At 39.5% G+C, this 72,089-nt stretch overlaps 1 pseudogene; it reads left to right on the top strand.

Moving 5' to 3' along the window:
• The first annotated feature begins 18,381 nt into the window (after positions 1-18,381).
• LOC139436957 (etoposide-induced protein 2.4 homolog) lies at positions 18,382-67,249 on the top strand (annotated as a pseudogene).
• Positions 67,250-72,089: the final 4,840 nt, after the last annotated feature.

Raw genomic sequence — 72,089 nt, 5'->3', positions numbered from 1 at the left:
AGGTAAACCTGAGAATGTAGGAAAAATTCAAAGGAGTCTCATTACACAAAACAGTGATGGGGTATATTATCATTTATTCTCCACAACTTTACTATTACTTCTTGTCATTTTAAAATATGTTGTTATGCACATCTGGTTAGTATGAAGCAGTAGTCTGCTATGAATATAGTTTACATTTCTCTCATGACTACAAATTCTCATTCTCTATTCATGAGCTTAATAGGCATTCATAAAAGTTCTTTGATGAAAGTGTTTCAGTAATTGTGCATCATTTTATTTTTATTTATTTATTTTTTTAAAGATTTATTTATTTATTTAATTTCCCCCCCTCCCCTGGTTGTCTGTTCTTGGTGTCTATTTGCTGCGTCTTGTTTCTTTGTCCGCTTCTGTTGTCGTCAGCGGCACGGGAAGTGTGGGCGGTGCCATTCCTGGGCAGGCTGCTCTTTCTTTTCACGCTGGGCGGCTTTCCTCACGGGCGCACTCCTTGCGCGTGGGGCTCCCCAATGCGGGGGACACCCTTGCGTGGCACGGCACTCCTTGCGCGCGTCAGCGCTGCGCATGGCCAGCTCCACATGGGTCAAGGAGGCCCGGGGTTTGAACCGCGGACCTCCCATATGGTAGACGGATGCCCTAACCACTGGGCCAAAGTCCGTTTCCCTGTGCATCATTTTATAACTTAGTTTGACATCTTTTTATTTATGGAAAAGTTGTACTTTATTTTGCGTAGAAGTTCTGTAACAAAAATATGATTCACAATTAATTACTTTTTCCTGATTTGAGACTTCAATTTAAATTCACTTAAAACTTTGTCTATTTTTCACAGTAATTTTTAAAAAAATTTTATTGAAATACTTCTGTTCTGGAAACCTTTGTATGAATTATTAATATTTGAGTGCTCTTCTCTGTGCATCAAATTGCAGTGGCAGGACAGGGACACCATTGCTCAAGAGGAAACATCATCCAAGAGGGAGGACCAGGAGACCTGTTTCAACATTGACCCACAGGGATTCTAACCTCCAATGAAACTCATTGTTCTGTGACCCCTGTTCCTTGACAGCACCTTCTTCTGATCTTGGGAGGTACACCATGCTCAGGGCTCTACCTGGCTTTGCCCAGCCCACAGGGTTCAGTGTCTACTGGGAACAATAACTCACTGGGCTTATGTCCAGAGTGTCCTCCCACATGTTCAAGGTGTTGGCTGTACAGCCATATGCTCCTGACTCCTGGTGGGCAGGCCTGTCTCCTCTCACAGGGGGCTTCTGTAGGGCTCCCAGGAAATGTGAGAATGGCAAACACAACATGTACACTGTTCCCAAACACTGTTCATGTTTGCTCTTGTTCTGTTTTCTAAACAAAGACATATCCACTAACCTAGGTTAAGCATGGGGAGAGTACCTATGTGCTGAGCACAAGGAATAGGACACATTAGGATCCATTGCTCAGAAATCAGATATGGTATGTGTATATCTGTGGTCATATGTGTGTATACATGGAGGTATGCATGTTTTGTTTGTGAGTGTTCACACATGTTTGAACCTATGCCTGACTTTATACTTTTTAGTGTGTGCAGGTGTATTATAGGAATATTAAGCATGAGTGTGTGTAATCAGTGCTTATGTGTGTGCATGCAAATGTATGGTGTGTGTATATGTGTGCATGTATATGTATGTGTGTATGATTATGCATGTTGTGATTATAGCAGATATGTGTGAAGGCTTTGAGGCCCATGGTTATACTCATGAGGGTGTCCTTTGATTTGACCTTCAAGCCAAGGATTCAAGAAAAGATCAGGCCCTGTGAAAATCCCTGAGAATCTCAGGATCTACCATGCTTATGCCTATATGAAGAGATGATATCAGCAATGTGTGGTATCTCTAAAGAGCAGTCTGAAGCCAAGGGCATAGCCATGTAACACTGGGCAGAAATGCTGTGAGAGAAATGTCCTATGAGCACAACAGGAACCTCCCTGCAGGGTGAGGCCTAGGCTGCAGGGGGCACTCAAGACCTGCTGAACACAGAGTCCAGGCTCTAGGACAGGTGCAGGGGTCCATGGAGCTGCTTCCTTTCAGGTTCTTAGTTTTCCTTTTTGAAAACACAATCTAAAATAAGGATTAACCATCACTGCTGATGTGTCTAATAATATTCTGTTCCTTTGGGAACACTTGTCTAACTGAAAAAGTCAAAGGGAAGCATATGTAATAGGGGATTTCTAGGTCTTATAGATACCTTAATAGTGACTGGAGGACAGGGATGATTTATTAATTTAGTTAGTCATAATTTTGTGAGGCATTCTAATCATTTGATAATTATTGCATTTCTCTTTATAGTTCATACTTCATTTTTCACATCATATTTATTTATTTATTTATTTATTTAAAATTTCTCCCCCCATCCCCCCACTCCCCCGCCTCAGTTGTCTGTTCTCTGTGTCCGTTTGCTGCATGCTCTTTTGTCCGCTTCTATTGTCGGCACGGGAATCTGTGTCTCTTTGTTACATCACCTTGCTGCGTCAGCTCTCCATGTGTGCGGCGCCACTCCTGGGCACACTGCACTTTTTTCGCACTGGGCGCACTCCTTGCACGTGGGGGTCCCCTATGTGGGGGACACCGCTGTGTGGCACGGCACTCCTTGCGCGCATCAGCATTACGCATGGGCCTGCTCCAGAAGGGTCAAGGAGGTCCAGGGTTTGAACCGTGGACCTCCCATGTGGTAGACGGACGCCCTAACCACTGGGCCAAGTCTGCTTCCCTTCACATTGTATTTAATAATGAACTTCCATTAACCTCAAACATCTGGGCTCAACTTTCTGTATGTTCACTTTCCATTCTAAGTTCAAACTCTCTACACTTTGCAATGAGAATAAAAATCAGCCAAAAAAATGCACCTTCTTTGTCTCCTTAACATGAACCTCACCTTGTCTTTTCTTTCTGGTCACAGTAATTACTTCCTCACAGCTTCTTCATCACTGATAACATCCAAAGGCATCTCACTTAAATATTTAACTCTTTTCTCTTTCTATTGCAGATTAGTCATTTCAGTTGGTTCTTCACAATCACATTTTAAAAATCTATTGCTGATGTCCAGCCATAATAAAGGTTAATAATCTCTGTTTAATGCCAGAAGCTATTTTTTTCCTTTTCTGGGGGTGAGCAGTCCCTAGGAATTCATTCTCACCACATTATCTATGCATAGCTGTTAGATTTTCTTCTCTGTGAACAATTTATGTCAGTCTTCCTCCAAGCTCATCACTGGCCAAAGACCAGAACACTTAATCCTGCATCTCTGCCACCCTATGTGAGCATCTGAGGATTAATGGTCGCACTCCTCCTGGATATTGGATGCCGTCTATTCCCCTGCCCTTTCCACAGCAGATCAGCCCATATTTCTGCTCTTAAACAGAAGTTCCTGATTTAACCTATTAATCTTTATCATCCTAATTCTGTTGGTTTTCTTATTACCTACATTCTAGCATGGAGCTTATTTCTTTTGTAATTCATTTAACTAATATTGAAAAGCCAGTTTGCAGTATGTTGCATTCAAATCTCTTTTCCTGAAATAAGATAAAAAGGGATTTTTACAAATGGCAGGATCTAAATTGGTCAATGTACAGATGTGGTCACTGAGGCAGAGTGGTTTGACTTTCCCCAGCCACACATGTATGACATGTGAAGGACAAGACCAGAGCAGGTGTCACTTTAGTAGTTGTGGGGGATGGAAGTGAGGACTCACATAGCTTCCCACAGTCTCCTCCCAGGGTGGTGATAATATTAATAACAATAATAGTAACAGCAAATCTCTGGATTCCATCTCTAAAATTCACAAATGAAGTTTCTGCTGCAATCCCCAATCTCCTCAGACTGAGGCCCATAGGGGTGAGGTCACATCTTCAAGGTCACAGGGCAGGAGGAGATGGAGCTGTGCTGGCCTTTCTGTCACTATTGACTTCTAGGATCTCAGCCATGATCCCAGGATTTAGTGAGACAGGTTTGAGCAAACAGCTCCAGTGTCATTCTTCAAGGGATTTGATAGCTGTGCAGGGAGTTGTCCTCTAGCCATTGTGACCTTGCTCATTCTCAAACTATTCACTCTGGGGATATATGGACAAGGATGTACAGGTTTCCCTCAATGTATTAGAGACCATTTTCTGAGAATCTGAAGTTCATTGTCAGTGATACATAATGCAGGAATTGGGTTTTTCTTTGACCAATGAATGGATTCCGAGGGCTGCTGTAAAAAAGAATCACAAATTGAATGGCTTAACACAATATAAATGTGTTGCTTTGCAGTTCTGGAGGATAAAAATCTGAAGTCTGTATGGGTGAATCTTTCCTATTTGCTCCTAGGTACTGGTGCTTTGTCCAATTCCTGGGCCTTCAATTCCTAACTCAGTCATTGCATGGTGTCCTCTTTGAGTCATCTCAAGGATACAAGTAATGTTAGATTAGGGCCCAATATGATCCAGTGTGGCCTCATATTAACTAACAACATCATCAGAAAACCTATTTCTAAATAAAGTCACATTCATAGGACTAGGGTCAGGACATAATGTGTTTATGAAAGAGTGAAGTCAATCCATAGAACTGACCTGACATATTGGTGTGTTGATGACCCTCCACTGACTATTTCTATATGTAAACCAGAGGAGAGTTTATGTTCCTTAAAGTTTTACCCAAGGAGAGAGTACAAAGGTGCAGGGTGTCCCTGCAGACTCAACTAACTATAGGTAATAAGCAGGTTTAGGAACTGGCTAGGAGTGATAAACATAAACGGCATGAGAGATTGACTTGTGCCATTTCAATTCCACAATAATTATTGAGAATACTTTTATCAACTTTCCTTACTAAGAAAAAATGTTCACACATATTAAGTGAGTCAAACAAAGACATTTTGAATTGTGGCATATACTAGATTGGACAGTATGCCTGAGTTCACTGTGTTACTTTTATTTAGCTGCTGCTTCAGAACTTTAGAATATCCTATAAATATCAGTTAACAGAGGATATAACTGGATCAAATGATTCATTAAGCAGAATATAGGCCATGTATTTGTATTGGGAATTTGATACAAATGTATGTCCATTAGAGAAGAGACAAACTGACAATATTTGAAAAGACATCATTGTCTCTTGGCTGTATCCACTTCCATAGCAATCTCCTCCAGGATGTTTTCATGGCCTGGAAATAGAAATTCCTGTACTTAGTAAAGTGGGACCCAAGATGTGGACTGTGTTCTCCTGGGGATCAACGAGTATCCTTCTTCCAGTGAAGCTCCAGAGACAGAGCATTTATATATATGTATATAAAGGGCACTTAGACCTTTATATACAAATGTACCTCCCAAATGCAAATTGTCACTTAGGCTAACTGAGGAAAGCACAGCACACATGGACTTAAATTCAGGATCCTTCTCAACCCAGAAAACATTGTCTATGATTTATGGGCCTCATGGAGAGGAACATGAAATCCTTGTGATTCTTCCTCTTTCTGGTGGCAGCTCCTAGCTGTGAGTGTCTCAGAATTCAGATATGAAGGTAATGGAGATGATGCTGCTGAGCCCATGACCCAATTTCTCCTGTTCTTCAGGTGTCCTGAAACAGGTGCAGCTTCAGGAGTCAGGCCCAGGACTGGTAAAGCCCTTGCAGACCCTGTCCCTCACATGCTCTATCTCTGGATTCTCCATCATAATCAGTGGTTACTGCTGAGAATGGATCCATCAGTTACTGGGGAAGGGGCTGCAGTGGTTGTTAATAATATGCTATGATGGTAGCACTAACTATAGGCCATCCCTCAAAAGCCAACTCTCCACTTTGAGAGACATGTCTAAGAACCAGTTTTCTGTGCATCTGAGCTCTGTGACTTCTGAGAACACAGCTGTATATTACTGTGCAAGAAACACACAGTGAGGGGAAGTCAGTGTGAGCCCAGACACAAACCTCCCCAGGCAGGGAGGGGGCTGAACTGCAGGAGATGCTCATGGCCCACTCACAGAGGAGACTCAATTTCAAGGAAGATTTGTGGAAACTTCATATTCCTGTAATGGTGTTGAACCTTCTTGCTTAAAAGCATTGAATCCCTAGGGATTCTCCACTACATCTATTCTAAGTAATGCCATTACATTTCCAAGTTTCAAACAGAAAATATATTTGCAATTATATCTATTATATTATATTTTATACACACATATATAAAGTATACATTATTCTGTATTAGACTGGAAGTAAGAAAAAAACTTTCACTTAACACTCTGACACTGTGCAGTTAATTCTCAGGATTTAATTCTTTTTTTTTTTAATATTACATTAAAAAAATATGAGGTCCCCATATATCCCCACCCCCCTCACCCCAGTTCTCCCCCATAACAACAATCTCCTCCATCATCATTAGACATTCAGTGCACTTGGTGAATACATCCCTGAGCACCGCTGTACCTCATGGTCAATGGTCCACATCATAGCCCACACTCTACCACGTTCCACCCAGTGGGCCATGGGAGGACATACAATGTCCGGTAACTGTCCCTACAGCATCACCCAGGATAACTCCAAGTCCTGATAATGCCTCCACATCTCATCTCTTCCTCCCATTTCTTACCCCCAGCAGTCACCATGGCCACTTTCTCCACACCAATGCCACATTTTCTTCGATTACTAATCACAATAGTTCATGAATAGATTATCAGTAAGTCTACTCTAATTCATACTCTATTTCTCCATCCTGTGGACTTTGGAATGGTTGTGTCCACACCACATCTGAAACAAGAGGGAGATTAGATTCAACATGGATGCTGGATGCAATCCTCCTGCTTTCAGTTGTAGGCACTCATGGCTCCCTGGTGTGGTGGTTGACTTTCTTCAACTCCATGTTAGCTGAGTGGGGTAAGTCCAATGAAGCAGAGTGTAGGAGCTAAAGTCTGTTGAGGCTCAGGGCCTGGCTATCACATGGTCAGTCCAGAGATTCAGGTCCCCTGCATATATATTAAACCCCAGCACCAACTACAGTTCCGGTAAAAGTAACAGAAGAGGCTTGTGAACAAAGATCACATCTGAGTCCAGCTCCATCACACAGAAACATAAACTCCAAAGTAGGGCCAACTGACATGGCACTGAACTCCATCTGCCATCCAGGCAACATACACTAATCAGCATCAATCAACATCACCATCATTATAATAATAATAACAATGTTGAATTTGCATAACTATTGAAAATTAGGACAGAAAATTTAATTGTAGAATTATTTTATCTGAATTGAAAATTTAAGACCCCACTTTCTTTTCCCAGCATGTGAGCATATATATCCTTCTTCTTCCAAGCTATTCAGTATTATTCATTCCTGGGGTTAGCTCCCCATAACCATGTAGAGCCCCAGAACATCAGTGAAAGGGAGCAGAAAGAGGAGACAGCCTGATATAACCCCCCAGGTGCATGAGCTAGGTGCCTCATCTCATTTTCTCCATTATGAGCAGGGCTGATTGAGGCTGCACATGATTCAAAAACACAGTAGACTGAGCCTGAGATGTCAGCTACCCTGATGGACTTGGAAAATCCACCTACTTCCCCTTGCTGAAAGATGACTCATGGAATCAGAGCCTCATCTGCAATCACAAAACCTGGAATTTCTTCCTGAGCTATGACTTGTGGTGAAGAGGTCATATCTTCTTTACCACACTACTGAGAGAAATGAGGAAAAATCAATTGTGGGACATGTTGCATCCAAACCTTTGTTTCTTTGCTGATAGGCTGGCCTCTGCCTCAGCAGGGCTCAGGCTCACTTGTCTCACTTGTTCCCTGAAGCTGGACTCTGGCTGAAAGCTGCACTTATGCAGTCCCCTGTGGAGTCCTGTGGCTCTAAGGTGGACCCAGACCTAGGAGACACCAACCCTGCAGGATGACACCTGGAGAGTAATTTGGTAAGACAGCAAGAAACAAGACAGGAGGGCCCTGTGACCAGTGACAAGTCTACATTCCTGTATGGAAGGGACCTGGTATCTTTTCCATTGAGTGAGTTCCAGGAATCCCATGATATTCATTAAGTGGATGATTTCCAAGGAGGTATTGTAGGCCATGCTAGATTGTGTTAGTGTATGTGGAGACATGAATATCAAAATATAATAGGCATGAGCCTATAATAATATGATCTGTTAGGCGTCATCAAAGACTTTTAAGAAACACTGATAGATTCAGCCTCACTAAGTTTCTACTGTGACCTTAGGAAGGTCCTATGATCAGTGTATATTTCAAAGTCTGAGGTTGTGAGTTTCAGACATGTTGTGTAATAATGAACATTCACACAACTGTTGTTAATATGTGCACTGTACACATTCCTTTGTATGTGTTTCCTCTTTCCTGTGGTTTTCATGGACAGTTATTAATTTAATTAAACATAAAAGCCCTAATGCCCACAAGGATGTGTGGCTGAAGAACCACATGCAAAGGGAACAATGGGGATCCTTCAGGTGGAGGAGATGCTGTGAGAGTTGAGGGCCCTCATGACCTCTAAATCCCAGAGTTCAGGGAAGATCCAGATACAGAGAGAAGCTTCTCAGATTTACACTGGGAGTAGGAAAATAAAAGAAAAAACTTTCTTCACAGTTAGAAATGATGATTTACTCTCACAGGAAAAAACTCTGCAAGTTCTTCTGGCTGCTTCATTATCCAATAGTGTTCCCTTTACATCCAGGTGGTGATAATGACATGGACATTACAGTATGAAATCACCTTGGAAAGGTCAAGCAAACCATTCAAGGTCATGAAAGTCCCAAGAATTGAGCTTGGGTGTCAATTCAGATGAGTCTATGGAACCCCACACTGTACAGTAGGTGCTGCCCAGTGACTGCCCAGCTTGTTTAAAGCAGAATGTTAGGATGAAAAAATTGTGAGCTCATTAAAAAATGTGTCCCTGTGAGAGGAGAGAGAAGTGGAAGACAGGTGTTTCCCTTTTAATGTGGTTTCCCTAGCTCTGTGGACAGACAGCCTCTCTGAACTGGAGTGGTCACTGGACCACCATTATATTTTGGATGCAGAAAACTTGCTTTCAAATTTCTGAGATATGCTTATGGAAAGATATTTCATCTCAGGATAGATTATCCCGAGAAGACCACCTAAATATGATAAGATGATTTAGATGGTGTGATTGGTTACATTTGTGTAGATTCTATTTAGATAAGACTTTGGAGTTGAGTTGATATTATAATGAAGTGAGAATTATGAGAATGCTGAGATGAACTGAATTTATTTTGTTCGTGAAATGCACATGTTAAAAGGAGCCTGAAGGATGTGATTAATTTAAGGATCTTGACAATAGGAGATTATCCCAGATTATGCAGATGTGCCCTTAATGTAATCACAATATCCCTTATGAGCAGAGAGCAGGGCAAAACACTTTTCCAGAAGATAAATCAAGTTTGATAACTGGAAAATGTGCTTATTAAAAAGCACACCTCCACTGATGCAGCTCTGGGTCTTCCCAGACATAACTGAGATTTTTTTTATTAATTTATTTTGGAAATATAAATTCTGCCCTTAGTTTCCAAAGGCTATTAATCAGACCCTCTCAGTTTTGCTAACAGGAATAAGGTAACACCTCAGCAAAACCAGACAGAAGAGTATCAGGAGCAACTTATGACCCAGTGAATATGTAACTTTACTAATAGAATTTTTTTTAAGTTTGACATGCTTGAGATACCCTAGAACTGAAAAATTGCACATACCCCCTTTATCTTTTTATTTACAAATCCTAGCTCCCATTATCACTTTAAACTGTTTTGGGGAAGATTCTCCCAATTCCTTGCTTGTGCACTAGCAAAAAATCATCTTCTCCCTGAAAGACATGTTTCTCCTTTGCAGAGCTGTATCCAGCATGCCCTGTTATTGGAAATATCCATGCTTAGGATAAAAAGTTGGTGATGGGAGAAAGATCCTACCTTGCTGGTTGTAGAAAAGGGGAAAGGGAGCATGAGTCAAAGAAGGCAGGGAATGTATATCTGGAAGTGGACGAGGACAAGGAAAGGACATTTCCCTGGAGATTCCAAAGAGAGCAAGAACCCCCGTGGAACACTTGCTTTTGCCACAGTGAAACTACTTTACAATTCTAAGTGTCAGAAAAAGAAAAGAATAAATGTGAAATGTACATTATTATGGTTATTTCTTACAGCAGTCATCAAAATCAGCACACTGTGTGTTTTATATCAGTACATACTAATTCCAACCTGCTGTCTCACCATATTGGTAGAGTTCATAATGGAAAATAAGGCATATCATTCATGACAATCTTGACCTTTCCATACAAGCAGAACTAGAATGCTTGGTGTACCTGTCAGGGAAAATTAAAATATCTCCATGCTGACTCCATTGCATGCTGCTGACAAATGTCAGTTGAAAATAACAGTGGATCACACACATAAAAAGCATTTTTCAGTAAAACTTTTATGACATTCCTCTACACATGCAATGTAAATTCACTTCATCTCAATACCCCTAAAATATTAACTAATCTCACCATCAATTCAAGCCCCAAATGTCTTCTAAATCTCATCACTGGGATGAATGGCCACACAGTGTTGGAGAATCCACAATGATGGTGTGTCTTTATGTGGAGCCAGAATTATCTCCCAATTTCTCAGCTATTTCTATCGGGAGAGATATACCTCCCCATTCTTGATGTGACAGTTGACCAGAAAGACAACAATACTAAATATGTATGTATGTATGTATGTATGTATGTATTTTTCTTTTTTAAAGATACATAAATCACAAAAAATATTACATTAAAAGATATAAGAAGTTCCTACATACCTCACACCCCACCACCCCACTCTTCCCACTGCAACAATCTCCCTCATCATTGTGGCACATTCATTGCATTTGGTGAATACATTTTGGAGCACTGCTGAACTACATTAATTATACTTTACATTGTAGTTTACACTCTCCCCCAGTACATTCAGTGGATTATGGCAGGATACATAATGCTTGGCATCTGTCCCTACAATATCATTTAGGACAACTCCAAGTCCCAAAAATGCTCCCATGTCTCATTTCTACTTCCCTTTCCCTGCCCTCAGCAACTACCTTGGTCACTTTCTCCAGATCAATGCCACAGTTTCTTCCATGACTAGTAACAGTAGTTCTATAGTAGAATACAAGTCAGTTCACTCTAATCTATATTTTATTCCTCCATCCTATGGACCCTGGTTTGGTGATGTCCACTCCACCTCTATATCAAGAGGGGGTTTAGATTCATGGTTGATGGATGAGATTCTCCTGCTTGGAGTTGTAGGCACTCTTCATTCCCTGGTATGGTAGTTGACCATCTTTACCTCCCTGTTAGCCAACCTGTGCACATTTAACAAACTGGAGGGTAGGAGCTGCAACTCTTCTGAGGCGCAGGGCTCAGCTGGCACATGGAAAGTCCAGAGATTCACATCTCAGGTGTATACACTAACTCCAGCACCAACCACAGGTTCAGTAAAAGTGATAGAAGAGGCATGTGTAGAAAGTTCACATCTGAATCCAACTCTATCACACTCAGGATCACAAATTCACAGGTATAACCCACTGACAAGGCACTGAACTCCAGAGCCAACTGCCATGATGGTAGAACCAAATAATGGTGCTTTGATGCATAGATAAAATCAACTTAGAGCTACAAGAATTATTCAAATGTGCAAATAGAGTTAAAGATGTCAACAATGTTTCCTCTATATTCAATAGAAAAATGGATGAAAAATAAATGAGGATTTAATAGATGAATATTATTAATCAACTTGACCTCTCTATACTCCAAGACAATGACAGCTATCCACATGTATTCCTTTCAATCTTATTTATTTTTTTACTGAGGGTGAAATGCTTCCTGTAATTTTACATGTTTTACTTAAAATTAAATTAGTGTTTTCTTTGAATATAATGCATATTTTAAAACATGAATATAGTGTAATGGAAAATGTACACTGAGCTGAGTCATACACTGCAACACTACAATGCATTTTGACTGTGGAACTGCTTTTCTTATCTCTTCACCAGATTTATTGGGACACCTGCAAGCACATGGGTTGGCATATTCCTCAACCGGGTCACTTTGCTCAAAGTTCAGACATTTATTTTGTGAGGGCAAACATATCTCACTTTATCATTAAACTTTACAAATTTCCAAAGGTAGGAGATAGCATGGTCACTCCCAAGCCCCAATATTTTCATGTTGTCCTGAAAAGCTCTTTCTAGGCAACTATGACCTTCTGAGAGCAAACAGGCTTGTCAAACTTATTCAGTGTTTATTCTGCAGAAGTAGGAAGTTTCTGGCCAAAGAAGCCTCCAAAAATACTTATAAATCAGGTCAATTCAAGGTAAAATGCTTGAGATTCACAGTGAGATATGGGATGGCTGTAGGGAGAAATCAGCATTGATATGCACAAAACCTCAAGCTAAAGCTCTTTTTACTTCAGAATTATTACCAGTTTCATCATGTGAAGTTTGCAACAAAATCTATTCTGAAGGTAACAGTTAAGACCTCAGGCATCCATAAAGCTTCTTGGTTAAAATCATAGAGGAATATAACAGTTACACTTGCTCATTTCAAGAATTTCCTCACATCCACTCCCAACAAGTGCTCCATCAAGCAGACAGTTTTAATTGAGCCCAGAAGAACTCTCAGGCAGAGGAATATGTTTCCCATCTGTTATAGCAGGTAGAATGACACTCCTCATTATATGAGGATCATAAATCATGTGGATATTTTCACAGTACTCTCTTTGTCACCCTGACAACTCCCATTGAATCAGCTGCATGTTTCTAAAATTTGTAACTTTAGGAGATGCCTTCATGCCAGCCTCTTTCCTGGGTACATTTTGCCTTCAATGTAATAACAACATATTTTACTTCCCAAAGGCTTTCTACCCCCTCACAGAAGCTGCTCCTCTTAAAGACCTTTGGTCAAATTTGTCCTCCTATCATGTAGAATCCTGAGATTTCTTCTTTTGTATCTGGCTTCACAAAACCTCAGCCTTCTCAACAAAATTGTCCTCCAATTGAGTGCTCTGTCATGTAAGAACTGTAAGTTTTTATACTAAATATATCTCTATTATAATTTGCTCAATTTAACTAAATGTGTCAGGAGGAATTACTAAGTATTCTGTGCATTGGAGGCTGATGTGTTTTTTTCACTGTCTTCATTATGAGTATGATTAATGGGTATGCAAAAATGTCATTACTTACCAAACTGGAAACAATGAAGGATACACTTTATACCTGCAAATTATACCTCACTGTTGCAAATAAACACATGAATAGATTTTTTTCAGAAGATGCACTGGAAATATAGGTAATGATGTGAAATATCAGAGACTCTTTAAAATTAATCTGTATGAACCTTTGTAATCTATAGGCTAAGTAAATACTATAATGCAGCAAAATTGTGCCATTATAGAAATAGGTTTTCTGAAAACATCACTGAGAATGTCCATCTGTCCTGGTGCTTGATAAGGGAAGCAGTCATGTTTAAGGGTGAGGACCACAAGCCCAGACACTGAAGCCCTCTTTCACCACATCTAAGCTCTTGGGCACATCAATACCACACCCTTGTTTCTGTTTGAACGTGGACATCTATAAAATGGAAATAACATGCCACCAATTTTACAAGATTTGTGGACTTCTGTTAATAGAAAAAAATATCATATTAATCATCGTGATATTACATTCTTTATTAGATATTTCACTTCTAGGATCTGGGTCACATAGTAGGATCATTCTAATAGTTTGTATATTAAGACTGCTCTCCTGCTCTTTGATTCACCCTAAAATTTTTGTTGAATGCTAGACCTGTTCCCTCAGATCATAAATATTGTGGTATTACTCTATTTTCCTTATCATTAGTTTTATTATAATTCATTTTATCCTGCTTTGATATGATCACACCCTGCCTTCTGCTAGGTCTTTATTGTGAGTGTTCCATGAGTGTTAATCAGAGCTGACTTGGAGTTTACAGCTGCCATGTTACCTTAGTTACTTTTTTCTGTTCTGGGCACCAGAATACTAATTTTCTCTGATGATGCCTTATTTTTCTCTGCCAGTTTGGTTTAGAATTTTTTATTTTTTCTCCTTGCATATAGAGTTCTTTCTTTTCAGTTTTCCAGCTGAAAGTCACTCTCCCTGAGGTGCAGAAGGCAGGGCCTAGGGGTGTAGTCTCTGACCTCACTGAGACTTACTCTTAGTCAGGCCTTGTGACCCTGGTCCTGAGGTGTGACTGTCCATCTGTCCCTATCCCTCCTTTTCAGAGGAAGATTTGGGATTAGCATGGGTTCCTGCTCTTGAGGGTGAAAGTGTTGTTTTCCCATCTCTTCTTTCCAGCAATTGGAATGGTTTTCCTTCCAACAGTGTATTTAGCCACTCATTTTGGTCCTTTCCCTGGAGATAAGGTTTTTATTCTTGAGGGAAGACAGAGACAGTGCTTAGAGAGTTTCAGTGGTAGAATATATTTCTGTAGCAATTTCTATAGGATTTCATCCTTAGGATACAGATTGTGATGGTTATCTCTTTTCTGATTAATTATTTCATCTGTAGAGGCGCTACGGGAGGTGGGTGTTTGTGCATTTTAACAGCAGCTACTCTTCCTCTCCCCAGACAGCATCATCACAGGAAGGTGGGTGCCTTTAGTGGATTCTCCCTAACCCTGGAGGAAAACTCGCAAAACTGTAGGGATTCATCAGCATCTGTGGCCATTGGGAGTTCTACACTCTTATCCCTTGATCACACTCAGTCTTACAAAACTGATCACATGTTCTAGTTTGATTTTTAAATAAGGAGATCCAATCTATGGACATCTCCCCCAAGTAAGCTAAGGTTTGGGATCTGTTTCTCCTTGCATGTATCTTCTGTTCCCCAGCTTAAAAATCTGTTGTTTGTCCAGTGACTTCCTTTACCTGATGTGCTGAAGTCAATTTGTTTGCAATTTGTCCAAATTTTTCTTGTTGTAGGAATAATAAAGACCTTTTTTTTTTTTTAGTATCAGACCTTTCTAACAGCTAGAAACTAGAAACAGTCCTAGTACATATCAGCAGGTGAGAAGATAAATGCATTGGGGTATATGCCTACATTGAAATACTAGGAATACTACACAGTATTAGATACACAGCCTGGTATCTATAAGCTCCTACCCCAAATAAATAGCCTTTATAAAAACCAACAAATTTTTGGTATTTTTCATAAGCACCCCTTTGGCTGACAAATACAGCTTGCTATACAGTTGGAGGAAATGCAAATGGAGCCTCTCCCTCTGCTGATTAAAACTAGCCCAGTCCTGACTGCAGCTCTGGGAGAGGACCCCAGCTCTGGGAATCCCAGGTAGTCTCCTTCAGTAATGGAACCAAACAGAAACAATTCACCATGGAATTTGAGCTTAGCTGGGTTTGCATTATTACTAGTTTAAAAGCAATTTTTTTTGATAAATACAAGTATTGAGTATGTGAGTGCATATGAGTGAGAGGAAGCTTGACATTGTGTGACAGTTTTCTTACCATCCTGTGTCTGGAGGTTTCCAGTGTGAGATGCAGATAATGGAATCTGGGATAGACTTGGTACTGCCTGGGGAGAGAGTCTCTGAGACTCTCCTGGACATCCTATGGATTCACTTCCAATAGCTACTGGATGGGCTCATTACAACAGGTCCCCAGCAGTGATGCAATAAGGACACACCAAGCAGACTCCATAAAGGGCAAGTCCATCATCTCAAAGAGCATGCCTAGAATTAGCTGTGCCAGCATATTGACAGTCCACAAGCTAAGGACATGGTCATGTACTACTGAATGAGATACAATAAGGGGTAGGCAGTCTGAGCCACATTCAAACCTCTCCTGCAGAGTGGCCTCCAAGACACCCAGGACCATGCTGAGCCAGGATCATGTGGCTTTTGCCATCTGAGGTTTCCTCAAATATCTGTTTCCCCTTCTCTCCCAGTGATCAGTTGTTCTACAGTAATCCATGGCCCTGTGGATGCATGGAGAGTTCAGCAGCTGAGAGCAGAATGAGCAGCTTTGATGCCCACAGGTGCTATTAAAGATAGAGGAGCCTGGCAAGAGGGTACATATTCTGGCCAGCTACAATAACCATACTTATCAAAACTATATCTCAGCCATCCATGGCCAGGACACTTGGCAAGGACATTTCCATCTGACACCTACAACCAACATGAATGCTAAAGACAAAAGATATGCTGTGTGGGACCCACACTTGAGGAAAAAATGTAGGAGCCCATGTCTCCAGCTCTCAGCAGAACTGGCAGGACTGACTGAAAGGGGCTCTCAGAAATACTGAACCTGGGGGCCAGGACCAGGGCAGGTGGGAGGAAATCAGGAACATGCAGCCCAGGTACAAGATAAAGGGGAAGGCTAAGGAAAGCTTGAGATGACTGAGCCAAAATGCAGGTACAGGGAAGGTACAAGGGATCTCTGGGTCATGGAGTCCAGGCGCCTGAAGACCTGAGCTAAGTCCATGTGGAGGGAAAGATCTGGATCACTGAGACCAGGGGCCAGGAAAAGGGACAAGTGCAGCAGAGTTCAACACTACTGAGTGCTGAGGACAGGACCTGGGGCAGGCTGAAGGAGGGCTCAGGACCATGAAGCCTAGCCTCCAGAGCCAAGGCAAGTGCAGGAGGCAGTTAGCAACATGTATTCCAGGGATCAGACCTAGGGCCAGTGCAGGGGGAGATCAGGAACACAAAGGCAAGATCAGGCACAGTTGAAACACAGGACCATGGAGCTAAGGGGTCAGGAACAGGGATAAGTGAAATTTAGAAGAATTCATAACAAAGAACAGGATAAGGGGCAGCTGCAGGGGAGCTCAGGGCCACAAAGTTCAGGGATAGAATCAGGTACAAATGCTAAAGTCAACAGGAGTGTGTAGCCTTGGGGACTGGATCAGGAGCTTGTGCAGGGGGTTATAAGGGAGCTACCTGTCAGCATCCGGGTTTTCTTCTTAAGACTTCTCTATTAAATTATGAGAAGGAGCAGGTAAACCTGGTCATGTCTCTTCTACATGGCTTAAGACAGAGGTTCAGTGAAATTTCTAATACGTTTGAATTTGGGTAATTTAATTGATAAATAAAAGCTATACTGTTATGTGAAAGAAAATATAACCAGAAGTTCATCCATGTGAATAAATGTAATCAAGAGCCATTTCAAAATCAATTCACAGAAGAGGAAGATGATAAAATAAGTCACCAACAAAAAATACACTTTAACTTTCAGCTCAATGTCCTCACTGTGACAAAATTCACTTCACTTGTGGATTTCATTTTCTTGCCTATACTTCCTCTGACAACACCTATAGGTAGGGACTTTCTGAATGCTTTATGTACCAAGTCTTAACTTTGGAACTCACATTATCTTCTTAATCCCCAAATCCTGTCACAATCTTTGGTGACTACTGCACAGGCCAATTGCTTTTTCACCTCATGTTGCTGCCTTACCAACATGGAACCAGGCTAGAGATCAGGTTCTTACCACATTTATTATTTAACCTTTCACTAATATTACTGAATAGCCAAGTTGCAATATGTTGCTTTTGAGGTCTGTTAATGTTATGATAAGGTAGATGGATATATGCAGAGATGAATGGATCAAAGTCATGTGAGGAGACTGATGATGAGCAGGGTTGACCGGCCCCAATAGCACAGTTGTGACATGTCAAATGATGTATTGGCAGATTTGGTGGTCAGATGGGAGGGCACACACATGTCCTTTCTGACTCCCAGAGAGGATTATACCAGCAATAGGAGTAATGAAAACATGTAACGACTCTAACAATTTACTTAAATTTCACACATGAAGTTGCAACTGAGAAATGACATCAACAGAGTGGAAAAGTGGCACCAATATCCTTTTATCCACTGATAAATAAAAAAATTAAATAAAATCCATTGTAATCAACCTTGTCAGGGAATAGATACATATTATATACATGTGCATTATATGTACATATAATATGTATGTAAAAATACATACATATATGCATACATACACACACATATATATATAATCCCTGGAGTTAGAAGCACAATGAACATATTCCCAGAGTCATTCTTGATCCTTGGCCACATGTGACTCCCCATTCAACACATTACTTGTCTGGAAGTAAAGGGACCTGGGTTTGATGAGAGGCACTCCAGGGAGAAGATTGTGTTTTTCAAAGACTGAGACAGCCACTCTTCCCATTGTGCTCCTAAGACAAGGACCACCCCTCTTTTCCTTTCATTTTACATGCACAGTTGCCTCTCAGATGCAAATAACCAAACAGGTGAACAGTGGAAACCAGAGCAAACATTTACTTAAATTCAGGTTCCTCTTCAGTCTGGAAAATAATCCTTGGACACGTGGACCTCATCCATGAGAACATGAAAGCCTTGTGGTTCTTCCTTTTTCTGGTGGCAACTCCCAGATGTGAGTGTGTCAGGACTCAGACATGAAGGTAATAGGATGATATATCTGAGCACAGGACTCACTGTGTTTATTCTTGCCCTCAGGTGACCTGTCCCAGGTGCAGCTGCAAGAATCAGGACCTGGCTTGGTGAAGCCCTCCCAGACCCTGTTGCTCACCTGTAAAGTCTCTGCATTCTCTTTAACTGGCTATTACATGCATTGGATCCACCAGGCTCCAGGAAAGGAGCTGGGTAAGTCAGCACAATAATTAATAGTGGGAGGTGGGGCAAGATGGTGTCTGAGTGAGTGCACCTCGTAATCTCTCCGGCAATGAAGCAACTGAGTAGGGTTGGAGTCCTGCTGGACCGGGCTGTTTTGGGTGCTTGTAGGGCAGGAGGTGTCTGGATGTCGATTTAGTGAGACGGTGGTGGAGGAAATTCTTGCGAGAGGAGGAATTTTGGCTTTCTGACAAGGAGGTCAGAGGTTCTGGCTGGAGCCCCTCCCCCTAGGGTTGGTAGCCGGGTGACAGTGATGCCTGGTATCCTTGTTGTGTGGGGTGTTCCCAAACCCTGAGTGGGCTGTTTTGGGGGCTTGCAGGGCAGGAAGTGTCTGGATGTCGATTTGGTGAGACAGTGGCAGAGGAGATTCTTGCAAGAGGTGGAACTTTCAGTTTCTGACATGGAGGTCAGAAGTTCCAGGCAGAACCCCTCCCCTTAGGGTTGGTGGTCCCTGAAATATTTGTAGGGCAGCAGCACCCCCAGCGGGTTGTTCCGGGGACTTGAAGGGCAGGAGGTGTCTGGATGTCGATTTGGTGAGACAGTGACAGAAGAGATTCTTGCGAGAGGTGGAATTTTGGGTTTCTGACATGGAGGTCAGAAGTTCTAGGTGGAACCCCTCCACTTAGAGCTGGTGGCCCATCCGTGGCAGTCCCTGAAATTTTTGTAGTGCAGCAGTGCCCACAGTGGGCTGTTTCAGGGGCTTGCAGGGCAGGAAGTATCTGGATGTCGATTTGGTGAGACAGTGACAAGAGATTGTTGTGAGAGGTGGAATTTTGGGTTTCTGACATGGAGATCAGAGGGTCCAGGTGGGACCCCTCCCCCTAGGGCTGGTGCCCAGCTTTGGGGATCCCTGAAGGCTGTGTTGTGCTGCGGTGCTCCCAGGCCCCCTGTTAACCGGATGTGTGGTTCCCAGGTCTGAGTCCTGTAAACACTGGTGGCCCACGCTCCAGAGAATCACACACCTTGAGTCTGCATTGTCACAGACTTCCCATCCCTGAATCCACTGTGCCCAGAGGTCCATCTGAGACCCTTGATTACCCTAGCCCTCAGCATTTGTGGGTTTTTTTTTCTTGTCTTGTTTGCTAATATTGCATTGTCTCATGGTCTTTTCTCCCATTTTCTCCCCTAAGGTCCTTCTTCATTTATTTAGTTTTTTTCTCCATCTCTTTATCCTGCTTGTTTCCCCCCCCCTTTTCTTTGCCCACCCTTTTTCTCTTCTCTTTTTTTCCCTTCTCTCTCTCTTTCTTCTTCTTTTCTTTTCTTTTCTTTATATAATAGGTGCTGCAGGGAGTGCTTCACTTTTGCTGTGTTTCCTCATCCTCCATTTCCTCTTTCCCATGTGAATTCATTTTGGCCACCTACACTATCCCCTTTCCCCCACATCTTGCCATCATCCATTATCTACTGTTTCTCTCACATTCCACCTCCATTTTTGGGCCTCCAATTTGTCTGACTTTTAATTTCCAATACCTCTGTTCTGTTTTCTGTCTTTTATTCATTCTTGATATTATTGTCTTTCTTTTCTCTTTCCCTCTATCATGAAAACACTGGCTTTTAAATTCATACTATATTTCTCCTCATATTCAGTTGACTGTCTCATTATAGGTACTCTACTTACAGCTATAACCCTACAAAACTCACATGAGACTAATACCCATTCTCCCAGAGCTCACATTTTAGTTCTGTTAACATTTATTACCAATACTACTTTATACATTTTCTTTTCTTACTCACTTTGCATTCGCTGGCCCTAATATTTTCTTTCAAAGTGAACTTAGCCAGCAACAAGAAAATAGAGTAAGAAGAACAAAGTAACAAAGAGAAGACATAACACCTATGCACGAACAACAACTAATTAATCCCCAAGACTAGACAAAGAAGCTAAGGAACTGATTAAACCCATCCAGATAAAATGATGACCAGACAGCAACAAAAAACTACAAACCAAACCAATAATCAGGAAAATATGGCTGAATCCAATGAACACACTAAACACAAGGAAGGGGAGCAGAACTTCAGACAAGTAATTAAAGATCTCAAAACATATATTAGAGACCAACTTAATGAAGTAAAGGAAGAGATTAACAATATGAAGAAAACACTTGGAGAGGAAATTGCAGACATATGCAAAAAGATAACAGATACGAACACCACAGTTCAAGAAATAAAAAATACACACTCAGCAAATAGCAGCAGATTAGAAGAGGCAGAGGAGAGAATTAGTGGCGTGGAAGACAGTACATCTGAAATCAATCAGATAGTAGAACTGAGTGATAAAAAGATAGAAAAAATCCAGCTAGGACTTAGAGACCTGAATGACAATACAAAATGCACAAACATATGTATTATAGGCATCCCAGAAGGAGAAGAGAAGGGAAAGGGGACAGAAGGTGTGTTGGAGGAAATAATGGCTGAAAACTTCCCAAATCTACTGAGGAAGATGGATGTACATGTCCAGGAGGCACAACACACCCCAAACACCATAAATCCCAACAGTCCCACCCCAAGACATATACTTGTCAAGTTATCCAATGCTCAAGACAAAAAGAAAATTCTAAAGCATCAAGAGAAAAGAAAACCATCATGTACAAGGGAGGCTCCATAAGATTAAGTGCTGATTTCTCATCTGAAACCATGGAGGCAAGAAGGTAGTGTTATAGTCAAGGTATAGTCAAGGTACTAAAAGAAAAAATTTCCAACCAAGAATACTCTACCCAGCTAAACAAGCATTCAAAAATGATGGAGAGTTCAAAATATTCACAGATAAACAGAAATTAAAAGAGTATGCCAACAAGAACCCTGTCCTTCAAGAAATACTAAAGGGAGTTCTGCAGAAAGAAAGAAAAAAACAGGAGAGGCAGAGTTGGAGGAGAGTGTAAGAGCAACAAAAAAGACAAAAAGAGAAGGAAAAAAACTAAAATATGACAAACACAAGTCAAATCAAAATATGGCTAACATAAATAATTCCTTGAAAGTAATAACACTGAATGTCAATGGATTAAATTCACCTGTCAAAAGATTCAGACTGGGAGATTGGATAAGGAAATAGGACCTATTTATATGCTGTCTACAAGAAACACATCTTAGACCCAGGGATTCATGGAGGTTGAAATTGAATGGTTGGAAAACAATCTTACAAGCAAACAATAACAAAAAAAAGGCAGGAGTAGCTATATTATATCAGACAAAATAGACTTTAAATGTGGAACAATTGTGAGAGACAAAGAAGGATAATACATATTAGTGAAAGGGACAATCTTTCAAGAAGAATGAACAATCATAAACAGGTATGCTCCTAACAAGGGCACCTCCAAATACGTGAGGCAAACACTGGAAAAATGAAGTGAAAGAATAGATGCCACTACAATTATAGTGGGAGACTTTTAATACACTACTCTAAATTTGGACACAACATTTCAAAAGAGAATCACTAAAGAAAAAAAACATTGAACGGTATATTAGAGGAGTTGGATCTAATAGACATATACAGATCATTAAACACAAATACAGCAGGATATACATTTTTCTCAAGTGCACATGGATCATTCTCCAAGATAGACCATAAGCTAGGTCACAGAAAGATTGAAATCATACAAAATATTATCTCTGACCACAGTGGAGTGAAGCTGGAAATCTGCAAGGGCCAGAGGCCCAGATTTACACCAAGATATGGAAATTAAACAGCACACTCTTTGAAAAACAGTGGGTCAAAGAGGAAACCTCAAAAGGAATTAATTTTTTAAAAAAATGAATAAAAAAATAACAAACAAACAAACAAACAAAAGGAATTAATAACTACCTTGAAACTAATGAAAATGATAACACAACATACCAAAACTTATGGGATGCAGCAAAAGCAGTACTGAGAGGGAAATTTATAGCCATAAATTCATGCATCAAAAAAGAATAAAGATCCAAAATTGAAGAACTAACTGCACATTTGGAGGAATTAGTAAAAAACAACAAAGTAACCCCACAGGAAGAAGAAAGAAAGAGATAACAAAGATAAGAGCAGAACTAAATGAAATAGAAAATAAGAAAACACTTGAAAAGATAAACAAAACCAAGGGCCGGATCTTTGAGAAGATCAATAAAATTGACAAACCTTAGTGAGACTAACAAAGAACAAAAGAGAGAAGATGCAAATACACAAAATAAGAAATGAGAAAGGAGATAGCACCACTGACCCCACAAAAATAAAGACTATCATAAAAGGATACTTTGAAAAACTATATTCCAATAAAAATGAAAATTCAGAGGAAATGGACAAATTCCTAGAAACACATAAGCAGCCTCTATTGATGAAAGAAGAAACTGATGATCTCAACAAATGAATCACAAGTAAAGAGATAGAATCAGTCATTAAAAATCTCCCAACAAAGAAGAGTCCAGGGCCAAGTGGTTTCACAGGTGAATTCGACAAAACATTCTGGAAGGAATTAACACCAATCCTGCTAAAACTCTTCCAAAAAATTGAAACAGAAGGAACATTACCTAGCTCATTCTATGATGCCAACATTACCCTAGTACCAAAGCCAAACAAAGACACCACAAGAAAGGAAAATTACAGACTCATTTCTCTAATGAACCTGGACGCAAAAATCCTCAACAAAATACTTGCTAACCATATTCAACAACATATTAAGCAAATTATACACCATGACCAAGTGGGATTCATTCTGGGTATGCAAGGATTGTTTGACATAAGAACATCAATCAATGTAATATACCATATAAACAGGTTGAAGGAAAAAAATCAGATGATTATATCTATAGATGCAGAAAAAGCATTTGACAAAATACAGCCCCCTTTCTTGATAAAAACACTGCAAAATATCAAAATTCAAGGAAATTTTCTGAACACGATAAAGAGTATATATGAAAAACCCACAGCCAACATCATTTACAATGGTGAAATCCTATAATCCTTTCCTCTAAGATCAGGAACAAGACAAGGAGGCCCACTCTCACCTCTTCTATTTAACTTTGTCTTAGAAGTACTTGCTCGAGCACTGAGGCAAGAACCAGATATAAAAGACATTCAAATTGGAAAGGAAGAAGTCAAAATTTCATTATTTGCAGATGACATGATCCTATACATAGAAAACCCTGAGAGGTCTACAACAAAGCGTCTATAACTCACAAATGAGTTTCGTAAAGTTGCAGATTATAAGATCAATGGGCAAAAATCAGTAGAATTTCTGTACACCAATAATAAGCAAAGTCAGGAGGAAATCAAGAAACAATTACGATTTACAATAGTCAATAAAAAAATAAAAAACCTAGGAATGAATTTAACTAAAGATGTAAAAAACTTATACACAGAGAACTACACAACACTGTTCAAGGAAATCAAAGAAGACCTAAATAAATAGAAGAATATTCCCTGTTCATGGAAAGGATGACTAAATATTATTAAGATGTGTATCCTTCCAAATCTGATCTCCACATTCAATGCAATCCCAATAAAAATCAACACAGCATCTTTAAGGAACTAGAAACTAGCTATGAAATTTATTTGGAAAGGAAAGAGGCCCCGAATAGCCAAAGACATATGGAAAAAGAAAAATGAAATTGGAGGAATCACACTACCTGACTTCAAAACATACTACAAAGCTACAGTAGTGAAAACAGCATGGTATTGGCATAAGGAGAGACACACAGACCAATGGAATCGAATTGAAAGTTCTGATATAGAACCTCATATATATAGCCATATAATATTCGATAAAGCCACCAAACCCTCTCAACTGGGGGAGAATGGCCTATTCAACAAATGGTGCCTGGAGAACTGGATAGCTATATGTAAAAGAATGAAAGAGGATTACCAACTCACACCTCATACAAAAATCAACTCAAGATGGATCAAAGACCTAAATGTAAGAGCCAAGACCATAAAGACTTTGGAAAGCAGTGTAGGGAAGCATATACAAGACCTTGTAATAGCAAATGCCTTCATGAACTTCACACTAAAAGCACGAGCAGCAAAAGAACAAATAGATAAATGGGACTTCCTCAAAATTAAAGCCTTCTGCACCTCAAAGGAGTTTGTCAAACAAGTGAAAAGAGAGCCTACACAATGGGAGAAAATATTTGGTAACCATATATTGGATAGAAGACTTATAACCTGAATATATAATGAACTCCTATATCTTGAGAATAGATAAACAACCCATTTAAAAAATTGGAAAAAGATTTTAACAGACACTTCTCGATAGAAGACATACAAATGGCTAAAAGTCACATGAGAAAATGCTCCAAATCTCTAGCTATCATGGAAATTCAAATCAAAACTACAATAAGATACCATCTCACTCCCATAAGATTGGCAGCTATGAAAAATACAGAAGACTACAAATGCTGGAGAGGATGTGGAGGAATGGGAACACTCATCCACTGATGGTGGTAATGCAGAGGGATCTAGATATTCTGGAGGGCAGTTTGGCGGTTTCTCAAAAAACTAGCCAGAGATTTGCCATATCACCCAGCAATTCCACTTCTGGGTATATACCCAGCAGAACTGAAAACAATGACACAAACTGATATATTCACACCAATGTTCGTAGCAGCATTGCTCACTATTGCCAAAAGTTGGAATCAACCAAAATGCCCATCAACAGATGAATGGATAAATAAAATGTGGTATATACATACAATGGAATACTACTCAGCTTTAAGAATGAATACACTACAAACACACATGATAACATGGATGAATCTTGAGAACCTTATGTTGAGTGAAGCAACCCAGGCATTGAAGGACAAATGCTATGATATGGTATGAAATAAGTAAACCAAGCTACCTCAGAGAGCTAGACTGAATGATAGGTTACTGGTAATTGGAGGTAGAGGAAGGATATAAGCTGACACCTACATGGGTGAAATCTATGATAAGCTAGAGGTAAGTATTTGTACAAGGAAGGGATAAAGTGGGGGCATAGGGTTACCTTTGGGTGGGGCTTTGCGGGCTTGAGGGGAGTTAGGGATGGGAGGATGGGTAATATTGCCCATGAAAGTGGGGGGAGGGTGGGGCAACATACGGACATAGGAAATTGTCAGGTATTCGGTTGAGAGTATAATGCTGAGAAAATTTTTTTCAAAAAATATAATAAGTAAAGTTACCTGTTTAAAATGCTTAAAGGGGATAATATGACACAGGACAGGCTCCTAGGGAATATGTGAATGCTCATTTTGCCAAAGTGGGTTATATCATTAGATAGAGACCCATATAATGCAAGTGAAGGTATACCCACCTCCTGGGGAGGACTGATGCCCTCAGATAGAGGGAATTGTATCTCTCAAGAGAAATGGTGGCTCCCAGTGCATTAGGGCAGTTGAGCATGTCAAGCCCTCAAGACTGTTGCAAGTATCTCTGAACATAGTCGTTCAAGCAGTGAAGATTGACTGTCACTGTGTGCCCTAAAGGGAGGGGGAAATAGACATTGAATAGATGGAACCAATGTAACTGTGTGGGCAATAGAAGTATTCCACAAGAGTATGCAAGGATGGATATAAGACATGTAAAATTACATGAAAAATATATAGGGGCTGATAGACTAAAATGTAAATCATAATGTAAAACATAATATCTAAAAATTTAGAAAATCATATAGTCTAAAATATAAACCACAATGTAAACTCAAATGTTACCTTGTTTGAAAGCTATTGTCTCAATATCTGTACATCAGTTTCAGTAAATATAGTGTGAATATGTAAAAAGATTATTGCTGTGGAAGGGAAAAGGTTTTATGTTGGATATGTGGGAGTACTGTATATTATATATATGAACTACTGTGATCTAAAACTCTTGTGAAGATAAGCTTAATAATTAGAAAAAAGAAAAGAAAAAGATAGGATGTAGACACTGAGGAAAAGACAAAAGTAGTTACCTTGCCAATTTGCATACAGGGCAACACTTATTGCAGTGATGGAAGGCAAAACATCAAAAACAAAGCTTTTGCATTTTTAAATTTTTTGATACCCCAATTTATTTTTCCCTTAAATTTTCCAAATTAATATGTATTCTATATCTAACCTTTAAACTCATTGCTATATTCCATTTTACTATTAATGGAACCTGGCAATATATTGGGCTTCACTTTTCAGGAAGTTTGGATCACAGAGAGGTTCAACAATGGCAGCGAAGGAATACTGGTATAGGATGTTATTGACAGGCGACACATGGTTGGCAGGGAGTTCTCTGGGGCATATATCCAGGGTACATAAAAATGCTTGGATATTTTCATAGTGGATCCAATTAAAAACAACAACTGAGGGAGTGCTGAGTTCCTAGCCATGGGAGCTCTATCACAGTCCCTAAAAGAACAGCAACAATCCTCCAAGTGCAACGGCAAAGACCAAAAAAGAAGGAAGGTCCAACAATGAGCCCTTGATACTAATGACAATGCTTGTGAGCCTATGCACCTGAAATAAGAAAAAGGCCTAGAGCTGTAGGGTGCCTAAGAGTTACCTCTTTGGATCAATAAAATGTGGTATATACACACAATGGAATACTACTCGGCTGTAAGAACAAACACACTACAAACACATGTGATAACATGGATGAATCTTGAGAACCTTATGTTGAGTGAAGCAACCCAGACATTAAAGGACAAATACTACATGACCTCAATGATTTGAAATAACCAAGCTGCCCTAGATAGCAAGAGATTGAATGATAGGCTTACAGGAAATCGGAGGGTGGAGGAAGGATGTAAGCCGATGTCTACAGGGGTGGAATTTAAGACGAGATGGTGGTAAGTATGAACACAAAGAAGAGATAAAAGGGGGGCAGGGGTTGCCTTTGGTTGGGGCTTTGCGGGTTTGAGGGAGGCTGGGGATGGGCGGATGGGTAACATTGCCCAAAAGTGGGGGGAGGGAGGGGTAGCATACGAACACAGGAGAGGGTCAGGTGTTGGTGGAGAGTAAAATGCCGAGAAAATCATATCAAAATACAATAAAGAGGGTTACCTGTTTAGAATGCTCGGAGGGGAGGGTCTGATGCAGGACGGGCTCCTGGGGAATGTCCAAATGCTCATTCTGCCAGAGTGGGTGACACCATGGGGTAGAAACCCAAGTAGTGAGAGTGGGGGTGGACCCACATCCTGGGGAGGACTAATGCCATCAAATAGAGGGAACTGTATCCCTCGAGAGAAACGGTGGCTCCCAGGGCATTGGGGCAGTTGAGCAAGTTAGACCCTGAACACTATTCCATCTATATCTGGAAGTGGCTCCTCGGGAAACGGAGGCTGGCTGTCACTGTGGGCACCAAGGTGGAAGGGAAAATGGATGTTAAATGTGTGTAACCAAGGTAAATGGGGGGTAAGAGAGGAGTTTCGTGAGAGTACACAAGGATGGATATAAAACATGTAATATTACAGCATAACATATAGGAGATGACAGACTGATAATGTAAACCATAATGTAAAACATAGGATAACTAAGAATGTAAAAAACTGTGTATCCTAAAGTATGCACCACAATGTAAGCACAAATGTCACCTTGTTTGAAAGCTATTGTCTCAGACTCTGTACATTACGTTAAGTAAATATGATGTGAATAGGGTGTAAAAGTATCACTGTGGAAGGGAAAGGTTTTGTGGTGGATGTATGGGAGTGCTGTATACTATATATATGCATTGCTGTGGTCTAGGGCTCCTGTGAAGAGAAGCTCAATAATTAGGGGGGGGGGGGGGAAAGATAGGATGTAGAATTTTTTCCAAGTCAACACGTATTCTTTATATAACCTTTAAACCCATAGCTATATGCCATTTCCTAGTAAGGGACCCTGACATTATATTGGGCTTCAAATTTCAGGGAGTTCTGGACCACAGAGTGGTTCAACAAAGGCAATGGAGGAATACTGGTATGGGATACCATTGACAGGGGATATATGGCTGACAGGGAGCTGTACAGAACATATGTCCAGGGTGCATGGCAATGTTTGGATATACTCATAGTGGCAACAATTAAAAACCACAGCAGGGGGGGTACTGGGTTCCTGGCCAGTGGTGCTCTGTTGTGGTCCCTAGGGGAGCAGCGACAGTCTCCCAGGTGCAGCGGCGGGGACCGGGAGGGAGTGAGGGTTCAACAGTGAGCCCATGACGCTAATGACTATGCTTGGGAGCTGATAAGCCTAAAATAAGAACAAGGCCTAGAGCAGCATTGTGCCTGGGAATTTCCTCCTGTCAGCCTTCATGTTACTCAAATGTGGCCAGTCTCGAAGCCAAACTCAGCATGTAAATGCAATGCCTTCCCCCCAGCGTGGGACATGACACCCAGGGATGAGCCTCCCTGGCACCGAGGGACCACTATCAACTACCAACTGATGATGCAACTGGAAAATGACCTCATACGGAAGGTTCAACGCGGATCAGCAGAATATCCCTGCCTACATAAAATAACATGACTTTAAAATGCTGTTTGACCTAATGTAAGGGGGAAATGGAAAGGAGAAATGAGTTTATATGGCTACGAGTCTCTAAAAAAGAGTCTGGAGGCTGTCAGAAGGATTGCCCTTATGCACAACTGAGCAGAGTCAGAGAGACAGATAAAGCAGATACAACCCCCAGATATCGGTTCCTTCGAGGGCTAAAGAGACCCATGGGAGTTATGGTCATGGCTGATGGGGTTAACTACCAGGTCAGATGGCCCCTCTTTGGAACTGGTGTTTATGTGTGACGAATCTGGACTCAGATGGGATCTCTCTTCATAAGACTTTCATGCTAATGTGCTGGAGGTGCAGTTAGTGTCGGGGTTTAAGATATATTTAGGGGATTTGAATCTCTGGACTGACAATGTGATAGCCAGGTCCTGAGCCTCAACAGACTCCAGCACCTACAATCTGACTTATTGGGCTCACCACACTCAGCTAAGATGGAGTTGAAGAAGGACAACCACCACACCATGGAGCCTAGAGTGATTACAACTGAAAGTGGGAGGATTGCATCCAGCATCCAGGTGGAATCTGAGCCTCCTATTGACATAGAGGTGCAATGGACACAACCAATCCAATGTCCACATAGAAAAGGTGGCATTGGATTGAGAAAAGTGGACATGATGGCTGATGGGTATGGGGAAAGGCAGGAAGAGATGAGAGGTGGAGGCGTCTTCGGGACATGGAGCTGCCCTGGTTGGTGCTTCAGAGGTAATCACCGGACATTGTAAATCCTCACAGGGCCCACTGGATGGAATGGGGGAGAGTGTGGGCCATGGTGTGAACCGTTGACCATGGGGTGTGGGGGTGCCCAGAGATATACTTGCCAAATGCAATGGCTGTGTCATGATGATGGGAGGGAGTGTTGCTGAGGGGGGGGAGAGGTGGGGTGGGGGAGGTAGGGTTCAATGGGACCTCATATATATATTTTTTAATGTAATATTATTACAAAGTAAATAAAAAAAAAAAAAAAAAGAGTTACCTCTTGAGAGCCTGCATGTTGCTCAAATGTGGCCAGTCTCAAAGCCAAACTCAGCATGTAAATGCGTTGCCTTCTCCCCAGCGTGGGACATGACTCCCAGGGTTGAGGTTCCCTGGTGCTGAGGGATTACTACCAAGTACCAGCTAATGATGTAACTAGAAAATGAATACAAGGGTCAACTCAGACCAGTAGAATATCTCAATCTACATATAATACCAGGAGTTAAAAATGCTTTTTGACCTGAATAGAAAGGGGAAATGGAAAGGACTAATGAGTTTATATGGCTATGAGTCTCCAAAAAGAGCCAGGAGGTTTTCAGAGGGGTTGCCCTTATGCACACCTCAGCAGAGTCCCAGAGACAGATAAAGTAGATACAACCCCGGGTATTGGTTTTTCTGAGGGCTACAGAGACCCACAGGTTCTATGGTCATGGCAGATGGAGTTCAGTGCCATGTCAGCTGGCCCTACTTTGGAGTTTGTTTTTCTGTGTGATGGAGATGGACTCAGATGTGATCTTTGTCCACAAGTCTCCCCTGTTACTTTTACCGGAACTAGTTGGTGCTGGCGTTTAATATATACCCAGGGGACCTGAATCTCTGGACTGACCATGTGATAGCCAGGCCCTGAGCCTCAACAGACTTTAGCTCCTACACTCTGGTTTATTGGACTTACCCTACTCAGCTAACATGGAGATGAAGTAGGTCCACCACCACACCATGGAGCCAAGAGTGCCTACAACTGAGAGTGGGAGGATTGCATCCAGCATTCATGTGGAATCTAGGCCCCCTCTTGTTACAGTTGTGGAGTTGACACGACCATTCCAGGGTCCGCAGGATGGAGGAATAGAGTATGAATTAGAGTGGACTTACTGATAATCTATTCATGAACTATTGTGATTAGTAATCTAAGAAAGTATGGCATTGGTGTGGAGACAGTGGCCATGGTGACTGCTGAGGGTAAGAAATGGGAGGAAGAGATGAGATGTGGAGGCATTTTTGGGACTTGAAGTTGTCCTGGCTGATACTGTAGGGACAGTTACAGGACACTGTATGTCCTCCCAAGGTCCACTGGGTGGAACATGGTAGAGTGTGGTCTATGTTGTGGACCATTGACCATGAGGTGCAGCGATGCTCAGCAATGTATTCAGCAAATGCAATGAATGTCTCATGATGATGGAGGAGATTGTTGTTATGGGGGGAGGAGTCGGGTGAAGGGGGTGGGGGGTATATGGGGAACTCATATTTTTTGAATGTAATATTAAAAAAATAAAGACAAAGAATTAACTAATAGTGGAAGCACAAGCTATAACTCAACTCTTCAGTCTTGACTACATCACCAGGGACAACTCCAAGAATGAACTTTATTTAAAACTTAGCATCCTGAGAACCAAAGACATTGGTAGGTATTATTGTGCAAGAGACACGGTTAGGAGAAATCATTTTAAGTCCAGACAAAAACCTCCCTTTCAGGGCACTGGATATGGATGGACTGCAGGGTAAATTTTGGCCACCAGAGGGTGATCAAGGTCTAATCCTTGGTGCCCTGGGGAGTTTCTTATCCTTGCCTTAGGTTCCCTTTTCTTGCTTCTCAAACTGTAACCCCGGAGAACAGCTATATCACCTTTTCTATGCAGTGCTATGATGTACCCAAGATTCAAGCTCAGTTTCTTTTAGTATTACTAAATGCATGTGTAAATACATTCATACATATATATCACATAAAATTTTATGTAAATTGTGGGAATTGGTTCTGTCTTGTGAATATGTTTGAAAATGTGAACAAAACTTACATTTACCATCTCTGTGAAGGTATTTTGCTTGACCTAACTTAAATATCTGAAAATTCCCAGGAAATTATGCCCCCACTCTCCATCATGTAGAGTCCCATGTTGTCAACTGGAAGGAGAAGGAATTAGAAAGCCTGGCCCTCCCTTGGAGCAGCAACCAAGTGTCCTACTATATTCTTTCCATTTCATGTGGCATCAAAGATCAGTTCCCTGCTTTCACATTATTTCCCTTATAAATTATGATTCAATTACATAAAATGCCATCATTGTATCATTCACACAGCTTTTCAATATATAATAGATACATAAGATAAAAAGAACAGGTTCACAATGCATCATTTTTAATCCAAATAACACTCTTGGTACATTTATATTTAATTAAAGCCTTTCTTTCAATTTTCTTATACATGTACCAATCACTCATTTGTCACATATTTTTTCCTAACATCATCAAATATTCTCTATAAATATAACATTAAGATCTCTCTAATAGTTTTTTGTGAAGCAGGCAATATCATAAAAAATAACTTGTGATACTCTAATCTTCCCTGCATATCCACAGTCATCCAAAGGCAGAGCTTACCTGAGGGTCATGGCAGGAAGGCCAGACCTAATTAGACATGTGTCTGACCTCATGTTCCAGTGAACTCTGGGAAGCACAGTATGTCTCCAAGTGCTTCTTCCCTGACCTGGATTTCCACATGGGAAACAGCTTTCTCATCAGTGTGACTTTTGATAAAGAAAGAGAGTTCCTGTTCCCAGTGGTGCAGCTCCAAGTATGCTTTAAGATGCAGTGCAGGGGCAGAGACAGCTTGTCAAAGCATGACAATCTTCTGCAGCTTACCTAGTTGCTTGTCTATTGTACTCTCTGAGTAGAAGTTGCCAGGGGAAAGACTGAGATATGAGCTCGATGGAAACTGATGGGAATATCATTCAAGTGCCCCAGTCCCTCCTTATGAAATAAACTTGGCTAGTGATGTATTTCTGTCCCTCCCTGGGGTACAGTGTGCATTTTCCCAGATATTGCTGACTAAGCTGCATTGCCCTTATCTGCCTATTTCAGAGAACTTCATCTGTGGCTTAAGGCTTTTCTTCCTCAGTGAAGCTGGAAGTGGTTCTGGACATATATTCCATGATGAACTCTGTCACCTTCCACTTTTTTATTGAATCCCACCAGTGCCCAGAGGATATTTTTTCATTTGCTTTTCCCCTGCACAATAATTGTTTTGCTTTGTAGTGGAACTATGGAGGTGATTGTGGGTGCATTTCTATAAGAGTTGCTGTCCTTCTCCCAAAACACGACTGGGGAATAAATTATTATTTGTTTTTGTTGTTGTTGTTGTTCTGTGTAGCTTTTTGGTGTATTCCTCAAGTTTTGGAGAAAAGCCTATAAGGCATAATGAATATGGCCCTTGTTATATTCACTCTAGCAACTTTATCACTCAGAGTTTAGAAATTTATTGACAGTTACTAGTTTCATATTCTGACTCGCTTATATGTAATCTGTAATACTGGACCCAAAAAAGTTTTTATTTGGGTCCTGTTTCTCTTTATTAGCACTCTGCCTCAAGATTTTAAGATTTTTCTTAGCTCTGTGACATCAATTTTTGGACATGTTGAATATATTTGATAATTTGAAGCTTTCCAACAGAAGATGACTGGTTTTGTTTGCCTTCCACATGCAGGTTTATTCTTTATTCAATAGTGGAGCCAGAGAGGTTGCTGTGGGTGTCTCTCTACAATGGATTCTCTCCTTCTCCCCAAGCACCACTTGTGGAGAGGAGTTTTATTTGTTTTTCATATTTTGTGCTGTTTGTTGGGGAGATTTCTCCTAATTCTGCAGAAGTGTGTAATACTGTACTGATCTGTTCCCTGGGAGACTAACTTAAGCAAATTTGCAAATAGTTAAATTTGAATTTATCAAAATTAAATAACTAGTGTTTCACAGGAATAAACATTAGGAGTGTAATGGTAAAACCAAAGGAATTGGAAAAGCATATTTATAAATCATACATCTATTAATGGACTTGTATCTACAATACATTAATTACTTATATCTCAACAAAAATGGCACAAAGAAGATGTACAAATGGTTAATAATTAAATGGAAAAGTGTTGCATGATTGAACATTGTAGAAATATAAATCATATCTACAACAATACACCATTTCACAAGCCAAAAGGAAGGGTAGAATAAAAAATTAGTACAGCAACAAATATATCAGAGGATATAGATAAATAGTAACCCTATTACAATCCTGGTGGGAATGTTAAATAATCAAGACTCTTTGAAAAACCGACCTGAAGGTCCTCAAATTATTAAAGAAAAAACTATCATATGAACCTACAATTCCACTTCTAGATATATTCTCTAAAATAACAAAAATAGGGATTCAAATGTATATTTGTCCAGCAAAGTTCATAGCAGCATCATTTACAAAAGCTGAAAGTTATAGGCAATCCAAATATCCATCAGCAGATAAGCAGATAAACAAATAGATACTTATAATGGAATGTCAGTCACTCACACAAAGGGAAGACACATCTATAACACATTGAAATGTTCCTTTGAATTAAATAGGTCATATATTAAGGGAGAAGTATTGTTATGATTTCACTTACATGGAATGCTTAGAATGTGGTAATTCATAGATACAGAAAGTAGATTAGAGGTTTCCAGATTCAAAATTGAATTGGGAGTTAATTCTTAATGAGTACAGACGTTCTGTTTGATGTGAAAAATTTTGAAAATATTTGATCATGATTTTAGCATAAAATTGTGAATTCAATGAATAGCCCTCATTGTACACATGAAAGTGTTAAAGATAGAATGCTGTACAAATGCTATTTGAATAATTAATTTGTTATAAAATAGAAATGAGGTATTGGTACTTGCTATTGCATGGATTAACCTGGAAAACAATATGATAACAGAAAGAAGCCAGTCATGAATTACAATATAATTTGTGTCTTTTCATATTAAAGCCAAGAATAGGAATAACTATAGAGATAAATTTAGCTTTATTGCTTATCGGAGATAAATGGGAGGTAGAAGGATAGGAGGCTGTTAGGTAGAGTGTATGTTTTTTCTTTCTGAGTTAATGAAATATTCTAATATAGATTCTCATATTGGCAAAACATATTTTCATATAAAACAATAATCATTCAATTATATGCTTTAAATAGATGAACTTCATGGTATTTGTTTTATATCTTAATAAAATTTTCTTTTTAGAATGAAGTCAAATTGTTCTTTGGAGTGGAGGGAATTATGGGAGGCAGAAATTATAGACTAATAAGTGAAAACTTTGGGGAGTTCAGTATCAGTGCGGTTGTGATGGTTATGAATGTGTACAGATACATAAAGACTTGCCAAATGTTACAAATATGTAATGGCTATCATATATCAATTATGCTTCAATAATGCTAATACAAGTAAACAAATTGATAGATTTGTATGGAATGGAAAGATAAATAAATCATGACCTTTGAAATGCCAGAGAGTACTTTAAATACATTTCCTGAACATTAGTTCTCTCTACATTCTTTAGGTAAACACTAAAGATGCAGCAACATCAAAAAAATGGTCTCATTACACAAATAGGGATCTACAAATCTATTTAGGCATGTCCCTCTCTGTTCTCTAGTAGGTTCAGGGAGGCATTGAGTCTCATGGTGAGGAACATAAGCCAGACACTGAGGTTCACTGTCAGCAGATCTAGACTTTGGGCACTGCCCAAGCATTCTAACTTTCTGTTTGAAATTTTACATCTGTGCATTTGTATACATGTAGTAAAATCAAGTTTTCTAATGTTTAGTCCAGTGCTATCAAATAATAATAATGTTATCCCAAATGCTCTCCTTGCCACCCAACTACCCCAGAACACTCATACCTGCTCTGGGCACTTCTCTTTTCCAAGGCTCCACCCAGAGAGCTAATAGAAATGTAGGAAGACTTGCAAATATTTTCCCTCCCATTGCTGATGTAAACCAGTCCAGCCCTGATCCTGCAGCTCTGAGAAGAGAAGTCCCAGCCTGGGGACTCCCAGGTGTTCTCATTCAGTGATCAGGAATGAGCACACATGAATCAAGAAGTCATTAGTGGGAAGCAGACTTGGCTCAGTGGTTTAGGGCATCTGTCTACCACATGGGAGGTCTGTGGTTCAAACCCTGGACCTCCTTGACCTGTGTGGAGCTGGCCCACGTGCAGTGCTGATGTGTGCAAGGAGTACCGTGCCACACAGGGGTGTCCCCACGTAGGGGAGCCCCATGCACAAGGAGTGCACCCTGTAAGGAGAGCTGCCCAGAGTGAAAGAAAGTGCAGCCTGCCCAGGAATGGCACCACACACATGGAGAGCTGACACAACAAGATGACCCAACAGGATGATGCAACAAAAAGAAACACAGATTCCTGTGTGACTGACAACAACAGAAGTGGACAAAGAAGATGCAGCAAATAGACACAGAGAACAGACAACTGGGGCAGGGTGGGGTGAAGGGGAGAGAAAGAAATAAATCTCAAAAAAAAAAACTAAAAAAAAAGAAGTCATTAGTGGTGTGGCGGTGCTCAGAGATGTGTTCACCAAGTGCAATGAATGTCCCTTGATGATGTGGGAGTTTGTTGTTGTAGGAGGAGTGGGGTGAGGGGGGTTGGGGGTGTATGGGGACCTCATATTTTTTTAATGTAACATTAAAAAATAAATACAAAAAAAAGAAGTCATTAGTTCTTAGTCATTAGTTTTCTTATCACTATTTTGAAAAATAAATTTATGGAGAACAAGAGATTTTGACCAAATATCTAAGTTTATATGAGTGAAATAAACAGTGGATGTGTGTGGCAATGTCAGCTTTACTAATATCTGAGACACACTCTAGAACATCCCTTACTAATCCTCAAAACCAATCACATCACTGCACCACTATGACCCTCCTTCACTGCCCAACCACCCCCTTTCACCTTATCATAGACTTGGCCCATATTGAGCATTGGCTCACCACCTTCTATTCCCTTTCTGTCTTTTTTTTTTTTTGGTCTTTATTTATTTTTTTAATGTTACATTAAAAAAAAAGAGGTCCCCATATACCCTCCACTCCCCTCACCCCACTCCTCCCCCCATAACAACAATTTCCTCCATCATCATGAGACATTCATTGCACTTGGTGAATACATCTCTGAGCACCGCTACACCTCATGGTCAGTGGTCCACACCATAGCCCACACTCTCCCACAGCCCACCTAGTGGGCCATGGGAGGACATACAATGTCTGGTAACTGTCCCTGCAGCACCACCCAAGACAACTCCAACCCCAAAAAATGCCCCTACATCACATCTCTTCCTCCCACTGCCTACCCCCAGCAGCCACCTTGGCCACTTTCTCCATACCAATGCCACATTTTCTTCAATTACTAATCACTAGTTCATGAATAGAATATCAGTAAGTCCACTCTAACCCATACTCTATTCCTCCATCCTGTGGACCTTAGAATGGTTGTGTCCACTCCACATTTATATCAAGAGGGGGCTTAGATTCCATGTGGATGCTGGATGCAATTCTCCTGTTTTCAGTTGTAGGCACTCTTGGCTCCATGGTGTGGTGGTTGACCTACTTCATCTCCATGTTAGCTGAGTGGGGAAGTCCAATAAACCAGAGTGTAAGAGTAAGTCTGTTGAGGCTCAGGGCCTGGCTATCACATGGACAGTCCAGAGATTCAGGTCCCTGGGTATACGCTAAACCCCAGCGCCTACTAAGATCTGGTAAAAGTAACAGGAGAGGCTTGTGAACAAAGATCACATCTGAGTCCAGCTCCATCATACAGAAATACAAACTCCAAAGTAGGGCCAACTGACATAGCACTGAACTCCATCTGTCATGATCATATGGTGTGCCTCTTTTTGAACATTTATATCTGCAATTACCTTATTGTAAAACAGCCATCTGCTGGAGTATTACTTATATTGACCAGAAGAGGGCGGCATAGCTGACAGAAGGGTTAGAAGTTGTTTTTTTTAAAAAATTCTTTGCCAGGTGATAATGGGGGAAAAGCTGCTCCTGCCAGGAAAGCAAGCACCTAGGGGGAGAGCCAACATATTGATAAACCAGAAGACAGCATTAGAGAATATGAGTCATTTAAAATGAATTATTTCATTGGGAAATAGAAGTTATTGTGCAAATTTTAGACATTTGAATATTACTTTCTTTTCAATCCTATCATTTAATGATTCCTGCATCCTAGTGGTATAACTGCAGTGTTTATATCTTACTTCTGTGTTTCCCGGTAGCCTATGGGTATCCCCAGCAACATCTTTGTGTGTTTCATATGTATTTTCCAACTCAAAAGTCTTAACAAATCATTTAAAAAATACCTTTAGGTATTATGTGTCTTTCATGCAACGACTAAAAGATTACCATTTTTATTATGCTATTAGATAGGTAATTGCTTGACGTTAGACTTCCCTTTTTATTCATTCTATATTGTGTTTATTATGCATCACTTAAAAAAAAAAGCATCCCAGATGAACAACTATGAGACTCCTCATGAACAGAAAATCATAATAAATGGGTGTTGTTTTAGGTTTTAATTTTGGGGGAATTTCACAGACTTATACTCAAAAACATATTTTATGGAACTTACATTACACAGGTACTTAAAAAAATATCTTCCCTCTACCATGGCTCATTTGAACAAATTTCCCCATATCATGCATCTCCTCAGTATACAAATATTGTTCAACCCTCAAGTTCTTATTCTGCTTGTTTGGAAAGAGTTAAAGTGATTTCATATTGAACATGGTGGCCTAAGTCACCATGAGAAGCCACCTGAGGGATGCAACCTCAAGGATATGAGCCAGTACCTGCAGCATGATGAGCAGGTGTTGCTGGGGCTCACTGTGTCCTCAATGATGAGCAGGAGGAGGCATAAGTGTGGCACCTTAGTGAAGCATCAAGAATGGTTTCCACCATGGCCATTTCTACCCGCTGTAGGACTCTAGGGATTGAGATGACCACAAGGTCCATCACAGCCCTGGTTTGAGGTGGGATTTGGGATGATGTGGAGGGGCTTCATCTTCACCACAGAAAGTCCCTTCTGGTCCCCATCATGTCCTTACCCTTACCAGCACATTCAGCAGAGATCTCTGGCCTATCCTGGGAAGTTCTCACAGTTGTAGCAGTTGCCCATTTCAGAGGAGAACAAGGTTTTACTGTCTAGAATGGAAGTCCACATGTAGCCTTAGAAGCTGAACCAGAAACTGCAGGAGAGCAGGGAGGAGAACTGGTGGGAGAGGAACATGTCTTGTCTGTGTAATGTGCAGCATGGTTGGGAGGAATATGATTGTTGCCCTAAGTTTCCAAAACTTGCAGACATCACCTCCCTGATAATCCATTCAACTCTTTTCAATGTCTGATCCTCCAAGAAATGGACCTGTTCTAGGAATGGAGTGGGAGCTCACAGGGTCAGACCCAGTTGGTCCTCCAGCCTAGTTTCTAGCTTATTTTTCTGTGAAAGCAAAGGAAACAGGTTGGGATTCCCATTCATGGGGCATCTCTCAATGGCCCTGAAACACAGTTGTTCAGAGATTCAACCTCCAGTTCCCTGAAACCAGCAGATAGAAGGAAGAGAGTATTTTGGCTGTCATATGAGCCACATGTGTTACAAGGAGAGAAATCTGGACAATAAGTACAGTTCTTCAGGAGGAATTGGAGAAAGCACTGCACTGTTTCTAGAACTGGAATTCTTTTCCATACTCTCAACCTCAGGGGAATTCTCACTGACTATAGTCACAGAGATCTCTGGATGAAGAGATTGCAGGGCAAGAGAGATCCTCAGGAGCAGGGAGGGAGCTGATGTGCCCCATGGGGAAAATACATGCGAATGGGCCCCCTACCTCTGGTCCTGAAATCCAGCCCAGGCCCAAGTCTTGTAGCTTTGAAAGCAGAGCCCCCACCCCTGTGTCTGGGCTCTCCCTACTCTGTGCCCAGGACTGAGGAAGAGGAAGCACCATGAAGGGATTGCTGAGCTTTCTTTTTGTCAATTTTACATGGTAATATGAAATAGAAACGGTTTTGCTGCAGTGTGAATATGTGTGTGTGCATTTGTATTTGTCTGTGTGTGACTCAAACTCTAATGTCTGTTTTAGGTGTCCTATGTGAAGTTCAACTGGTGGTATCTGGGGGTGACTTGAGACAGCCAGGAGGATCTCTGTGCCTCTCCTGCTCAGGCTCAGGATTCAACTTTGCTAGCTATGCCATGAATTGGATCCACCAGTCTTCAGGGAATGGGTTGAGTGGGTCTCATCAATTAGCAGTGGTAGTAGTTATATAGATTATGCAGACTCTGTGAAGGGCCGATTCACCACCTCCAGGGACAACAAGAATCAAAAGTTTCTGCAAATGAACAGCCTGAAACATGAGGACACAGAATGCTATTACTATGCTGGACACACAGTGAGTGGAAGGCAATACTAACCCAGACAAAAATCTCTTCTATGAGGTGGTCATGAGGGAATGCTCAGGACTCATTAAGCACAAGGAGAAGCTGCAGGAGCAGGTGCAGGGAGGTGGTTGAGAATGCTTTCCTGTCAGGGTCTGGGACTTCCTCTCCAGCTGCTTCCCCAGGGACCATCTTTAAATTGATTTCCTGTGCCAGTCACTGATGTAGTAAATTATAATAGTTACGATATTATAGGAAGAAGCACAATCACATGCAAAATCAGCCAACTCTCCCATAACTAAGCAGAAAAGACTGTCAATCTTTGCCTGGTTTAGAATTCCTAGTAATTCATGGCAAACTGGTGAATTTCAGAATGAAACTGAAGGCAGAAGACCCAGTAATATTCCTCTTTAGGAAAATCTTTGTCTTCACATGAGAACCAAGAGAGAGGCTGTTACATGCTCTAGATAGTTTTGATTTCAAATTGCACTCCTACTCATACAAAAGTGCACTCAGCATTGATTTGATTTCTTCTTTGTCTGATGATACATTTTATTTTCCAATAATCTTTTTTTTCTTACATTTCTCTTTTGCCCTTATATTTCTTGTCAGTGAGTAGTGTTTTCCTGTGGTTTAACTCCCAAGACTCAGACAATTTACCTAGAACTCCTCTGCCTCCTTCAGGCTCCACTGAAAGGCAGGAGGGGCCTTCCTCACACACCACTGACTGGACCCTCTCCTCTGTCCTCTGTGTGGGGTGTCATGTGGGAAATACAAGTGTCATTTCTAACTATACAGATAATGTCTGGTTGCTAAAAAGTAAACTTTATGTTACCTCTTGTGCTACTCAAATTGTCATGTTGTCACCTCCATTTCCTGTATCTTTGGGGAGAGCTCCTGATGGGCTCCCACTGTGCTATGAACTCTGGAGGACAAGGCCAGGACTTTTATGTGAGTTTGGGCCTTGCTGTACCACAGGATGACCACACACTTCAGGCAGTAGTATAACAGCTGCATTGACTGCTCCCAGGCAGCCATTTGTCTAAGAACTTTGGATTTTCTTCCCTACCCTTTCTTTGACTATCTTCATTCATTTATTTCCTTTCCATCCACCAATGGTAGAAATAATTCTTCATGCACAGAACTGTGTATGGGCCTTTCAGTTTATCATGATATAATAAAATCACATGTAAGTTCACAAATACACAATGAATTTCCTCTGATACCATCGCAATATTTAATATTCAATATTTAGGTCTAATATCATCCCTGTATTCTAAGTATATTTGTTCAAATATAATGATAAATATATTTTATTTTAGTTGTAATCATGGATAAAGCATGCATAAACTGCACATTTCCTCATGCAAACCCAACACTCACAGTTTTATCTATTATTATTATTATTATTATTTGAGGTACCAGGCCAAAGATTGAACCCAGAAACTTGTATGTGGGAAGCCAGTGATCAACCGTTGAGCCACATCAGCTCCCATGAGTTGGTTTTTCATTTGCTTGCTTGTTGTTTGTTTGCTTTTGTTTTAAGAGGCACCAAGAACCAAACCTGGTACCTCCCATGTGGAGGCAGGTGCTTAACTGCTCGAGCCATCTCTTTTCTGCTGTTTTGCCTATTATCAATACTACTATTATCAATACTATTTTATTTTGTTGCAATTTATGTAAAAATATTACCATTGTACTATAGTCTATAGTTTAATTAGGATTCCACATTTGTGCTGTAGAAAGATACATGTTTTTAAAATTTTTATTCTAGTAACATATATGTAAATATTTTTTCAACAGTACATGATCATTTTGTATTCTATATTTGATGATACATACAGGATATTCTATTCATTATGTTCGTGAGGTTGCAACTAAAGGGCTGTTGAAATATACAATAAATAGAATATACTACCAAAATCTATATTAGCAAAGTATTTTTCAGTTGCACAGTGACTGGAATTAGTAATTCTAATGTTTGAATATGTGTATCATAATGTGTAGAATCACAGCTTTATGATTATAATAATCGACCATGAGGGGGCACTAATTCTTTCCAAATTTAAGAACAAGACAGATAGGGCTGTTAATGTAGAAGTACTGAGCATTATCACTTTCATAAGTCTTATTCAATAGCTTTCAATTCTCGAATGCCCCTTTTTATTGTACATTGGGCTGTATTAAAGATTTTAACTGAGGTATTGTCCATGGGTCTCATTTTGTCATCAATTTGTAATGCCATGAACAATTTTTTTTTTTATTTTTTTTAGATTTATTTATTTCTCCCCCACCCCGGTTGTCTGTTCTCTGTGTCTATTTTGCTGCGTCGTCTTTGTCTGCTTCTGTTGTTGTCAGCGGCACGGGAATCTGTGTTTTTTTTTAAAATTGTTGCGTCATCTTGTTGTGTCAGCTCTCCATCTTGTTGTGTCAGCTCTCCGTGTATGCGGCGCCATTCCTGGGCAGGCTGCACTTTCTTTCGCGCTGGGCGGCTCTCCTTACGGGGCGCACTCCTTGCGCGTGGGGCTCCCCTACGCGGGGACACCCCTGTGTGGCACTGTACTCCTTGCGTGCATCAGCACTGCACATGGGACAGCTCCACAAGGGTCAAGGAGGCGGGGGTTTGAACCGTGGACCTCCCATGTGGTAGACGGACGCCCTAACCACTGGGACAAGTCCGCTTCCCACCATGAACAATTTAATGTTTATTTGTTAGTCATTAATTCAGAGTTTTCAGGGATTTATGGAATATTTCAGGAAAATGGGTTCTATGTCCATTGGGAATTTATGCAAGACATTAGTTCCAAAGTTAGGGTGAGGCATACCTATTTGTCCTTAGTTTCATATTTGGAAATTTTCAAGCTTAAAGAGGACATTCTTTTAGATTACCCACATGTGCAGTCAGGTCTTTTATTTTACCTCTTTCTTTTTACCTTAAGCATTTACCTTAAGCAGTTTACTTTGAAACTAGATAGAATTCATTGTACATTCATATGAAAGTACTAAATGCCTCTGTATTTTACACTTTAAAATGGTCAATTTTATGTTTTGTGAATTTCATCTAAGTAAAATATTAAAGTGGAAAAGTTAGGTCTGTGCAAAGTAAGATATAAAAAATCCATGAAAAACTGAGAAAACAACAAAACACTGAATTTTAGTGTCTGCAGATGCACAGTAACTTGATGAATCATGAAGGAGAATGTAGAGATCTGACTCTAAGTATGATGTCAGTGGCTGCTATTTCATGGGCAGAGAGGCAGTGGTTATAATTAGGAACATGGAGAAGATGACTCCGTTCTATTTACTGACCTTGTGGTAACCACAATGATGAGAGTCTTTTAACCATTCACTGACATGTAATTTTTAACCTCTGCACTCATTCTCGTTAATGAGTATAAAGATACAAAGTCAAATTACAAGTAATTATAAGATTAATCAAAGAGCTAGTTACTGCTTCAGCCACTCCCATTTCTTCTCCAGTCTTACCCAAAGTGCAACACACACACCTTTGAAGATAAAACACTTAAGACAGCAAGGTGGTGGCAGAGTAAGGAGTTCCTGGAGTCAGTTCCTGCTATAGGGCAGTTAGTAAACACTCAGAGCTCTCTGGAGCTAGCTTAAGCACTTTTTGGGGGATTCAGGAGGCCAGAGGGCTTCCTGCAACATCCTTAAAGAAATGGAAAAAGGAGGCTGCCCATATGCAGAGAAGACTTTTAAGTAGAGCTCTCCAATCCCCAGAGGCCAGTGTCTATCCTCCACCAGAGGCACAAGCCACCTTGGGAGCTGTGCCAGGGCTGGAACTGAAAGCTCCACTTCCCAAAAATGGGGGAAGAAGAAATGGTTGGGCACCAACTTAAGCTACTGATGAGTAAAATTCAGTGGGCTAAAGTATAAATCTGAGAACAGCTAAAGTTTGAGCCTGTCCAAGTCAGAAAGAGGTCTGGAGCTGCCATCTTAACTCTGCACCTGGCACAAGGGGAAGTGGGGCAGACTGAAAATCCCAGTGCTGGTGGGGACTAGCTTCTTTCCATCCAGGTCAGATTGCAGGTCTAGCCTAAGACCCAGTGCCACCACTGACAGGGAGGAAGCTATGGGGACCTTCACCAACCTCTCCAGGAAGTTGTCAGCCTAGCCTCAGAGTCTGGTAATTATCCTACTCTGGTAGGGCAAGCTGCCCCAGGAGCTGTTCTGTGACTGGAATTGGAAGCTCCATTTCCCAAAAACAGGGGAGGAGGAGACAGTTGGCTGCTGATTTCAGCTACTGAATGGTAGACTCAGATGGCTAAGGAAAAACCCTAGGAACAGCTGGGGTGTGAATTTGTCCAAGTCAGAAAAATGCCAATGGTCACCATTTTGACTCCACCCCCAGCCTGAGGGGTAGCCAGCCTGACCAAATATCACAGTGAAGGTAGGAAATGGGGTTTCTTTCACGCGGATAAGCCTGCAGCCCTAGCCTAGTCTTCAGTTCCACCTCTGGCAGGGAAGAGGCTGTCAACCTCAGCACTAGTCTATCCAGGTAACTGAGGGTACCTTTGGCTCGCACAAACTGAATATTTAAAAGTCTACTGGGGCAACTGTGGTCATCTTGGACCTGTACTGCATAGATTGCTGCCCACACCTGCAGCTCCAACCACACCCCAGGCAGGGGAGAAACTGGTGTGAAGCTTCACCAGACTCTTTGGGCAACTACATTCAAGGCCTGCGGTCACCCCTCGGGCTGAAGTGTGGTTTGCTGGCCTGGCGGGGGAGCAGTCGCGGTAGGCCTAATTCCTAGCCGCTGCCCCCATAATAGGGTGGCTGGTCGGACTCACTGCCACCCCTGAAGGGAGCTCGGCATGGGCACAGAGTGCCCTCGGGTCTCCCCTTCTCGGCAGCCATGCTTCCGCGGCCACCCCTCCTCCCGGATAGTGCCACACGATGCCTTATGAGGCAACACCCTTCTTCTTCTTTCTCCCTGTGCAGGCGCAGGGCGGAAAATTCCAGTCTGCCTCCCCCCCCCCCGACAGCAGCAACAGCCAGGCGCAAGGTGGGAAACTCAAGTCTGCCCTCTACCCCAGCAACAGCAGCCCCCAATCCCTAAACCCTGCCACTTCCCCCAGCAACAGCAACAGCCAATCCCTAACCACCACCCCTCCCCCTTCCAGTACCTCCCACCGACCTTTCTCCCCAGTAACTGCTTGCGACAACCAATCAGAACATGGCATAACTTCGACCAATCAGCCTTCCCCAGCCCCTATAAAACTGTAGCCACTTCCTCAATAAAGTTGGACCTGCGTGTTTACCTCGTCTCCATGGTAGTTCTTCTGCCGTGCGCCCTCCAGTCCTGAGAGCCCCCGACAAGGGCCTGGCCTCCCTTGTCCCCAGTTTGTCGCCTGCTTCTCTGGGAGACCCCTTCGTCGCCGGCTTCACCGGGCGACCCCGTCAGCCGAACCGCGCAACCCCTGTGAGACCGACCCCTCGTCTGCTGCCAGACCGACCCCTCATCCCAAGCGGGACCGACCCCTCGTCCCAAGATGGACCGACCCCTCGTCCGCAGCCAGACCCCACCGCCACCGACAGAGCAAGGCGCCGCAAAGGCCTGCATGACTTGTATTATTACAACTGTGACTCTGTTCCTACCTCTGGGAAAAGAGAAAGTTGGGAGAAACTTCATCCATCCCTGGGGCAATGAGGCAGTTTGAGCCTCCACAGTTTATTGCATTAATTACATCCTTGGCTCCTACTGCACAACCAGCAAAGGAGAAAGGGCATGAAGCCCTAAACAAAGAGAAAAACTGCACCCAGAATAAATACTCTTGTAATCCAGAAGCCAAGACACCAACCAAAAATTACAATCCACACCAAGAAACAGGAAGCTATGACCCAGTTAAAGGAACAAGATAAGCCTCCAGATGACATAAAAGGGTTGTGACAACTAATCATAGATGCTCAAACAAATCTCCTTAATATATTCAATGAGATGTTTAAAGAGATTAAGGATATTAAGATGACACTGGATGAGCACAAAAAGAATTTGAAAGCATACATAGAAAAATAGCAGCTCTTATGGAAATGAAAGGTGCAATAAATGAAATTAAAAGACATTGGAATCATATAATAGCAGATTTGAGGAGGCAGAAGAAAAGATTGGTGAGCTTGAAAAAATGGCCTCTGAAAGTAAACATACAAAAAAATAGATGGAGAAAGGAATGGAAAAAATTGAACAAGGTTTCAGGGAACTAAACAACAGCCAGAGATGTGCAAACATACATGTCATGGGTGTCCCAGAAGGGGAAGAGAAGGGAAAAGGGGCAGAAGAAATATTCAAATAAATAATGTTAGAAAATTTCCCAACCCTATTGAAGGACATAGATACCCATGTCCAAGAAGCTCAATGTACTCCCATCTGAATAAATCTGAATAGACCAACTCTAAGACACATACTAATCAGAATGTCAAATGCCAAAGACAAAGAGAGGATTCTGAGAACAGCAAGAGAAAAGCAATGCATAATATATAAGGGATACCAAATAAGATTAAGTGCTGGTTTCTCACCAGAAACCATGGAAGCAAGAAGACAGCGGTCTGATAAATTTAAGAAACTATGGGAGAAAATCTTCTGACCAAGAATCTTATATCCAGCACGACTGTCTTTCAAAACTGAGGGCAAGATTATAATATTCATGGATAAATAGAAACTGAGAGAATTTCTAAGCAAGAGACCAGAATTTCAGGAAATACTAAAGGGTGTGCTAGAGCCTGAAAAGAAAAGACAGGAGAGAGAGGCCTGGAAGAGAGTCTAGAAATGAAGATTATAACAATAAAAGTAACTAAATGTCAAAGGAGTGGTGAAAATAAAATATGACAGATAAAACTCAGGTAGTCAGGAATAAACTTAACTAATGATGTAAAACACTTGTATTCAGAAAACTGCACCCTAATGTTAAAAGAAATCAAAAGTCCTAAGTAAATGAAAGAACATTCGTGCTCATGGATTGGAAGGCTAAATATTATTAAGATGTCAGTTCTAGTCAAATTGATATACAGATTCAATGCAACCCTGATAAAAATTCCACCAGCATTAAAAAAACAAATTGAAAACACAATTAGCAAATTTATTTGAAAGGGTAATGGTCCTGAATAGCCAGAAACATCATAAAAGAAAAAGTGAACCCTCATCTCCAGGCTTTAAATCATAATACCTAACCTATAGTGGTAAAAACAGCATGGTACTGGCATAAAGATAGATACATAGACTAATAGAGCCAAATTTATTATTCAGAAACAGACCCTCACATATATGGTCAAGTGATTTTTGACTAGCCTGTCAAACCCACACAGCTCAGGCAGAACAATTCATTCAACAAATGGTGCTGAAAGAATTGGACATCCATAGCTGAAAGAAGGAAATAGGGCCCCTATCTCACACCTTATCCAAAAATTAATTCAAAATGGATCAAAAAACTAAAAATAAAAACAAGAACCATAAAACTTCTAGAAGAAATTATTGGAAAATATCTTTAAGACATGGTGGATTCTTAATGGAGATAAGAGAAGGACTGAGCTGGACCATGATGTTTAATGTATGTAGAAGTTTTAATTAGCTTTACTGTAAAAGTGTGGACATGTATAGAAAGGATGGTAAAAATAGTGATAGCTAGCTTATAAATAGGGATGTGACTGAAATTGTAGTCTAGAGATGTAAATGCCAATTGACAGTATGCTAGAGAATAATCTAGGAACTGAATAATGCAGTAAACCAAGGGGTGGATGAGAATTGTAGTTGATGGTACAAATGCAGGAGTGTCCTTTGTGAACTAGAGCAAATGTATATCATTACTGCAGGGTGTTGGGAATGCATGGGAAAAATCCAGCTAGAGTGACCTATGGACTGTGGTTAGTAATAATAATATAATATTCTTGCATCTATGCCAAAGATGTGCTGTGCTGATAATGGGGCAGTACGGAAAATGTGAGCCAAATGTATACTATGGACATGGTAACAATCAAATATTATTATCTTATCTGTAATAAATATTCCACTTCAGAGAGGTATGTTGATAGATGGGTGTTGCTTGGGAATTCTACGTAAGTGCATGATTGTTTTAGGGTTTACAATTTCTGTCATAAAAAATATATTCAAAAATAATAATAAGGTGTGTTGAGGGAAAAACACAGCAAATGTAAAATAAGGACTATAATTAGTAGTAAGATTTTGACAATATTCTTTCATAATTTGTAACAAACATCTCATGACAATGCAAGGTGTTTGTGGAGGGTTGATGTATGGGACCCCTGTATAGTGTTATGTATTGTAACTTCACAACTTTTGTAACTTCACAACTTTTACTATACTCTTGTTTATGTATTTTCATATATAAATGATATAAAGATAATAATAATAGAGAGTGTTGGGGGGAAATACTTTGGTTCATAGTAATATTTTGACAATGCTCTTTAATCATTAGTTCAAAGGGTTTAACAACAATGTAAGGTGTTGGTGGTAGGGTGAGTTATGACAGGACTGTATAATGTTATACATGTTTGTTTTGTAAGTTTACAACTACTGCTATACATTTATTGCTTAAGTACATTTGCGTGGGTGATATATTTCAATAAATTAATTTTAAAAACTTTTAAAACTTTCTGTGTACTCTAGAAAAATCCAAATGTTTAAAATTTCCCTCTCTTTTAACATAAATTAAGTCTAACCACTATGCAATATTCATACTTGGTGTCAAAAATTATAAAGGTATAATTTTGTAGCATATTTCAAAACGTTCCAGGAGTTGTTTCACCATTACTTGGTGATTGCAATTTTCATATTTGCAATCATCAAATAATGGCTGAGTCAAGGAATTTGTCCATAAACAACCTAAGATCCTAAGACATCTGCTGTGCACATTCCATGGAAACAGCTTCAGCACTGGAGGAAGCCAGGATGTGTCCAGACTCTAGGGAACACTGAGGAAATTCTGACCACATGTCCCAGCCCCAAGGGCAGATGCAGACGGAATCTAGGGAAGAGCTTCATGTCAAGATTTTGGTTTTCTTCTTCCCCCCACCCCTGGGAAATCAGTCTTTTTCTATCCTCATTTATTTGACTTTCTGAGGAAAATATTATCTTTGCATTCAAACTTTCAAGTCAGAGTCACATGATTTCCTAGAACACTGGTTTGAAGTTAGTTTCAATGATACCTCCATAAGATCTATGTAGCATTCTTTTGACTTTTTTTTTCATTTCAATGTTCCTTGTAACGTATCAACTGTACTATACTTTAAATTGTCTTTAGTGGTGTTCCTAAAGTTTAAAATACACATATTTAATTAATTTTAGCCCTCCTTCACAGAACATTATTCCGAATTTACATCTACTCTGAGCAAAATATTAAAAAAAAAACATTTCCAGTTCTTTCCTTCTGTCACTTGTAAAATTGCTGTCATTAATTTCACATAAACTTATGCTAAAATCAACCAATGAATTATTACTGTCACTGCTTTACAAAATTAACTTTTAGAATATTTAAGAATAAGAACAATAAAATATTTTAAGCTTCATTATTCCAGTAGTGATGCTCTCTCTTTAATAAGGAAGATGAAATTTTCCAAAATATTTCTTTTTCTTCTCTATAACGTATTTTAACAAACCAAGTTTACTGCTAAATATTAATAAAGCATAAATCCCTATCCATGAATTAAAGATTTATATACTCTTAAACTTTGTCCTCTTCCCTCTACCATGTTCCAGGAACATCATATTCCCTGCCTCCTATTAAGATAGGGAGATAATTCATTCAATCAATTATTCACTCAGTGATTCACTCTCCCATACAATTTTCCAGATTCTGAAAGAGACACTATTCAAAAATTGTGGAAAATGTTGATAATGTAGATAACTTTCACAAAAATCCCTCATAACTCTTTGAGGTATTTAGTATAGGATTCTTTTATGCAGATGAAAAAAACTTATGTAAAGAGTAGCAGAAAAACTATGCATGGTCCCTGAGATAGGAAACCAGATATTCCAGGCTGGAGGTTTTATTCTTAATCACCTCCTTCCTCTTTACACTGAGGTAGAGGAGAGTTGGAAACCAATATTGATAAAGTGAAGTCCTGCTGTCAGTGAAGTTCTCAGTAATGATGCCACAAACTGCCTTTTCATTTCAAGTGGCCATTTTTCAGGATGTCTGAGAGTCTCTTTGTATTGTCATAATTCTCTAGTTAAATAGAATCAACAGAATTTTATGGGTCTCTCACATGACTGTGGGGATGCAGAAGTCCAGGTTCCGCAGGCAGGCTGCAACCCAGGGGCTCCAATGAAGGTCCAATGAAAGTCCTTGATGAGACTGGGAGATGTCGGCTGTCCAAAGATGAGCTGGGAAATCTCCCTGAATGCTGGAATCATTTCCCTTTTAGGGCATTCAACTGATTAGGTAAAACTTCACTCTTTGCTGGTGGCAATCTCCCAGTTTGATCACAGATGTAACTGGCCAGCTGTATAGTAAACTAACTGATGAGTAAAACACATAAATGTCCTTATATTACAATTAGCAAAGTGCTTGTTTGACCAAAAATTGGGCACAATTATCTGGCCAAGTTGACACACTAGCCTAACCATCACACTCTTTGTTCTTGGGAACAGTTGTCTCAGCAATAAGAGAGACAAGGTGTATTAACATGAATGATAGGACATGATTTTGACATCAGCAATCAACCAGGTCCTTTATGCAGATCTATGAAACATTCTTCTCTCGCTTCTCATAATGTACTGGGAGTGGAATATTGAGACACCTTTGGGTGACCAAAACCTGAGCTTTAAGGTGTCAAAATGTCAACCTGATTTCAGAATATTTGAAATTTCCTACTCCAACCGTGTAAGTTGTGAAAGCTGCTTTTGCTTTCATGTTCATTCAACACTGCTTTTGTGGAGACAGTAGTGCTTAAAAGCCTGAATTAATGCTGAGACTACAGTCGGATGTTCCTCTATTTTGTGAAAGCCTCTTCTTCATGCTCTTACTGGATTTAATTGTTTTTAGGACCTATACCAGGATAACAGAGAGATAGTATCCACATTTGAGCGATGAAAAGGTGGAGAAATCCTGATAATCAAGTTCCAGTAATCATTTGCCACCAGGCATCTTTGAGATCCTGAAAAAGGGCAAAGAGGAACTTCCTGGGCTGCACAGTATGTCCACAGGGAGAGAGACATGCAAATGTGGCCCTGACCTCTGGTCATGGAAAGTGACTCTCCTGTCCTTGCAGTTACTGTTGGGAATCCCAACCCCTGCCCAGGACCTTCCTCAGGGTCCATCAACATGGGTACTGACTAATCAGTGCTTTCCTCCTCATCACTGTGAAAGATAGCTTACCTTCTTCACTAAGCCCAGCTTTGACTGTTCTATGTAGGTTGAGCTCAATCTATTTTCTCTGTGTCTGCTGGTGTCCAATGCAAAGTTCTGATGGTAGAGTCCACAGAAGTCAGAAGACATCCCAGTGTCCTCTGATCATCTCCTGCAAAGACTCTGGACTCAACTTTTCTGATTATATAATGAACTGGATCTGTCAGGCTCCTGGGCTGAGGAAAGGGTGAGTGTTCATAGTACGTCAATCAACTAGAAATATTCAGTATACTCTCCATCAGTGTTTGGGAGAACCATAATCTCTCTTGAAATGACCAATCTGACAGCTGAGGACATGACTTTCACTGTGAGAATGAAGTGAGAGGAAGTCAATGGGAGCCACTGAGACACAAACCCCTCCTGGAGGACAGCAGGAGAGGCTATGCTTTCAGGGAGCTCAGCTCCTCTCTGGGTTCCTCAAGGCCCAACTCATGAGTAGAATTAGAGGGAAGCCTAGGTTTCCTCTTAGAATCTGGGGTTTCCTGTTACTGTGCAGAAAATCTTTCCTACAACTCTGTTTTGGCTTCCTTAGTAACCTCTGGCTTTCATTCACTTTATTAAGTTTAATACAGAACAGGGATTTTACTCATTTTGTAAATTCTTCATTTTTCAGGCTGCTGTTAGCAATACTCTTTCAGTAGATTATTGCTAATTAGAAATCAAGTGTCCTGAATTCAAACTCCAGAGCTATGCAAAGGATTTTTCATTTACTATGCTGTCCTTGTCATATTGTAGTAAAACAATTCTCTCCCAATTCTATTCTATATCTAAAAATTTCCTCTTGTATTTTACTATGATCAATGAGGAGAAACTAAGCCACAACCTCCATGCTTTGTTTTGAAAGTTCCTAAGTTAAAATTCCCAATTCATCAGTTAAAATTATTGCCTTCCATTTAATAACAAAACACATTCTGCAAATTCCCTTGCCATTTTATAACAAGGATTGCCTTTTTTCCAGTTTCCAATAGTGTTATAATATTTTCATTCTACAGGCTAAACTGAATCACCTTTAAAGTATATATTTCTAGCAACAGTTTCTAAAAGGCAATCTAGGCTTTACTATTTTTTTAATCTATTCATTCATTAATTAATTTAATATATATTGAGTTTATACTGTGTGCATTACTGTGGAACTTGGTGTCTAGGTGAAGAAGAAAAACTGTTAAAATGTATATCATCCTACATTCACACATTTATGATCAACATAAAATTTTCATTTTCATAAATTACACAATCACTTATGCATTATCCAGAAAATGCATTAAAATATATGTATTTTATTTCCATGATAAGCTCAAAGTTTATCATTTTATAAATTCTACATGATATACCATGGTTATTAATTGACAAATTTACCAACGTGATGTTCCTTTGTTTTCAATCTTTTACTATTAAATTAATGACTATGATGATCCAAGTTATAAATTATCTCCATGGTTATTGGCCATTATACTTATGGCATAAATCCTTATATGTATATTTCCTAAGTGAAAGTTTTCATGTCATTTGGTAAGTAATTGATTCCAAAGTTTTCAAGTAAATTGCCCATGAAAAATACTGTTTCCCTGAATATTTACTAACACTGAACAACATCGAAATTGTTAATTTCAGGAAAATTGATGGATAGAATATAATTCATGGTTTACTTTGCAAATATGTGATTAATGATGAAGCTGTGCATCTTTTCTAATTGTTATAGATAATTTCATTTACTTTTGGAAATTAGCTTTTCTCTTTTAGAACTGTTAATGATTCTAATTCATATAAGGTTTTAATTCATATAAGCTTCTCATATATTTATATTAATCATTTCCAACCTACTGTGCTACAAATCAATTATTTTAGTCATACCTCCTCATTAGTGTTCTTCCTATAAATTTCATCATTTTACTATTTTTTAATTTTATATATTTCATTCTTTTTTATTTCAATTTTTAAATTTTTAAATTTTGCTTTTAATTTTTAAAACTATCATTATTATTTCACTTTCTTATTAATTGTATTTGATTATTTTGTTGGCTTCTTTGTTTTCTTCTTTATTTTCTTTTAAATGTTACATTAAAAAAATATGAGGTCCCCATATACTCCCCATCACACCCTCCCCACCCCTCCCACATCAAAACATCTTCCATCATTGCAGCACATCCACTGCACCTGGCAAATATATTCTGGAGCACCACTGCACTACATGGAGAGTGATCCACACTGTAGTCCACACTCTACCCCAGTCCACCCAGTGGGCCACGGCAGGACCTACAACATCTAGCATCCATTCCTGCAGCACCACTCAAGACAACCCCAAATCCTGAAAATGCCTCCACACTATATCTCTTCTTCCATTTCCCTAATATCAGCAGCCACCATGGCCACCCTCTCCACATCACTACTATAATTTCTTCCCTTACTAATCACAATAGTTCCCCAGCAGAACACCAGTAAATCCACTCTAATCCACACTCTCTTCCTCCATCCTGTGGACCCCAGGATGGTTATGTCCATTCCCCCTCTACATCAAGAGGGAACTTAGATTCCACATGGATGCTGGATGCAATTCTCCTACTTGCAGTTGTAGGCACTCTTGGCTCCCTGGTGTGGTGGTTGACCCTCTTCACCTCCCTGTTAGCTGGCCAGGGTAAGTCCAACAAACCAGAGGGTAGGAGCTGCAAGTCTGCATAGGCACAGGGCCTGGCCATCACATGGACAGTCCAGAGATTCAGATCTCCTGAGTATACACCAACCCAAATGCCAACCAAGGTCTGGTAAAAGTAACAGAAGAGGTATGTGTAGAAAGGTCATATCTGAGTCCAACTCCATCACACTCAGGAACACAAACTCCAAAGTAAGGCCAACTGACATGGCACTGAACTCCAGAGCCATCTGCCATGACTATAGAACCTGTGGGTCTTTGCAGTCCTCAGGAGAACCAGCACCTGGGTTTCCATGTACCTTGGCTATCTCTGGTACCCTGCTGAGGTGTGCATAAGCATTACCCCTCTAGTGACCTCCTGACTCTTTTTTGGAGACTTATAGCCATATAAACTCACTTGTCCTTTCCAATTCCCTCTTTTATCCAAAGCCAAAAGGCAGTTTTTTTTTAATTGATTTTGTAAAAATATTACATTAAAAAAATATGAGGTCCCATTCAACCCTACCACCCCCACCCCACCACTCCCCTCCCAGCAACCCTCCCTCCCATCATCATGACTCATCCATTGCACCTGGTAAGTACATCTCTGGGCATCTCTGCACCCCATGGTCAATGGTCTACATCATGGCCCATACTCTCCCACATTCCATCCAGTGGACCCTGGGAGGATTTACAATGTCCAGTGATTGCCCCTGAAGCACCATCCAGGGCAACTCTAAGTCCCAAAGGTGCCTCCACCTCTCATCTCTTCCTGCCATTCCCCATACCCATCAGCCACCGCATCCACTTTTCCCACTCCAATGCTACCTTTTCTCTGTGGACCTTGGATTGGTTGTGTTCATTGCACCTCTATGTCAAGAGGAGGCTCAGATTCAAAAGGCAGTTTTTAAACCTGATATTACATATAGGCTGAAATATTCTGCCAGTCTGGGTTGACCCCTTCATTCAAGGTCTTTTTCTAGTTACATCATCAACTGGTGCTCGGTAGGTGCCAGGGAGGCTCATCCTCAGGAGTCATGTCCCACTAGGCTCTACTATTAAGCACCCTAAAAATCTTCCAACCTCTACATATTATGCAGTTTCATAACCATATCCACATATTTAGCTAATTGTTAAAGGAGCACCACAGTTCCAACTACCAAAAATTTTCTTTGTTTTCCAGGACTGCTATATCACATACATTAGAATTTTTGGATTGCAAAACTGGGAGTTATTATCTTAGAATTTTGGAGATTAAATGTCCAAAATCAACACACTAGCAGGAACATGCTTTCTAGAGAATATAAAGTTAATTTGTTGGTAATATATACTACATGTCTCCTTCTGTCTCTGATTGTTGATTGGACCCAAATACCCTCAGTTGATAAAGACTACATTCATGATTGTTTAGGATTCTTGACTCAGTTCAGTGTCATTACCTTAACAACCTCTTCAAAGAGCCCATCTACACATAGACTTACATTCACCAGACCAAGTATTTGGTTTTACTCCATGACAGCAATTATTGCCTTGGGCATCATTGTTAAAAATATAGAATTTAGAGACATCAAAAGAAGCTGCACTCAACAATAGGATACAAATTCTTCATATGCACACAAGGAATGTTTTATTGGATAGACAATGATATGCCATAAAATGCATCTAAATAAATTTAAAGGGATATAAAAATAATATAAAGTATGTACTCTAAATATAATGGAATGAAACAAAAAATAGAAGAAAATTTTGAAAATAAAAAAATACATAGAAATTTTAAATGGGCCCATTAATTAATCAATTTATCAAAGAAAAAATAAAAAATAAAATAAGAAAATACATCAAGATTAATTAAAATTAAAGAACAAGAGAACAAAAGCATGGATGAGGATAAAGTAAAACCTTGATGGAAATTTATATATGTAACACTTATGTTAAAAATAAAGTTAACAAAAATATTAAGCTAATCCTCATTTTTAACATTGGAAAAGTAAGAGTAAACTTTTACTTTTAAAAGAGTAATTTTAAAATGAAGAGTGAGATAGAAATACTAAAAATTAGAGTGGAAAATAATGAAATAAAGAATAAAAACACAGTAAAAGTAAATCAATGAAACCAAATCAGATATTGTGAAAAGATCAAGATCATCAAAGTTGGCAAAACATTCCATAAAATAAGCAAAGGATAAAAAGAGACAGAGAAGAGAGACATTGCAAGAAAAAGGCAAAGCAAAGAAAACATAGTGACTGATTTTACAGAATTTTAAAAATATTATTATAAAGGAATATTATGTACAAGAAAATTGTAATAAATTTCACAACCTAGTGGAGTGGATAAATTCCTAGAAAGTTACTAATTACCAAAATTGACTCAGAGAGAAATTAAACAATCTGAACAGGCCTTTATCAATACAGTGATTGATCTTAGTAATAATAATACAAAGCATATCCATAGAAAACCAAGGCTGATATTTATAACTACACATGGTAAATATTTTTATAATTTCACCAATGCCACACAGTCCTAAATGTTGTACCCTGATACCTGGTCCAGAATGTGCCCCAGGTTTTTTGGTGGCTGTTATTTTTCAGTTTACCTTAGTCATAAGCTATTTCTGATATGTGAATTTCCAAAGATATTGTAAAATAAATTTGATAACATCCAAACTATATGTTCAGGGATTTATGGCTATTACTTTGAGTTTCTGAACTAAGTAAAGAAGGAGAAACATTTGAAATATTTTTTCAATATAAAAATAAGTTATGTCCATCAATTTAATTTTTCCTCTTTGATTCCTTTTAATAATATTCAGCAGTTTTAAGAGGAAATATATAGCCATATATTTGGCCTTGATACCTAGGTCATTTTTTATGCTTGAAACTTTTGCAAGTCATGATATTTCCCCCTTATTATCTATTTCATTCCTAACAGAAAAGAAGTATGAGTAAATTTTTTGTTTCCTTATAAATATTTTATTCAGGGACCTTAGTTAAATATTTTACTAATTCTTATAGCTTGTCAATGCTTTTTAATTTGTTTCTATGAAAGCAACCATATCACTTATGAATAATGAAGGGTTTGTTTTCCTCATACCATTCAAGTACTTATTTCCCTTCACCATATGGAAAATATCAAACAGAATTCTTGGCTGCAGGGACATTGGCTCATTTGTGATCTCCAGGAGAGAATTTCATGGTGAACTGTTCAATGTGTAATTCATTGATGGTAGGTATATTTTATTAGATTAGTTATATCTTTTTAAGTGAACATTAAAAGAATAGTGAAGCAGCTGTGGCTCAACCAGTTGAGTCCCCATCTTTATCATATGGGAGGCCCTGGGGCCCTGGTTTCACATCCTGAGGCCTCCTTGTGAAGATATGCTTACCCACACATTGCAGAGAGCTGCCAGCCCCCATGCTGCAGAGTTCTACCTGGCCTGAAGTGCTGCAGAAAGCTGATTCAGCAAGGTGATGCAACAGAAAGAGAGCCAAGCAAAAAAAACCAAAACAAAACAGAAGAGCATGCAGCTAATGGACACAGAGCAGACAGCAAAAAAGCTGCAAGAGGGGGGAGTAAATAAAAATAAACACAGACACAGAGGAACACACAAGGAATGGACAGAGAGAGCAGACAGCACACAAAAAGCTGCAATGGGGGGAGGAAAAAAAAGAATAATTACTTGAAAATTACATGAAGAAAAAATTGGTTGTAATATATCATATTTCTAATGGAGAAATTTATTTGGTTTAACTAATATCTTTATTATTTATGTATTTAATTCCAAGAGACACATAGGTGTTCAATTTCTTACTCTTGGGACAAATTTGCCAGGTTTTTAAAATCAAATTATTATTTGGAATGACTTTTCCCTTCATTATGTCTCCAACAGTGGGCTCAGCTAAAATTCTACCAACTGCAGTCATCAGTCCATGTGACTTGTTCCAATAATGTCAGGGGACTTTTTGATCTTTGACACAAATGGTCCATAAAGTAAGGGAGAACAGTATAAAGGACATGTCACAATTTTGATACCAGAACATTTTCTAAGACATAGAGAACATTCTTTTCCCACTTCCCACAAGGCACAGGGACCAGGGCAGAGAGGCACATTGGGATGCCTTGACCTGGTTGGTGTCAGGACTTTGGAAAACATTTTCTGTCATCCTGACAATATACAAGACTGCATTTCCTTTCGTTCTTATAAAACACTTTGTGTATGTGTGGATAACAGTGATTTATAGCTCTATCAAATCCTTAGACTAGAATAAAATTTATGTGCCCTCTGAGCTGGTTTCTTTTTCAAGTCCTTAGTAGATTAAAATGTTCTTTGTGATCTATTAACTTTAATTTAAAAAGTGTAAAAAAATTAAAAAATAAATTCCCTTTATAGAAACCAACCCATAAAAATTAATTAATAATAAATAAGTAAGAAATAAATAAATGGTGATGAGTCCATAAAAGTATCCAGAGAATGTTCACTTTTGAGAAAAGGAAGGGGTGACAGACTGGGTAGTTCTGTGCATCAGACCCCAGGAATCCTTTTCTACCTGCCTTTCCTGGGATCAAGAGGCAGGGGAGGGAGGAGCCCTGATGGGCATCTCATTTGTCCAAAGAGAGAAAGACATGTAAATAAGGTCCTTCCCCAGCTCATGAAAATCAGCTCATCTCCTTTTCCTGCAGCTGCTGAAGAAGAACCCACCTGTGCCTCTGTCCTTCCTAAGGGTCCACCACCATGGGGACTGTGCTGATCTGAGCTGCCCTCCTCATCACTGTCAAAGGTATCCTCCCTCCTCTATAAAGTTCAGCTGTAACTACTCTATTTGGAACTGTTCTCACTCTGTTTTCTCTGTTTGCAGGTTCTCTGTGTGAAGTTTAGCTGGGGAGACATGAGAAAGCCTAGGGGTTTTCTGAGTCTCTCATTCAAAGCCTCTGAATTTGCCTTCTCTGATTACTTAATATATGGAGTTCACCAGGCTCCAGGACAGGGGCTGGAATGGGTGGCAGAAGTGAGTCAAACAACAGGACAATATCAGTGGTACTCTCCATTAGTTCAAGGGAGATTCACAATCTCCAGGGACAACCCAACAAGGACAGTCTTTCTTAAAATGACCAACCTAAAAGAAGACACAGTTAAGTATTACTGTGTGAGAAACACAGTGAGTGGAAGTCAGTGTGAGCTCAGACACAAAACTCTCCTGCAGGGCACATGAAGCTGCTGGGCTGCATTTTTGACTGAGAGTGTGTACAATGCCCTTCTCAAGGGGAGGTGCAGAGGGGACTGAGTTGCCTCTTAGACCCTGGAGTTTCCTGCTCCTTTTCAGCTAAGTCACCACAGGATGCCTTGTGGGTTTTCCTATTTAAATCCTTCATCTCCCTCATCTTACAATGGTCAATGTCAAACGGGACTTCAATTCAATTTTCAACCCTTCATTTTTTTAGATTGGTACCATCAATATCTTTCAGTAGGTTGTTGCTGATTACAGAGTCAAGTAATTTCATTCCAAACTCCAGTAATGTGTAAAAATTTTTATTTTTCTCCACTCTCTCTAGTCATGCCTAGTGAAGTGATTCTCTCAAAAGACTAGTGTACTTTAGGAGGGTGTTTTTTCTTCTTCTCTCTTTTATCTCCTTTTTGGCTCTAAAATATGATTTTAATGGCATGTATCCTCCTCTTATCTTTGTCTCCATGTGTTCTGGTTCTAAGACAGTTTCTCCACCATCCATTTTTTGTGGTAGGCAGGACAGATTGTATCATCCATGAAACTTTAAATGTCCCCATTCTCCATTCAATGAAATGTGTACCTTTACTTTATCTCCTCTGTGTTTCATGCATCAGTTTCTTCTCTACATTCTCATTCCTCATCCCAGTTTGGGTGGTTAATTCCACTCCATAGAATACATTCATCCACCTGCAAACAACCTGCCCTCTGCACCTGATTAGAGTCCTTCAGAAATGACTCCCCCACCCCATTCACCTCTTCTGGGCCCAAGCAGAAATCCTCCTGTTATCCTGCTGCTGCGTACAAACTAAAGAGATCCCTCGTGCTCAGAAAATAGAGACAAAGCTCCAATGTTGTTGCCAACTCTTAGAATGCCACCTTGCACACTACCATCCTGGGGTTGTAGACTAATTCTAGGTCAACATTTTTGAAATTTTACACAAAATTCTGTGAATTGGATGAGGAATTTCTACACAGTGTATTTTTAAAAGCATGCAACATAATTCTAAAGAGAAAATAAATGTAAATAATTGCTCTTATCATTCCTATGAAGACTCAATATGTTAAATCAACCAATATAGTAATGAAAATTATAATATTGAAGATCTGTCCCAGTAGTTATTATATTTATTTTTTTTTTATTTTTTATTTTTTTACCATGAATGAAAAGATCTTTTTATTCACATTCCAAGGACAAAATACAAACCACCAACAATAAAAAACAACAGAAAAGTATAATAAATCTCAAAACAAAAGATGCCATATTTAAATATCAGGTGCATGATTTTTTCCAGACATGTCCATTCTCAGCCTCATATTAGGTATCTCAAAGTATCTGTCATGCTGTCTAAAGGAAAATGTTTATGTCCAAACTCTTGAATAAGACAAGTTTACTTGGAAACTGTTTTTGTCTTATGGACATCTTATCTTATAGTTAATATATCATAAGATAAAATGAGTACCATTAGCATAATTTAGAAAATAAAATAATATAAAAATGTAAAACTTACAAAGAAATAACATTTCACATTAATTATTATATTTATTAATGTACCTGTAAAGTAAAATGAGTGCTGTTAGCTTAAATGGGACAATAAAGCAATTTAAAAGTTACTAAGAAATAGTGTACTACATGTTACATCTTCTGAAACAGATATAAGTAGGCAGTAGAACATCTCACTCTGCAATTTACAGAATATCAATAAAATTTCCTAAATGCACGATCTCATGCTCATTGTTTTGTTTTGTTTTTTTACTAAAATAATTATGTTCATTTTATTATATGTATATGTGTTTATGGGTAAGGATTATTTATATTTGTAACATAATATGGTAAGAATTTTAAATAGAGAAAAAACCGCATTGATGGAAGGCAGGATGGATAGATGAACAATAAATGATAGAACATTTGGAGTAAAGTGGACATGAAGGTCTTTCACAGAACAATTCTTTCATCTTCACTATATCTAAACTTTTTAATGAAAGGAAATTTACAACTCATAAAAATTAATTTTAAAATACTGTATTAAAGTATAAAAAGAGAAGAATTCTGTGTAACAAAGCATGTAGTATAAAGCCAAATTTCATGTCAGACAAATGTAATATTTGAGAATATTTTTACTATTGTCATCTTAAATAAAGGGAATAATAAATAAAGCTTTGGAAGTAAAATGTATTTGTCAGTGTGTGTGAATTTTTTTGTGGCTCCTGTCAGGGTTTCTACCTTTTGCAGCTCTAAGGATAGTAATACTTTTCATCCACTGTACAAGAACAAATAAATTGTTAATAACATCAGCGTTTGTGGAGTTCAGAATTATGTATTTTGCATTTATAGCTAATGAAAAAATATTTTTGTCATATAAAACAATTTGACATAATCTTAAAATATAAATTCATAACTTTGGGTAGAGTAATGTAATTCCTAGAAAACTATTGCATAAGTTAATTTTTCTTTTATTTTTGGTGATAGTGTTTTCCTTTTTACAACTTTTATTTCCTGACTAATTTTAGATTTACAGGAAAATTTCAAAGAAAATACAGATGCACTGCCCCAGCTTCCCTAATATGTACTTATTATATAAGCATGACATTTTTGACCAAATTAAAAAATATTGATACATTTGTATTTACTCAACTGTCGACATTATTATAATTGAATCATTTTCACTACTATTCTTTTTTAAAATTTTTACTAAAGTATTTATATGTCCACAGGAAAAATACTTGCAAGTAGTATGTGTTTCTCATGTATCCCCACACACATGCTTTTCCCCCATAATTAAAAATTTGCATTAATGTGATGAATTTCTTACAATTGGTGAAAATATTATTATAATTTTCCTATTAATTATAGTCCATATTTTACTTTACACCTCCCTCTTTGTGTTATAAATTATATATATATATTGTTTTTTATCCTGATGATATATATATACACAAACTGAACATTCCATTTTTCAGTTTTCAGTTATTCAATTCAGTGGTGCTAATTACATTCACAATTTTGCCACCATCATTACCAAAACTTTTCTATCACTACAAACAGAAACTTAACTACAATTAAGCATTAGCTCCCCATTTTCCAATCCCACCCACCCCTGGTACCCTGTTTTCTAGTTCTGACATATAAAATATTCTAATTATTCTATATAAGTGAGATGATACAATATTTAGTATTTTGTGTTTGGCTTATTTCTAGTTATGACCTCTTGACGTTTCATCACATTGTAGCATGAGTCAAAACTTCATTGCTTTTAAAAACCTAATATTCTACTATATGTGTATGTCATATTGTGATTGTACATTCATCTATTTATGGACAAAGGGTTTATTTCCACCTTTTGGTAATGTCAATAACCCCACTATGAATATTTGTGTGCAAACACTGTTTGAGTCACTATTTTCAATTCTAGCATGTATATACCTAGAAGTGGGTTTGCCAGGTCATATCAGCAATATGTTCTTTTTGTTGTACAAAGATTCAGTCAAGCATACCTCATTGCATTTAGCTATTATATCTCCTAATCAGCTCTGGCCAGGATAGGTCATATATTATGTGGATTTTCAGTGGACTATTCTATAAGTGGAAATTGGATTAAGGAGGCTGAAAATTTTATTCTTATTATCCATGTCTGCCCTTATTAACTTCCAAGTTATTGAACAATTATAGAGGGTAGAGTGTCAAAGTCTCAAACTATAATGTGGATTTGTCTGTTTCAATTATCAGTTACATCAAATGGGATTTGGAGAATCAGTCCCCTTTTCACTATAGAATTTCTGTCTCTATTACTATAATCTTAATTTTGGGAAATCTATTTTGTCCAAAATTAATATTGAGACATAAACTTTTTGTCCATGTTTTTTATATCTATATATAACTAAATTTACTTTTTACCCTTTTATGCATTTAAAGTTAAAGTGGCTTTCTTGCAAGCAGCAGTTAGAATAATCATCTAATTCACTAAATCAAATACTGGTTTTCAGTTTGCCTAGCTTTCTTGTTCTCATAAGAGCAAACTTTTCTCAGATTTTTATATTATTAAGCTAAAGAGTAGTTTTCTCTGTAAAAACTGAAAACTGGAAACTTTCTGAGTACTCATGCACAGGTGGGTAAACCCCATTTTAATAAACAAACTTTGGAAAACCACTCAGAGTAAAAAACAATGCATGCCTGACATCCACAAAAAAGGGTGAAATCTCAAATATTTAATTTTGAGAGATTGAAACTTAAAAGAATATATTGTACAATTCAATTTATATAGATTCTGGAAGATTCAGACTAAATAATAACAAACCAAAAATAATATCAGTAGATATCTCAGGGCAGAGTAGGAGGAGGGAATAATTTGGAGGAAGGAATTAAATATGTCTGTTTAATGGGTATGCACATATTCTATTACTTGCCAAACTGGAAATAATAAATAAATGCAATTTATTGCATGTAATTTATATCTGAATAAGGCTGTTGCAAATAAAAAAATAAATGCATCTGTACAGAAGTAACAATGAAAAGACAATGACATGAAATATCAGAAATATCAGAGACTCCTACAAATTAATACACATTAAGCTTGTGTTTGCAGGAGTTTATTTGGTGGAGTCTAGGTGAGAATTCATACAGTACAGGGTGTCTCTGACAGTTTCCTTGGAAGGTTCTGGATACATCTCCGATAGATAAAACATGAACTGGGTACTGCAGGCTCCAGGAATGGGCTAGAGTGTGTCTTAGGCATTAGCAATGCTCCCATTGCCATACACAGTACAGAACTCTGAAGGGCCAATTCACCATCCCTAGATGGTTTGCCGCTGACACTCTTCATCTGCAGATGGACAGTCAGAGCTGAGGAAATGGCTGTGTATTACTGAGACAGACACCGGGAGGGGAGGCAGGGAGAGGCCAGACTCAATATTACCCTGCATGTGTCTGGAAGTGGTCAGAATTCAGGGTAATCAGCACACACTGAGCACAGTTCCCACTCCCAGGAACAGGGAAGAGGGTCATTAAGTTCTGGCTTCCTCTTAGGTCTGGCTCTTCCACTAAATCTATTTTTTCCTCCTGGTAACCTCTCTAGATTTAAGACTGTGTGCTTTCCACTTTCCAATGAAGTATCTGAAGAAGGAACATTTCACTGTATTCATAGGAAACACTCTCACAAACAGAGACTCTCCAGGAAGCCAAAGTGGTCTCCAGGATCAGATACCTGAGGCAGCTAAGAGCAGTCTGATTTTCCAATCAAACTCAGGGATTCTTCAAGCAGCACAATCTTTGTAATTCGGGTTGGAACCAAGAGGATGTCTATGCCAGGGTCACTATCCTATAAACCATAATGGATTTCACATGTAATCTTCCTCCTCACACAAAAGAATATATGCCAGACTCAGCACTGATTTGATTGTCTCTTTTTCCCCCATAATGCATTTTATTTTTCCCTGTTTGAGCAAGGCCACTGAGGTTTATTCAGTACAAAATTGCACATGAATCCTTTTGCCTCCCAGGACCTGATCTGCTTTAGTATTGCTCCCAAGTTTAGTCCTTGCTCAGAGTAGACCACAGGTTTCCTGACTTTCACACAAACATGGGGATGATCTCAGAGAACATTGGCTGGGCCCTCGGTGCTTTAGTCCTTGCAGGGAAAGGATGGAAGGTACATTCTCAGGGCCAGCATAATATGTACTGCCTTTCATACAAGTAAACCTCATTTAATTTTATTCTTTTTGACATAAAATCAAACATGTGGCTGGACACAATTTTAACAGATCACATTCTACCCAGTTTCATTATTATTTGATGCTGTGCTATATGCTGCTTACAAATATATTTTTTTCCTAAGAAATTATTAAATGTAAAGTACTGATAGGTGTTCCAAATTTCATTGTTTTCACTTCCTGCACAGTGTTCTTGGGATAAAGTAGAGTAACAGAGTAAGATACTTCTTTTCCTCCCCTGCTTTCCTATCATAATAGTAGGGATTTACCTAAGTGTTACAGCATGTGGGAGACATGGTTCCTGCAAACCTTGTATTCTGCAGAGAGTTCCAGCTTTTTTTTCTTTTTCTTTTATTCATTTTTAAAAACATATTTAGATTACACAAATGTCAGATAAAAAACGTAGGGAATTCCCATGTGCCCTGCACGCACATCCCCCACATTTTCTCACATTAACAACATCCTTCATTAGTGAGCTAATGCAATTGATGAATACATTTGGAGCACTAAGCATGGATTACAGTTTACATTGAAGTTTACACTCTCTCCCACATAATTCTGTAGGTTATGGCAAGATATATAATGGCCTGCACCTGTAATTGTGATGTCATTCAGGACAATTCCCAAGCCCCAAAATGCCCCCATATTACATCTACTTTTCCCCCACCCTGCCCTCAGAAACTGCAGTGGTCATTGCTTTAACATAGATAATATCACCAAGATAGACTAGAACTGCACGCAAGAAAGTCCCATCCATTGGCCCCATGAGATCACAGCCCCTTCTCAATTAGAAGTGGAATGGACATTACCATCCCATAATCCTCAGGACTGGGGAATGAACTATGGACAAAAGTAGACTTATTGGTACTCTACTATAAACTTACTGTGAGTCTAGCAATGGAAGAAATTATATCATTGATGTGGAAGCAGTGATTCTAGGCATTCTTCATGTTGGGAGACATCAAGTTGCCCCTGCCACTGAGTGCTGCTTATGTTTGTGTAATGAAGGCTTCAGAATTAAGAAACTCTTATGGCTGTTACACCTTAGCTCTTTCTGCAAATTGCAATCTAGGAAAGAGATTTAATATTTTAACCCTCATCCTCCTCACACTTGTTTCTCTTTCTTGTTGCATGTTTGTTTAGAGATAAGTGCTGAGATTTATTTAAGGGAGTAGATTTATCCTCAGAATCTGCTGAATTGATATAGTAAAGTCAACAAAACAGTGATTCTTCAATATTCTGTAATGTGGCAGTGGCTCTGGCCCTAGGAAAGCCCAGGCAGGAGGAGGCAGCCAGGTGCCTAGCAGCCAAGCAGGCCTGCTTCAGGAAAGGGACCAGACTGGGGGCCAGAGCTTCAGTGGTAGAGCTACTGGATCATTCAGGGTGAGAGATTTTGGGGTGCTTCACTGTCCTCTGTATAGTTAGTGCTTCAGTGAGTAACAGCACAAATTATTGGTGATCCATCACTACATGGACCTCTTTGGTTGTGGCTGGAATTCTTCCTTATATCAATTTTCAGTGCTCTTTGGGTGCTCCCCCTGTTTGTGCTTAGCAAAGTTCTCAATGCCACTTGGTTTCAAGATATAGAATTTGAAGTATATGAGAGGAAGCCTCATCCTTTCTTTAGTGTCAGCAAAATAATTGCTGACATGCTATTCAATCTTTTTCTGCAGGCTCTTTGCCTTACCCAGGGGATGTTTGTGAGTCTCTTTCCCATCCATCTCATTGGTCCACTGGTTATGTCCCTTCTCTACTTACTTCACTGCTTTGAATATTGCTGGTTCAATAAAGGAATTGAAATGTATCAGCAGCTGTCAAAAATAGAAAGGAACTGGCCTTACTACTTTGGATTTTGTTTCCCTTGGCTTTTCTCACAGCAATGCAGTCATCATACATTATCAGTGGCTGCCTCTTCACCATCTTCTTTCCTTTATTCATTATCAGCACCAATGAAGCTTAGACCCCTGGCAAAGCATACCTTTTCCATTTGCATCTCTTCTCCTTGACAGTCTTCTTTTTTTTTTCCAAATTCTACTCAATTTAATTAATTTTTAAAAAGATATTACATTCAAAAAATATGAGGTCCCCATTCATCCCCACTGCCCCCACCCCACCACTCCCCCCACAGTAACACTCTCCGCCATCATCATGACACATCCATTGCATCTGGTGAGTACATCTCCAGGCATCACTGCACCCCATGTCCTGTGTTCCACACCATAGCCCACACTCTCCCACGTTCCATCCAGTGGGCCATGGGAGGACATACAACATCCGGCAATTGTCCCTGGAGCACCACCCAGGACAACTCCAAGTCCTGAGAAGGCCTCCACATCTCATCTCTTCCTCCCATTCCCCGCACCCAGCAGCCACCATGGCCACTTTTTCCACACCAATGCCACATTTTCTCGATTATTAACCACAATAGTTCATGAATAGGATATCATTAAGTCCATTCTGATCCTTACTGTATTCCTCCTTCCTGTGGACCTTGGCTTGGTTGTGTCCATTCCATATCTATGTCAAGAGGGGGTTTAGATTCCACATGAATACTTTTGCCCTCACATTTACTTTGGTTCCATCTATTCAATATCTATTTCCCCCTCTCCTTGGGGCCCACAGTGACAGTCAATCTTCATTTCTTGAGGAGCCATGTTCAGAGATACTTGCAACAGTGTTGAGGGCTTGACTTGCTCAACTGCCCTAATGCCCTGGGAGCCACCCTTTCTCTTGAGAGATACAGTTCCCTCTATTTGATGGCATTAGTCCTCCCCAGGATGTGGGTCTACCTTCACTCTCATTATATGGGTCTCTACCCAATAGTATAACCCACTCTGGCAAAATGAGCATTCAGATATTCCCTAGGAGTTCGTCCTGCATCAGATTATCCCCTTTGAGTATCATTAACAGGTAACTTTTCTAATTATATTTTGAAAAGGTTTTCTCAGCATTTTACTTTCAACCAACACCTGAGAATCTTCTAAGTTCATATGTTGCCCCTCCCTCCCCCCAATTTCTTGGGCAATATTACCCATCTGCCCATCCGTAGCCTCCCTCAAACCTACAAAGCCCCACCCAAAGGTAACCCTATGTCCCCATTTTATCTCTTCCTTGTGCACATACTTACCGCCAGCTTATCATAGATTTCACCCATGTAGAAGTCAGCTTACATCCTTCCTCTACTCCACGATTTCCTGTAAGCCTATCTTCCAGTCTCTAGCTCTCGGGGCAGCTTGCTTATTTCATATCATTGAGGTCATGTAGTATTTGTCCTTCAATGCCTGGGTTGCTTCACTAAACATAAGGTTCTCAAGATTCATCCATGTTATCACGTGTCTTTGTAGTTTATTTGTTCTTAAAGCCGAGTAGTATTCCATTGTATGTATATACCACATTTGATTGATTCACTCATCTGTTGATAGGCATTTGGGTTGATTCCAACTTTTGGCGATAGTGAACAATGCTGCTATGAACATTGGTGTACATATATCGGTTTGTGTCCTTGTTTTCAGTTCTGATGGGTATATACCCAGCAGTGGTATTGCTGGGTCATATGGCAAATCTATGGTTAGTTTTTTGAGAAACTGCCAAACTGACCTTCTTCTGTTTTTTTCATAGCTGCCAATCTTATGTGAGTAAGATGATATCTCATTGTAGTTTTGATTTGCATTTCACTGATAGCTAAAGATTTGGAGCATTTTTTCATGTGCTTTTTAGACATTTGTATTTCTTCTTTGGAGAAGTGTCTGTTTAAATCTTTTCCATTTTTTAAATGGGTTGTTTATCTTTTTATTTTCAAGATATAGGAGTTCTTTATATATGCAAGTTATAAGTCTCTTATCAGATATATGGTTGCCAAATATTTTCTCCCATTGTGTAGGTTCCCTTTTTACTTTCTTGAGAAACTCCTTTGAGGTGCAGAAGGCTTTAATTTTGAGGTAGTCCCATTTATCTATTTGTTCTTTTGCTGCTTGTGCTTTTGTTGTGATGTTCATGAAGCCATTTCCTATTACAAGGTCTTGTTGATGTTTCCCTACATCGCTTTCCAAGGTCTTTATGGTGTTGGCTCTTATATTTAGATCTCTGATCCATCTTGAGTTGATCTTTGTATAAGGTGTGAGATGGTAATCCTCTTTCATTCTTCTACACATGGATATCCAGTTCTCCAGGCACCATTTGTTGAATAGGCCATTCTCTCCCAGTTGAGAGGGTTTGGTGGCTTTATCAAATATTATATGGCTATATATATGAGGTTCTATATCAGAACTTTCCATTTGATTCCATTGGTCTGTGTGTCTCTCCTTATGCCAATACCATGCTGTTTTCACTACTGTAGCTTTGTAGTATGTTTTGAAGTCAGGTAGTGTGATTCCTCCAATTTTGTTTTTCTTTTTCAATATGTCTTTGGCTATTCAGGGCCTCTTTCCTGTCCAAATAAATTTCATAGTTAGTGTTTCTAGTTCCTTAAAAAAGGCTGTGTTGATTTTTATTGGGATTGTATTGAATGTGTAGATTAGTTTTGGAAGGATATTTAGTCTTCCTATCCATGAACAGGGAATATTCTTCCATTTATTTAGGTCTTCCTTGATTTCCTTGAACAGTCTTGTATAGTTCTTGGTGTATAAGTTTTTTACATCTTTAGTTAAATTTATTCCTAAATACTTGATTTTTTAATTTACTACTGAGAATGGTATCTATTTCTTGATTTCCTCCTGATATTGCTCATTATTGGTGTACAGAAATGCTACTGAATTTTGCGCATTGACCTTATAACCTGCGACTTTACTAAACTCATATGAGTTCTAGAAGGTTTGTTGTAGACCTTTCAGGGTTTTCTATGTATAGGATCATGTCATCTGCAAATAATGAAATTTTGACTTCTTCCTTTCCAATCTGAATGCCTTTTATATCTGGTTCTTGCCTCAGTGCTCGAGCAAGTACTTCTAAGACAATGTTAAATAGAAGGGGAGACAGTGGGCATCCTTGTCTTGTTCCTGACTTTAGAGGGAAGGATTTTAGGATTTCTCCATTGTAAATGATGTTGGAGGTAGGTTTTTCATATATACTCTTTATCATGTTCAAAAAATTTCCTTGTATTCTGATCTATTGAAGTGTTTTTATCAAGAAAGGGTACTGTATTTTGTCAAATGCTTTTTCTGCATCTAGAGATATAATGATTTGATTTTTTCCTTCAATCTGTTTATATAGTGTATTACATTGATTGATTTTCTTATGTTGAAACATCCTTGCATACCTGGAATGAATCCCAATTGGTCGTGGTGTATAATTCATTTAATGTGTTGTTGGATACAATTAGCAAGTTTTTGTTAAGTATTTTTGTGTCTACGTTCATTAGAGAAATTGGTCTGTAATTTTCCTTTCTTGTGGTGTCTTTGTTTGGCTTTGGTACTAGGGTAATGTTGGCATCATAGAAGGAATTAGGTAATGTTCCTTCTGTTTCAATTTTTTGGTAGATTTCAGCAGGATTGGTGTTAGTTCTTTCTGGAATGCTTTGTAGAATTCACCTGTGAAGCTGTCTGTTCCTGGACTCTTCTTAGTTGGGAGGTTTTTAATGACTGATTCTATCTCTTTACTTGTGATTGGTTTGTTGAGATCATCAATGTCTTCTTTCGGCAATATAGGCTGCTTATGTGTTTCTAGGAATTTGTCCATTTCCTTTGAATTGTCATTTTTGTTGGAATATAGTTTTTCAGAGTATCCCCTTATGATAGTCTTTATTTCTGTGGGGTCAGTGGTGCTATCTCCTTTCTCATTTCTTATTTTGTGTATTTGCATCTTCTCTCTTTTTTTCTTTGTTAGTCTCACTAAAGGTTTGTCAATTTTATTGATCTTCTCAAAAAAAAAACAGCTCTTGGTCTAGTTTATCTTTTCAAGTGCTTTCTTATTTTCTATTTCATTTAATTCTGCTCTTATCTTTGTTATTTTCTTCCTTCTTCTTCCTGTGGGATTACTTTGTTGTTTTTTCCTAATTCCTCCAAATGTGCAGTTAGTTCTTCAATTTTTGCACTTTCTTCCTTTTTTTTATTTTTTATTTTATTTTTTTAATATTTATTTATTATTATTTTAATTACATTAAAAAAAATATATGAGGTCCCATTCAACCCCACCGCCCCCACCCCCCACTCCCCCCACAGCAACACTCTCTCCCATCATCGTGATACATCCATTGCACCTGGTAAGTTCATCTCTGAGCATCACTGCACCCCATAGTCAATGGTCCACATCATAGCCCAGATTCTCTCACGTTCCATCCAGTGGGCCCTGGGGGGATCTACAGTGTCCCGTAATTGTCCGTGAAGCACTATCCAGGACAACTCCACGTCCCGAAAATGCCTCCACATCTCATCTCTTCCTCCCGTTCCCCACACCCAGCAGCCCCCATGGCTACCGTTCCCACACCCATTCCACATTTTCTCTGTGGACATTGGATTGGTTGTGTTCATTGCACACCTATGTCAAGTGAGGGCTTAGATTCCACATGGGTACTGGATGCACTCTTCCCGCTTCTACTTGTAGACACTCTAGGCTCCATGTTGTGGTGGTTGACCTTTTTCAACTCCATGTTAGCTGAGTGGAATAAGTCCAATAAGTCAAAGTGTAGGAGCTGAAGTCTGTTTAGGCTCTGGGCCTGGGTGTCATATTATCAGTCCAGAGATTCAAATCCCCAACATATATCTTAAACCCAGCACCAACTACAATTCCAATAAAGTAGCATGCAAGTCTTGTGAAAAGAGATCCCCTCTGAGTCCATTTCCATCACACAGAAACACCAGCTCCAAAGAAGGGCCATCTGTCATGGCAGTGAACCCCTTCTGCCATGACCAT

Source organism: Dasypus novemcinctus, chromosome 19 (assembly GCF_030445035.2).
Source record: "Dasypus novemcinctus isolate mDasNov1 chromosome 19, mDasNov1.1.hap2, whole genome shotgun sequence".
In the NCBI taxonomy this organism is placed as follows: Eukaryota; Metazoa; Chordata; class Mammalia; order Cingulata; family Dasypodidae; genus Dasypus; species Dasypus novemcinctus.
Note: the sequence above shows the minus strand (reverse complement) of the source record. Positions and strands in the feature narration are given on the sequence as shown.